This window comes from Myodes glareolus, chromosome 26, assembly GCF_982192425.1.
Source record: "Myodes glareolus chromosome 26, mMyoGla1.1, whole genome shotgun sequence".
NCBI classification, from domain to species: domain Eukaryota; kingdom Metazoa; phylum Chordata; class Mammalia; order Rodentia; family Cricetidae; genus Myodes; species Myodes glareolus.
This window is the reverse complement of record NC_142051.1, coordinates 3,151,210-3,223,298: the sequence shown is the minus strand read 5'-3', so window position 1 is coordinate 3,223,298 and position 72,089 is coordinate 3,151,210. Positions and strand designations below refer to the sequence as shown.

Here is a 72,089-nt window from a genome sequence, read left to right as displayed (position 1 = left end):
TGACATTTAATTGTTGCCCAATACTTTAGATATTGAACTGGGGTGTGGAGAGTTAAATGCTTTCGTGTGGAGGTACAGAAGTAGAACTTGCAAGCCCAGGTTTTCTTAGTCCGCACTCCATCGGGCATGCCACATCTGCCTCTCCACAGTTCTTCTGCAACAGACAGAAGTTCTCTGCAATTTTGGTCCCCACTGTACGCACAGCTAAATGAAAAACCTATTTCCAGCTACACAGGCTGGAAATAGATTTCAGCTATAAATACAACGATAACGCTGTTTTTAAAATGTCTTGACTGCAGAGTCTGCGGACAGTAGACAAGGTGGGATTTGTTTGTCCTTCACAACTGTGTTATAGTGACTTCAAGCAAGACCTCAGTCCGATAGTATTCTGGAAGCTTAAAGACAAAACTGTCTCTGTATCTTTAAGGACTTTGAACATCTCCCATATCCCACAGCATGTTGAACTAGTCTCTCAGAACGTAGCAAGGAAGTAATGACGCAAATATTATTTGAAGATAGCTAAGTGGACCTCAAGCCCACAATCTGGACGTATTTGTCTCCATGGAGCACGATAACTTGGGTCTGGCAAACGCTCTAAAGGCCCATGTGTTAGACCAATGTGTGTGTGTGTGTGTGTGTGTGTGTGTGTGTGTGTGTGTATGTGTGTATGTGTGTGTGTGTGTGTGTGTGTGTATGTGTGTGTGTGTGTGTGTGTGTGTATGTGTGTATGTGTGTATGTGTGTGTGTGTGTGTGTGTATGTGTGTGTGTATGTGTGTATGTGTGTGTGTGTGTGTGTGTGTATGTGTGTGTGTGTGTGTGTGTATGTGTGTGTGTGTGTGTGTGTATGTGTGTATGTGTGTGTGTGTGTGTGTGTGTGTATGTGTGTGTGTGTGTGTATGTGTGTGTGTGTGTGTGTATGTGTGTATGTGTGTGTGTGTGTGTGTGTGTGTGTATGTGTGTGTGTGTGTGTGTGTATGTGTGTGTGTGTATGTGTGTGTGTGTGTGTGTGTGTGTGTGATATTACAAGACTCACATTAACAACCTGTACTTGTGCGCTCTCTTTTGTGATAATCCAAGCTAAGAATAAATAAATGCTGGTATAGCTGGAGTACCAGGTGTCACCCCCCCCACCTATACGGCTTTGTTCATCTGAATCAGTAACTCGAGAGGGGTCAGGAGCCGAAGGAGAGGCAGCTGAGGAGCAGGTGCTAGCGTGCTGTGATGTCATTAGGTGAAGAGTCAAATAACAAACGCTCTACAGTGGGCTTTTGATCTGCTCCAAAGGCCAGAAAATATGAAACCCCATTGTGTCTTCTCATACCAATTCTTAGTCACCACAACCCCCGCTGCTTTGGTGTTTCCTGTTTCTATAGCTCACATACGACAGAGGTAAGTTTCGTTTCATATCAGCTCAGAGGACTTCTCCTTAGGTTAACTCTCGGGTGTGTGGAAAAGAACTCTTTAATCATCTTAAAACAAATAAAACAAAAAACTGGCATCCAGACTATCCAGCAGCAATTTTGCCCTAACAGATTATACGCAAGTAGCACTGGGCAAACTGACTCTTCTCCCACAGGCACAAGCCACAGGCACACGTGATGATGAGCTCTGAGATAGATGGGAGTAAAGGGTCTGTTGTCAACACAAACGGGCTAGGGCTCTTTGCCATTTCATGGAGTCACGTCAGAATAGACAACTGCCCAGTCAAATCCCAAGCAGAGGACGACGGACAGAAAGGCAGCGAGACCTGAATTTGTTGACTGATTCACAGGTCATTGGTGACCTGTGAGCAGCATGACCTTTATTCTGTGGTAATGAAGGCAATAAAACTTTAACCCATTTCTTCACTGAAGGCTGAATATTGATACTAAGAGTAAACCTTTAGAAGTTTTGTGTGTTAACATGCGAACAATACTTCAAATTCCATAATCTCTCTCTGGCTCATGAAGAGGGGTGAGCCACCCCATTTTGAAGACTGGTTATGACTTAGCACAGCCTCCCTAGTAACAGCTCTCTCTAACAGAGCACCTAACAACATACCTGGTCCTGAGTAAGTCTTTATACGTGAAGGTTTCTGATTGCTTTACAAGTAACTTGTCCACTCCCTCCCCCAGGGTCTAGCCTGGTACATGTAGTCCTCACCCTTCATCAAGGCAAATTCTCTTTGAAACAGATGGAGACAACCACAGAAAGCTACAACCAATCAAAATCTGGCGTTGTAGATCCCTGGTCCCAGTGGATACATTTACAATCCAGAACCAAAGGAGAAGAGAACAGTTCAGAAGAGGGGGGAAGATTGTGGGAGTCAGAGGACCAGAGAGTTTACCGTGAGATTGTGTCTCCCAGCAATACCAGGAGATGCACACATAAAGTGGCACTAATCTGACTGCCCAAGTGTGAACTGAACAAGGATGGCATCAATAGACAAGCAAAGTGGAAGGGAAGAGACCATGAGGCTTCAGCCATACAGAAAGATGAAGAAGCCCCGAGGAAGTCTGGAAGTGGGAGAGATGCTCTTCCCCAGGGAAGAGCACACCAAATGGCCATCTGGTGATAAATGATCAGCTCTGAAAACATTCATACAAGTAACTTTATATGGACTGAACAGGCTACATTTAGAAATATATGTGTGTATACAAATGCACATGTTCATGATACAACAGCTAGTGAAAAAAAGAGTCCATGAGTTTGAAGGAAGGTATGGAGGGATATAAGGGAGATTTTGGAAGGAGAGATGTTGTGATTAAATTATAGTCCCAAAAATAACAATAAAAAATAACTTATGCCAGGCAGTGGTGGCGCACATCTTTAATCCCAGCATTTGGGAGGCAGAGACAGGCAGATCTCTGTAAATTGGAGGCTTGCTTGTTCTTTAAAGTCAGTTCTAGGACAGCCAGGACTATTACACAGAGAAACCCTGTCTTGAAAACTAACAATAACAACAACTTAAAGAAGAACAGTATTTATATTTCAAAAGTGTGAAACTCTCACATGTGTTTATGTCCATCTGGTGCACACAGCTCTTATTTACTAGCTGGGCAAAGCACAGCTCAGTATCTTTATGAAGCAACTCATATTCTTGTATCATCATGCTTGTGCCAATTCTTGAAAAAAACACTATTAAGTAATCTGTTCAGGTTGTGTTTGGGAGCATTCTTCAAAAAAATAATTTTAGGAGGGATAAGGTGATAGCTCAGTGTATACAGCACTTGGCATGCAAGTGTGAAGATGAGAAATTGCATCCATAGAACCCACATAAAACCAGATACAGTAGCATGCAGGCAGTCTCAACATGGTACAGTAGCATGCAGGCAGTCTCAACATGGTACAGTAGCATGCAGGCAGTCTCAACATGGTACAGAAACATGCAGGCAGTCTCAACATGGTACAGTAGCATGCAGGCAGTCTCAACATGGTACAGTAGCATGCAGGCAGTCTCAACATGGTACAGAAACATGCAGGCAGTCTCAACATGGTGAAGTAGCATGCAGGCAGTCTCAACATGGTACAGTAGCATGCAGGCAGTCTCAACATGGTACAGTAGCATGTAGGCAGTCTCAACATGGTACAGTAGCATGCAGGCAGTCTCAACATGGTGAAGTAGCATGCAGGCAGTCTCAACATGGTACAGTAGCATGCAGGCAGTCTCAACATGGTGAAGTAGCATGCAGGCAGTCTCAACATGGTACAGTAGCATGCAGGCAGTCTCAACATGGTACAGTAGCATGTAGGCAGTCTCAACATGGTACAGTAGCATGCAGGCAGTCTCAACATGGTACAGTAGCATGCAGGCAGTCTCAACATGGTACAGTAGCATGCAGGCAGTCTCAACATGGTACAGTAGCATGCAGGCAGTCTCAACATGGTACAGTAGCATGCAGGCAGTCTCAGTGTGGTACAATAGCATGCAGGCAGTCTCAATGTGGTACAATAGCATGCAGGTAGTCTCAGTGTGCCTATGGAGAGATTGGAAGCAGAGACAGGAATGAGCCGAGGGAATGCTCATTTGTCATTTGTCATTTGTCATAGTGGACAACAGAATACCCTGCTTCAAAGAGGTTAAACCAAGATTTTCCTCTAACCTTTACAATGCACTAAGACACATGTGGCTGACACTCATGTATGAACACTCATACACATAACACACACATCTACATATTCACACATACTATAAAAAGAAATGATTTTGAAAATGAGTAGCCCCAGCCAATCACAGTCATGCCATAACCACCAAAATTACAACTTCAGAGTCTACCTTTTAAGGCCCAAACAATTCTTTTTGAGGAAAAAAAAAACAATGTCAGCAGATGTCATGGAAACCAAGAACCAACGTCAGCAGGTACTGTGTGAGTACTGAGTGCTGTGTGGGTGGGCAGGGAAACAAGGCCTTTCATCATTTTTGAGATTATGTATATCTGAGCAGTAGGCTCACCACAGGAAATAGAGCTGACATATGTTTATAGAAATTGGAAATTTGGAAGACCATGAGTTTCTTTTACACCTTGAGTTTTGAAGCACTTCCAGCTTGTAGGCTCTAATTTCTACATTATGGAAACCCTACCCTTTCTGATGAAAAGAATCTGAGAAATAGTCTCAGAGTCCTCAATGTTACCTTCCAAAGAAAACATTGGAGAACAGGATTGGGGAAAACAATAAATGTTTCATTAAGCTAGATCACTGACTCTCCTGGGATTTATTTTTCAATGTGCTGGTCATTCAGAAAAGTACTTAAAGTAAAACGAAAGCAAATGGGTCCCCCTTGAGCAGTCAACTAGAGCCCTCAGTTTAATCAAGGTGACCTGACAGTGCCCTGCTTTTAGAGAAAGAAGGATGATGAGACTATGAAATCAAAGGCTGGAGAGATGGCTCAGTGGTTAGGAGCACTGTTTACTCTTCCAGAGGTCCTGAGTTCAATTTCTGGCAATCATGTGGTGGCTCAAAGCCATCTATAATGGGATCTGATACTCTATTCTGATCTGCTTATGTACATGAAGACAACACGCTCATATAAATAAGTAAGTAAATAAATAAATAAACCTCTTTGAAAAAAAGAATATAAAATCAACTTACATATTTTATGAACCTAATTTCTAACTATACTTTCTTGAGGTGAGTACAGATGTTCAGTCTCCTACTACTATAGTCCCAGTTAGTGGAAGTTGGTGTAGTGAATGGCGGGATGCTATCGTGATGGTGCTACGGTTTGGCTGTTCTTTACCACCACAATGTTCATGTGCAAGATGCTTAATCTTTAGTGTGAGCATACAGAGATAAGGGAAACCCAGAAGGGGGAACCCAGTGGGAGGAGAGAAGTCATATAGGCATGACTCTTATAAAGAATCAGTAGAAACCACCCTTTACCCAAGAGTATGCTAAGGTGCCTGTGATTGGATCAGTTCTTTGACCAGGTTGCTATGAAACACCCATGTGTATGACCGCTGTATAGGGTTCTTTTCTTTTCTGCTTTTCCATTCTTTAGTACCCTTACCATGTGCGGGCACTGTGCCAGTTGAACTTTATAGTCACCAACATAATGAATAAACTTAATTTCTTACCAATTTCCAGGATTTTTATTCTCTGTGTGTGTGTGTGTATGTGTGCACAGGTAAAAGTGTTTGGGGGTATAGCTGCACATTTGGTTTTTTCCTTTATTGAGCTCTACATTTTTCTCTGCTCCCCTTCCTGCCTCTCCCCTCTCCTCTTCAACCTTCCCATAAGGTCCCCATTACTCAGAAGATCTTCACTTCTCCCACTTTCTACTTCCCATGTAGACTAGATCTATGTAAGTATCTTTTAGGGTCCTCATTGTTGTCTAAGTTCTCTGGGATTGTAGGTTGTAGCCTGGTTTTCTTTGTTTTATGTTTAAAAACTAGCTATGAGTGAGTGCATGTTTCTTTCTGTTTCTGGGTTACCTCACTCAATATAATGTTTTCTAGCTCCATCCATTTTCCTGCAAAATTCAAGATTTCATTTTTTTCTGCTGTGTAGTACTCCACTGTGTAAATGTACCACATTTTCCTTATCCATTCTTTGGTTGAGGGGCATTTAGGTTGTTCCCAGGTTCTGGCTATAACAAACAAAGCTGCTATAAACATAACTGAGCACATGTCTTTGTGGCACGATTGAGCATCCCTTGGATATATACCCAAAAGTGATATTACTGGGTCTTGAGGAAGGTTGTCTCCTAATTTTCTGAGAAATTGCCACACTGACATCCAAAGGGGCTGTACCAGCTTGCACTCCCACCAGCAATGCAGAAGTGTTCCCTTTTCCCCACAACCTCTCCAGCATAAGTTGTCATCAGTGCTTTTGATCTTGGCCATTCTTACAGGTGTAAGATGGAATCTCAGAGTTGTTTTGATTTGCATTTCTCTGATGACTAAGGATGTTGAATATTTCCTTAAGTGTCTTTCAGCCATTTTAGATTCCTCTGTTGAGAGTTCTCTGTTTAGGACTGTACTCCATTTTTACTGGATAAGGGGTTCTTTTGGTGACCAATTTCTTGAGTTCTTTATATATTTTGGAGATGAGACCTCTGTCTAATGTGGGGTTAGTGATGATCTTTTCCTGTCCAGCGCTACCATCTCGCCAGCAAGAACGACGCGGGGCACTTAGGATCCTTCTGTAGAAAAGCTTTAATGCGTCTTGAGAGGGAGAGCATAAGCTTCCAAAGCGGAGACCAAGAATGAGGGGAACCCAGCCCTTATAAAGGAAACAGTCCTCACTTCGGACGTGTCACTCTTGGATTGGTCCACTGCCCATTATCCCAGATGATGCCTCGGAAGTAGGCAGGGATGCAGCAGTAGAAAGTTACCAAGCACATGCGCTGGGATTAAAGGCGTGTGCTACAACACCTTGAACTCACAGAGATCTGCCTGTCTCTGCCTCCCAGGCATTGGGACCAAAGGCGTGTACTACCACACCTTGAGGTCACAGAGGTCAATCTGCCTCTGCCTCCCAGGCATCGGGACTAAAGGCATGTACCACCACACCTTGAGGTCACAGAGGTCAATCTCTACCTTTGTCCCTTGAAGCAATGGAGAATGTGGTTGCGGCCCTCCACATTTTCCCATTCTGTAGGTTGTTGTTTTGTCTTGTTGACTACATCCTGTGCTTTACAGAAGCTTTTCCGTTTCAGGAGGTCCCATTTATTAATTGTTTCTCTCAGTGTCTGTGCTGCTGGGGTTATATTTAGGAAATGGTCTCCAGTCCCAATGTGTTCAAATGTATTTCCCACTTTCTCTTCTATAAGGTTCAGTGTGGCTGGCTTTATGTTGAGGTCTTTGATCCATTTGGACTTGAGTTTTGTGCATGGTGATAGATATGGGTCTAATTTCATTCTTCTACATGTTGATATACAGTTATGTCAGCACCACTTGTTAAATATGTTTTCTTTTTTCCATTTGATATTTTTTGTCTTTGTCAAAAATCAGGTGTTCTAAGCTGTGTGGATTGATATCCGAGTCTTTTATTTGGTTCCATTGGTCCTCCTGTCTGTTCTTATGCCAATACCAGGCTGTTTTCAGTACTGTAGCTCTGTAGTAGAGTTTGAAGTCAAGGATTGTGATATCTCCAGAAATTCTTTTATTGTACAGGATTGTTTTGGCTATCCTGGTTTTTTGTTTTTCCATATGAAGTTGAGTACCATTCTTTTGAGGTCTTTGAAGAATTTTTCAGGGATTTTGATGGACATTGCATTAAATCTGTAGATTGCTTTTGGTACGATTTCTATTTTTACTATGTTAATTCTGCCCACCCAAGAGCATGGGAGATCTTTCCACTTTCTGATGTCTTCTTCAATCTCTTTCTTCAAAGATTTAAAGTTCTTGTCAAACAAGTCTTCCACTTGTTTGGTTAGAGTTTGGTTAGGATATTGTATTTTGTCAAAAGCTTTTTTGGCATCTAATAAGATGATCATGTGATTTTTTTTTTCAGCTTGTTTATATGGTGGATTGCGTTGACAGATTTTCATATGTTAAACCATTCCTGCATCTTTGGGATGAAGCCAACTTGATCATGGTGGATGATGGTTCTGATGTGTTCTTGGATTCAATTTGCCAATATTTTATTGAGTATTTTTGCATCAATGTTCATGAGTGATATTTGTCTGTAATTCTCTTTCTTAGTGATGTCTTTCTGTGGTTTGGGTACCAGGGTAATTTTAGCCTCATAAAAAGAGTTTGACAATGTTCCTTCTATTTCTATCGTGGGGAGTAATTTGAAGAGTATTGGTATTAGTTCTTCTTTGAAAGTCTTGTAGAATTCTGTAGCTTCACATTTGTGCAGAGGTGTACCTACACATGTGTACAAGTGCATGTGGAGGCCAAAGGTCATTCATTGGTAAAGAACTACCTTGTTTTGTGATATAGTATCTCTCCCTGGAACCTAGTACTTGTCAATTAGGCTAGGATTGCAGTCTCTACCTCCTAAACTCTAGGATTATAAGTGTGTGCAAACGTACCCAACTTTGTTACATAGGTACTGAGGATTATACTTGGATCCCACATTACTGACTGAGTTTTTGCCCCAGTTTTACAGTTTGTTTGTTTTTGATAGCAACACAAAAGTGACTAAGGAGTTACTCTGGATCCAGACAAAAATCCTTTATCAGGGAAGTGTGCTGCAATGAAGTTCTTGACAACATCCAAAGTCTTTTGCTAATGCAAGGAAATGCTGGCTCAAGTGGTTTTTAGATTTATTAAAATTTGCTCAGAAAACAAAACAAAACAAAACAACCAAAGCTTTCCCTGTGTGAGACAGTCTCCCTTTCCCTGTGTGAGACAGTCTCCCTTTTCCTGTGTGAGACAGTCTCCCTTTCCCTGTGTGAGACAGTCTCCCTTTCTCTGTGTGAGACAGTTTCCCTTTATAGGTTTCCCCTTCTGGAGCTCCAGCGGGCAAAATAAACATTGTCACTCTTACCCATTATTTTTCCTATGAGATCCCAAATTGTGTCATACATGACAGTGGGATGTCTTCTTTCATTATGAGGCTGCTATTAATTACTCGTCGTTGTTAACTTTAGGTTGATGAATCAAAACAGCTCAGTGATGCCTACTAGAATCAGGGTTAAGGGATGTGGTACATTTATAAAAACTTCAATGAAGAAGCAAGCATAAAACTCCAGATCTGGTTCATGCCAGCACCTTTTCTGATGGAACTGCAACAAGCAATGCCGTGGGCTAGCCTCACTCCTGCTCTGTAACTGCCTCTGGCATGGCGCTCAGGGGGAAGACCTAGTGGGGGACTGGCATTGTCTGTGCAGAAGTTCAGGGCCACAGCAAGTTTCTGGCAACTCTGTGTGCCCTGTACTTGTGCCCCATAGAATGAGAAAAACCAGGCTCTGTTCCAGACATAGCAGGAAGAGGCAAGGAGTGGGGAGCCACTCCTGTTGCCGCTTCAGACCAACAGTTTCAAATATTATTAGTTACTCATACAACCATAATAGTTCAAATAATTTAACACATCTGTTCATATATTGTAATTCATTTAAGTAAAATTGCACATGTATTATACTAAGAATTTTCAAAACAAAAAAAGCAAAACTTCTTGCATTTCCTTGCTGAACGTTAATGAATTTCTTAAGCAGTCCCTGGAGTGCCCCACCCCACAATTTAGTTCTCCGCTGGTCTAGGATTGACAGGTACAAGCTGCCCTGGCTTTCCTTTTGAGTTCACAGGTCCTGACAGACAGCTGTTTTAACTTCTCCTTAGTCTAATGAGACACATAGCATAGGCTGCTTCTGAACTATGGAGATATTTATTTAGCTAATGGCTCTTGGAAGCTCCATCCAACATAAAATAACACGGGCTTCTGATGAGGGCAGGATAGCATGGCGCGTGCTAGAGTTAGGGGACTGCTTCATGTCACAAAGAGGAAAACGACTAGGAAAGGGAGGGAGGGAGGGAGAAAAAATAAGGAAGCAAGAGGGAGGAAAGGAGTGCAGGAGAGAGATTGGAGGTCCTCCGGTGTCCTTCAAAAATACACCCCCAAAGACTCAATAAGGATGCACCTCTAAAAGGTCCTCATCCATTCCAGCACTGGCATTTAGAGGACCAAGGCTTCTCATAACTTCCGGTGGGGAACACTCTTCCAAACCAGGCAGCAGTCTTATTGTGTTTAGTTTTCAGAAACAAGACCAGGGAACATTTGAGAAATGATTGTTATGGTTATTCCACATCTGGAGACACTGCAGTCAATTGTGAACAAGAATTTACCAGGTATCAAAGCTGTTAGTAACTCGGTGAAATGAAGTTAAACCCAATTTGAGAAAAAGCAATAAAATAGATTTAGGTTCTGCAATATAAATTTGAATATATATTTACCAAAAAAAGTTAAAATTGAGTTCAATAAAAGAGTCTAATACATGGAATTTCTTGATTGTTTATTTTAAAAATCACCCTTGTTAACCACAGAGAGCAATACACGGCAACTGCATACACTCTGGACTACATGCCACTGTCTCAGAATGCTCACTTAGTGTTTCAGAAGACAGAAGCAACAAAGGCACCTTGTAATAAAACATAAAAATAGCAGTTGTGTTGACTGAATGCTTACGGCAAATGATAAATGGCAGATGCTTTTCAATTTTGCATGTTTTATTTATAAACCATGTAGTGATTTTTTAAGATTAAACAAAACTTATTCAGAGAAAAATTTTCAGTCAAAGCATCTTTCATTCCCCTTACTGAGGGGACAGTCTCCCCTCGAGAGTTTTTAGTTTTCTTTTCTTTCTGGGAGACCTGGAGAGGTCTGAGTATCTTTCAGTTTCCTTTTCTCTAGCCACTGCTGTGGAGGGCCGCAACCACATTCTCCATTACTTTAAGGGGCAGAGGCAGATTGACCTCTGTGACCTCAAGGTGTGGTAGTACGCGCCTTTAATCTCAATGCCTGGGAGGCAGAGACAGATCTCTGTGAGTTCAAGGTGTTGTAGCACACGCCTTTAATCCCAGCATTGGGGGGGGGGGGGAAGCAGAGACAGTGGGACTATAATGCGCATGTGCTTGGTAACTTTCCACTGCTGCGTCCCCGCCTACTCCCGAGGCGTCATCTGGGTTGATGGGCAGCGGACCAATCCAAGAGTGACATGTCTGAAGCGAGGACTGTTTCCTATATAAGGGATGGGTTCCCTCATTCTGGGTCTCCGCTTTGTAAACTTATGCTCTCTCTCTCTCAAGACACATTAAAGCTTTTCTGCAGAAGGATCCTAAGTGTCCTGCGTCATTCTTGCTGGCGAGACGGTAGCGCGGGACACACTGCCTAAGCTCCACTTCCTACAGAACTCCATTTCTTTATCAAGAGTATTTGAGTGCATCCTAAAAACCAGTTACTTTTCCTAGTAGTGTAGCATTTTATTATCATCCCTACTAATAATAATCACAACAATAATAATACAGCTATACAACGTCAAAGTCTACATCCCTCTTCCATCTTATAAATTATACTGAATAATATAATTTGGAATCCCCAAAGGCTAAAACAGTCTCACAGAAATTACCAAGGAATCAATGAGAGGTGGATAATCCCAAATGTTCAATAATGTGAATTTACAGATGCAAAATGGTTAGCTTGATTATTTGTGTGTTCCTATGTACTGTAATAGGTTGCTTTTATAGACTCTTAAAACTTATCAGGGTATTTAAATACACTTTGAGCGGTTTGTTTTGTTTTTTGGGACAGGGTTTCTCTGTGTAGTCCTGGCTATCTAGGATCTCTCTGCAGACCTGGGCTGGCCTTGAACTCAGAGAACTTCCTGCTTCTGCTTCCTAAATGCTGGGATTAAAGGTGTGTGCCATCACTGGGTTTCAGTTTTGAGTTTTTTAAGGAAATGAATTTGGAAAGAATCATGAGAAGAAAATGAGCAAATTTTACAATATTCTATTCTAAATATTCAAAAGCAAGAGAATAGTGTTTAAGTGAAAACACTTGCTAAGAACAAGTTAATTGCTAGGGGGATGAGCTCATTTTACAATCTGCATCTACATTTTAACCCCACTTGATTTCTTTCCCAATTCACAATAGACAGTCCATGACATGCACTGAAAATAGAGGACATTTCAATAAAGGAAACTTGGAGCTTCTTCTCAAGAACTCCAAGATGTCAGAAGCAGCCACCAGAAAGCCTGCTTGATTGATGTCTCCCAGGATAAGAGCCCCACAGGACTGGGAATGCTGGGGGAGGAAAGGAGGCTTCAGTCTCTGGGAGCCTGCATGAGTCCTTGCTTAGCTAATTCTGTGAGTCATGGTTTCCTGGTGTCCTTGACCTCTTGGGCTCACCAATCAACTTCTTAAGTAACTTCCATTTTTTCTGTGAAAGTTGATGGTCACCCAGAAAGAGGGAAATGTCAAGAAGAAGAAATGGAGCCGGGTGGTAATGGAGCATGCCTTTAATCACAGCACTCGGGAGATCTCTGAGTTCAAGACTAACCTTGAGTGAGTTTCAGGACAGCCAGGGCTATACAGAGAAACCCTGTCTCAAAAAAAAAAAAATCTCAAATACCAAAAGATGCCAGCAATTTGATCTATCAAAGGCTATTGGTTATGTCTAAATGGCTATAGATAATCTTTGAGAATTTAGAGAGAACTGATGCTTAAAATCTGGAGGTAGAAAAATAAATTTTCCAATTAAAACCGAGATGCTGCAGATGATGAGACTGAGAGCATCATGCGACTACACCTAAGACTCTAGGTGAGCTGTTGAGCCTTCAACAAGCACCAAAGAGGGAGATGTGATCAGGAGCAAACAGAATGAGTTTACCAAAAACTATCCTTCCCGATAAGCTTCATATTGTTAGATAAGTGTATAATATATATCTTGATCGTATAAAGTTCTCTGACATGTTCTTTTTCTTTGTAGAAGATTTATGAGGGATGATGTTGTAAACGAAGAAGTATCATCAAGTGCAATTATGTGGATTTGTAATTAGAGTACTTGATTAATGACATTTCCCAATGTGTTGATTAATGAATTAATGAGAAGGTGTAGTGAATTCTCCAGGATGTCACTGTCTTATTCTGTTTCTTTAATAAATAATTTAGGTAAAAGTCTTGCTGGCATGATGTCTAAATCTGTACATGCCCAGTAGCTGTAAGAAGCTAGCATGCTTTGATTAAATAAGAGCCCAAAGCAAGCAAACTAACAAACAAGAAGCTAGACTGCAGTTCTCAATGTCATTTGTTGCTGGTTATAAATACCTAGGGAGATTCCATCCCAACCTCAACCAATGTATTTGAGGTCAATCACAGGGCTGTGTATATTCTAGGCAAGCCCTCTATCAACTGTGCTATATATCTAACCCCAAGGTCTTGGAGGAAACCTGAGCATACATATTTCTTTAAATAATCATCCTGGATTGACCTGGATTAAATCTGAATTGGATTCTGAAGGGACATGTTTACCAGGCTTTGTTGATACATGAGGAGGGTTTGACTAATCTTTGACCTTTTCAGTGGGTAGTCCATCCAGGGAGTCATACATAGTTGAATGGGTTGTTTGGAGGTGGTATACACTGTATGTATTGTCCCTGGTTAGAAGAAGTAGATCCCCAGGGAGATGTCTTTAAAGAGCATCTCTTAGGTCTGCTGGATTCCCCTCTTCTTTCCACCAACCACGAGGTGAACAACCTCCTCTGCCCAGTGCTTCTGCTTACCACAGGTACATTGCCATGGGGCTGCTGGACCATGACTGAACTCCTGGAAGCTGTGAGCTCCTTTTAGTTTTTTCCCCCAGGTATAGTGGTAAACAGTAGCTAACATACAAATGAACCATGAACTTGCAAGATCACGGAACACTTGTAGTATGCTGATTGTGTCTGGACATGGAGAAAGGCTGTAAAAAGTGGTAAGCAGTGCAGAGCCCATGCATGGAAATGTTTAGCTTCACTTTAAACTTTGGAAGAGTCTGCAGACAGGAAGATCAATGAAACAGTCGCTTTATGAGATGTGCCAGTGAAACATTCAAAATAATCTCAACTCATGGCCAACCGATAGAGAATTAAACAATGAAAACGCTAACCCTGTGTGTCTGCTATAGCAGCCAGAGCAAAGGGAATGTTTCAGGCACACACACACACACACACACACACACACACACGTATATATATATATATATATATATATATATATATATATATGATATATACACATATATATAGATATATATAAGATATATATGTGTATATAGCATATATACATATATATATATCTTAAGTAACTTGGCTAACTCACACAGCTTGTTGAGGTTTATTATCTCTCACAAAAATAGTGTAACTGTGGGGAGAACAACAGAACCAAGAATTTACTTGGCAACAATTTTTAACTAAAAAAAATTGTGTCAAAATAGTGTAATCCTGAGTAGAGATAGGACTCAGCAGTAAATAATGTGTCTAGCTCATCTAGAAGACTTGGGATTGGTTCCAAGTATCTACATCCGGCAGCTCACAACCACTACAGCTCATAACCACTAGCCTTAATTCAGTTCCAGAGGTTCTGATGCCTTCTTCTGGCCTCTGCAGGAACCTGGACTCAGGTGCACAAACCAGAACACAAGACACACACACAGATGCAAATAATTAAGAAAAAAATAAATCATAAAATAATGTAGATAATCAAAGAAATATAAATCTTAAGTATTTCCCCACTATTTCCTATATTAAGATATTGGAATTTTGTAGATCTATGAGGGAAAAATATGCTATTAAAGAGGTATTTTTGGAGAAAATTGAGTTTTTAATATCAAAATAAAGTACTTACTTTTTGCCAAGTGCTAATTGTCTCCATTAAACTTCAAATAATTCTACAAGGTAAATACAGCTAATATTATTCTCATTTAGAGATGTTGCCCATGAATTCACATAAGTGTTCTTATCAGGATTTGAATGCAGATCTAACATGATTTAGAGGAGGCCCTTTGTATCACTCTGCACAATAACATGCTATGCCACGCTTAAGGTGGCTGTGAGAACCAGGCAGAAACACGTTAGAAAAGCTGAGACTATAGCTAGAATATAGACAAGACAATTAACTTTATGTCTAAGTTCTTGATGCTAAAAATATGCCTGTTAAGTAAATTTAACTAGTTAGCAATGACTCATTTACTATAAAGGCTTTTTCTCTGCCTTGGAGATCAAACTCATGGCCTCTGCACGCTAAGCCAAGCAAGGATTCTCCTTCTTTGCTACATCCCAGACCTAGTAATGACTTACTCCTATGTTGTACATCACATACTCTCCTCTGGGAGAAGTCCATAAAAGAAAATCAAAGTCACCTTGGCACTTAACATATTACTGAAAACCATAGTTATTCAGACTTTTTTACTTTTATTATTTTGACTGCGTTATTGAAACACAATTAACATCCAATAAGCAATGCACTTTTTACAGTATATGTGCTGATGAGTTTTGACATCTGTATACACATGTGCAATCACTACCAAATTAAAGTGTAAATACTTCTATCATTTCCAGCTAGCTATTCTGGAGTTATTTAATAATTAGTCCCTTTCTCCACCCTCACTGCTAGACAACCACTGAGGTACTTTGTGTCCCTATAGATTAGGGTGCAGTTTCTGCAATTATCTACATTCAATGAGTAGATTCCTAGATGATTTTTCCCTTTCACCTGACTTCCTTCACTAAAGATTATTTTGAGATTCATCTACTGTGGTGCATTCTACCCATGGTTAATCCCTCTTTATTACAGCAAAGTATCCACTGCATAGACATGATATTATTTATTTATGCATTACTCTATTGGTGGACATTTGGGTTATTTATAATTTGAGACTATTATTGATAGATTATTATGAATGCAAAATACTGTGGTGATTCAGCCAATGGGCCCTCTACAGTATGGAATTCCTCTGACTTCCCTATTGCCTAAAGGATGGCCTCTTATAATTATTAATTTAAAAGATTGTTTCTTCACTACACCTTTACAAGAAAAAGACAGAGAAAAATTTGCCTTCATAGTGCCTACTTATAATAATTCTCAGCTTAGTAAGTGATAGAAAAGAAGGGTCATCTCACAAGGATGTTAATTAGTCCCACTCTGTGCTAATGTTTTGTAAGTCAGTCATTAGAAATAACATATAAGCAGTTTCCTAAATCTATAGTTTACCATTATATGGACGACACTTTGCTATCTGATTCAAATGCGGATATTTTAGTAAGAATGTTTGAAGAAGTAAAGAAAGTTTTGCATAATTGAGGATTACAAATTGCTCCTGAAAAAATACAAAGAGGAGAGTCTAACAATTATCTAGGTTTACAGAAGATTAGGATCCAAAAGGCATAAATTATGAAAGATCAGACATAGGAGACATTTCTAATCTCTGGCCCACTTCTGGGATAAAACATGATCTAATAATTCATTTAAACAAAACCTTAGATGGTGACAAAGATATTTAATAGTCCCAGGTAATTAACAGAAAGAATTGACTTTGAGGAGAAAGTACAGAAGGCACATATGAGTCATGTGAATCCAAATATTAACTGCATTCTGTTCATATCACTCTCCAAATATTCCACTACAAGAATTTTAATGCAGAGGAAAGATATTCTCTTAGAACCAATCTTTTTACTGCATAAACTGAGTAAAAAATTAAACCTTATGTGGAAAAGTTCTCTGAATTGATTATAAAAGGAAAATTGAGAGTTTGTGAACTACCAGGAATAGACTGGTAATATAATATAATAGAGATTATAGCATATTTTACTAACGTTGAAATTTAAAAAAAATGGGAAGACAATGAACCTTGGCAAAGAGATTGTGCTAATTTTTTGGAAGAGATTAAACACAGCTATCTCCAAAGCAATAGAATTAACCATATAAAGAGAGCTAATTGGATCCTTTCCCACATTGTAAGGGACACACCAATAACTGGAGCCCCTACATTCTATACTGATGCAAATAAATGAGAGGAGGCAGGTTACAAATCAAAAGATTTAAGTAAAGTGGAACAAAGCCCTTATAATTCTGTCCAAAAGTCAGAATTATATGATAGTCTCATGATACTAAGGGATTTTAAAGAAAATGTCAGTATAATTACTGATCCACAATATGCAGAAAGAATTGTTCTGCATATTGAAACTGCTGAATTTATACCAGATGATACAGAATTTACTTAATTATTTATTCAGATTCTAGATAAAATCAGGAATAGGTTTTGCCCCATATACATAAAACACATCCAAACCCATACAGGTCTGCCAGGTCCTCTAGCACAAGGTAATGCAGAAATTGATTTATTATTGATTGGAAATCAATATTGAATGGAAGGCCTCAGAATTTCATAAAAAATCATGTCAATAAAAAAGGTTTAAAAAAGTTGTCTATTACATGGCAACAAGCTAATGAGATTATAAGGAGATATCCAGCTTGTTCTTTAAAACCAAACACCTACAGGGAGTAACCCAAAGAGTTACTTAAAGCAATGAAATCAGGCAGATGGATGTATTCCACTTTGTAGAATTTGAAAAATTAAAATATGTACACCACACCATTGACACCTACTCGGGTTTCCAATGGTAACTGCTTTGAGTTCAGAAAAGGTTGATTTGGTAATCACACATTTACTAGAAGTTATGGCCATCATGGGTATAACTGCACAAATAAAAACAGACAATGGTCCAGCATATGTCTCTAAGAAAACGAAACAGTTTTTTGCTTATTATAATATAAAGTATATTATAAGTATACCACACAATTCTATAGATCAAGTAGTTACAGAAAGATCAAATTTTGAACTATAAAGGATATGATAAACAAGCAGAAAGGGATGAAACATATCCCCAGAAATAGACTGCATAATGCTCTATTTACCTTGAATTTTCTTAATGCTAATGAGAAAGGAACAACAGCAGCAGAGAGGCATTGAATAATAGAAAAAAAACTTCTCAGTTAAATCAACCAGTGTATTTCAAGGATGTGTTGACCTCAGCATGGAAATCAGGAGATGTTTTATGTTTGGGAAGGGGTTTCATTCTTGTTTCCACAGGAAAAGAAAGCTATAGATACCATCAGAATTAAAAAAGATTTTGTCTGATAAAGAAAAAACTCTTGAGACAGAAAAACGACAGCTCATCCACAGAGGTGACAACCATACAGGTTGTAAGGAACCTCACAAGGGTTGGGACAAGGTTCTGGTCTTAGCAGGAAAGTACCCATCTTCAAAAAATCGAGAGTCCTTGGACATCAAGATGCCCAAAGAAGAAAAGATATCTATCTAAAAAGAATCACCAAGCAAAGAGATATCTGATTTATGGTACCCATATTTCTGTAGGATAAATTTCACTTACTAAACATACATATCGCCCTACTTCTCAGTATAATGGTACTTGTGACTCACTTCAAAATCAAAGCCAGCTTTGGTGTTGGACAGTGGCTATCCTTCACTAAATCTAAGCACATTGTTAAAAGAAAAATTCAGTGTTTCCGTGTCATATCAGAAGTCATCTGGTATGGGACAGAAGGAAGAAAAAATTTAGGGACTATTTTTTTTTAAATCAAAACTCTGATTTCAAAAAATTTTGCTTCTCCCCATACCTATTTTTGTCTCTATGGTACCTTTTGTTGAATATATGTCTATATGAATAATGTTTAAGTTTTACATAATGAACAATAAATTTTCCTACAGTAATCTAGGGAATTTCCAGGAAGAAGATGGGGTCCCACAACAATGACTCCACCTAGTTTATATGATGCCATTATGTTGATAGCACCACTTTAAGTTTGGTTTTGGGTGACAAATTGTTCACGATGATTCCAACTTGGCTAGCTGAAATGATGCTCCTTTTTACAATGTTATGACCAAAACTTTGAATAAGAACTTCAGCAAAACCCTACCAGTAATCTTGAAATTTAACCATCATTTTAGCTTTTACAGGATCCCATAGAAATAATACTTGCCCATAACAACTGGAAGTAATTCTAGAAGATACATCCCCTCTCCACAACGTTTGTCCTCAGGGGTAGGGACAACTAATAGGGCTTGGTTATAAGCGTTATAGGAATGTAGGTGGAAATTAAGTAGACTCAGGGATATCTTTTGAGAAAAATAAAAGGATTGGATGGAATAATAGGTAGATTAGTGTGAGCTTACGCACACTAATAGTAATAGTGGGGAGTAGTGAGAATACTTGTGAGCTATTATTTATAGGCAATTTACATTAATATATATTCTTATATATTGATACAAATTCAAATTATACTTGTTATATTGAATATGCTCCTATTTCTGTTTACAATATTTGTGCACTTATGCAAAGTTATTTTGTCATATTGTATGCAAGAATATTTTTACCTCTTCTTAAGATATTTTGCATATTGAGGCAATTTTAGGATATATTTATCATATTACACTATACATTTCTACTTTTGGACAAGATATTTACATATTGTTTACAACTTAAGGTCATTGTCCTCATTTGCTGCATATTTGTTTAAAGATTATTTAATAGTTTAATATAAAACTTTAGTCTTTAAGCTATATAGATATTAAGAATTATAGGTCAATAGTCATCCATGTTTGTCATATACTTGTAGATAGACTAATCAGGTACTTAGATGCACAGAGATTGTATTCTGCATAGATAGGTATTCTTCAACCACTTCAAAGAACTGTATAATATGGCATTTACATAACTTAGGGTTCTGTTGATGTGAGACATGATTGCTCCTGGCAGCACCATTCTATTCCTGAGAAAACGTTGGGCACTGAAGACATTCCACTTGGAGCTTGTTTTCTTCTTAGCAAAACTGGCCTTTAGGCAAAAATCTGTCCCTCCTCAGCCACTGATAAAATACACCTTGTCCAGAATGGACAAGCAAGATACAAGCAAAAAGACTGACAAATCTTGCCAAGACAGAATAAGACAGTTTTTCAAATCTTCCAGCTTCTGAAAATGGTCTGCCAGTTACTCCAGGCCTTAGTCAAAGTTGGTTGCCCCAACATTGCAAATAAGACTTTGGGTGATTGCCCAGGTAGTCAGTTGTCTGTCATTTCTTTCACCTTTTGGAAGTTGCTTGATTGCACTTCCTGTTTACTCAAGTAATATTATTTCCCTTCTCAGGTCTTTGATGGGGTAGAAGACTAGATAGTCATAGTTACTTTGTTCTAATGACTTTTTCAAGCCATTTCTAATATGAGACTTAGACTTCTTAGAATAGGATAACTATTGAAACATTTAGCATATGTTTCTTACTTGATGTTGTTCATGTTGATTGTAATTCTAATTTTTATACTTGATATTCGTTCTTATTGTATATAATTTTGTATTGGGCTTACAACTATCTTATTTAGACAAAAGAGTGAGATGCTATGGGAACTCCTTTAGCAAATAACCTTTCAGATACTGGCCCACTTTGGGTGTGGTCTCACGAACTATAAATGCAGACATAAAGTGTGCATAGGCCCTTTTTGGCTGTTGGATTTCAGTGCTCAATGCACACAGAGGACTGCGGAAGACTACTCTTTCTGTGAGTTCACCCCCAATAAATAAATCTTTGTTATACTCCATTTCAGGCTAATATGGAACTCTTTTTTTGACCACGACAGCCCACTTCCATTTCTTGGTATGAACATATGCTTTTATTTCTTTTAGGTTAAGTATCCATAAATGAAATGGTAGATGCATCTTTAACTTTTAAAGAAATTACTAAACTTTTCTACTCTATATGAGTTCCAATCATCCTATTTGTTTTTATCAACAGTTTGTATATTTAACTTTTAAATTTAGCTGTTCTAAGAAATATATATTAGCATTCTATAGAAATTTACTTGCCTGCTATAGCTTCTTTGTTGACACATCCAACCAGATATACCTCACATCTTAACAACCAGGATTTGCATATTATTGTTTAGTTGTATATGCTGTTTGCATGTTATGAATTCTAGATTTTTTCAAATAAACTTTGCAGGTATTTTTTCTTACTAAATTGATGAAAGTAATTGTTCAATCAATAAATATTTTCTTCTGCACTGACCCTCGATAGTGCTTAATATTGAAAACAGATTATAGCAAACTAATAATTTTTTTGGAAAAAAATGCTACGTCTAATGTTTTTCATAGCCCATATAGGAAAGGAAAGTGTTTGTTTTCTAAAGTGACCTATCCAGATAGTTACTGATGAGATTTATGTCAACTTGACACAATCAAGTCATTTGAGAAGAGGGGAGCCTCAAAATTCCCTCACTGGATAGGCCTGTGAGACAGGTTCCTAATCAGTGATAGATGTGGGAGGACTAAGCCCATTGCAGGAGTGCCACCCCCGGGTAGTATCCAGTGGGTATCTAAGGAGGCAAACTGAGAAAGCCATGCAGAACAAGCCAATAAGCAGCACTCTTTCTTGGCCCCTGTATCTGCTCCTGCTTCGTTTCCTGCCCTGACTCCCTTCTTGATGAAATTTTCAGAGAAATTTTGAAGATTTTTTTCAAAGAACTGTGTTTGTGGTATGTGTGTGTGTGTGTGTGTGTGTGTGTGAGAGAGAGAGAGAGAGAGAGAGAGAGAGAGCGCATGTGTGCATATGTGTGTGTGCACATGCGCGTGTGTGTGTGTGCACATATGTGTGCACACATGTACATGCTCATTGGTGTTTTGCCTGCATAGAAGCTTGTGTAAGAGTGTCAGATCCTCTGGAACTGGAGTTACAGACAGTATGTACTACCATGTGATGCTGGGAACTGAACCCTGGTCCTCTGGAAGAGCAACCAATGTTTGTAACCACTTAACCATCTCTCCAGCCCAAGATATTTTTGTGTATTTTAAGGAGACTTTAGATTTTCAAGTGTTTGAAATTTTAAAGACTGTAGGATTTTTAAAAGTCAGAATGCTTTATATTGTGATACAGATACTGATGTGAGCTCTTTGGGGATGAACAAGAAAGGAAAGAGTACGACTTGGCAGTGCTGTGTGTGTGTCAGACTGACAGAGTTTAACTACAGTGGGTTTTGGTCACAGCAGCAGAAGCCCTAACTAAAACACACAGTAAAAGCACAGTTTTACCATCAGCAGTTTTCCGAGAATGCAATGGCTTTTACTTAACCTATAAGTAGTAATTATGTACTGATATTATTTCATAATGCCTAAAACAATTTCTCTTTTTCCTTTCGCTCTTTCCTTCTTTCTTCTTCTTTCTCCTCCTTCTCCTCCTTCTTCTTTTCTTCTTTTAGAAATAATGCTTTACTTTGGCTCACAGTTAAAAATACAGCTCATCATGGTGAGAGAAGCTGTAGAAACAGGGGCTGAGGCAGCTGGTTACATTATGTCTGCAGTCAGAAAGCAGGGAGAGAGGGGGGGGACACTCAATTTCTTTAGTATTTCTTTACATTTACTTTGATTAACTACTATTTCCCAGCCTCACTTGCGTTAAGTTTTAAAAATTACTGATCTGTGGGTTCATGACTTCTCTAGTAACCCTGGACAATTTTTCTCAAAAGTCAGAATTTATATTTTGCAGCGAGAGGAATGTTATTTTAACAGTAGCACAAGGCATCATCGACATGATATCTGTATTTAAAGAAAACCCTAGTGTTCGTTCGAGGGATCTAGCACTTTCTTTTGCTTCCTTATGCCCCAAACAATGGTAAGTTTGATATTGATTACAATCGTTATTGCATTGGCCCTAAAAGTCCTGGAACAACTCTCTTAGCAATCCACATCAGAAATGCAGTGTTTCTTTTATTGCCAGTACCGATATAAAAGTCAGACACAAAAGTTAGGCATTCCAATGGAGCACCTCAGTGAGGTAACTAGTCTCTGTGCGTTCCACTAATACGCTGCACATGTATTTCTAACTCTAAGAGAATAATTCCTTCACAGAACAGCAATTACATTTGATTTAGAGGACCACTAAAAATTAACCACGTACTTCTAGCAGTTGTTTAGTAGAGAATAGATCACAGGAAAAACTAGCTGTTGGGTTGTTTCTCATCAGCTTGAAATAAATCTTGAGATTAGTCTTACATGCATTTTCTTCCTTTGGCATCTGCGTTGAAGTCGGTATTGATAAATGATCCATAACAGGAAGCATTTGTGTCTATTTGAGTGTGAAGCTGTCTGCTCCCAAATACAAATCAGAACTGCCCTTTTCCTTCTCTATTAACATATCTGCCTTGATAATCAAACAGACGTCCTCACGTCTTGGAAATGAATGACTAGTTTAATAAATAGAGCTCTCTTTTCTTTAACTCAACTCACAACAAATGTAGGAATTAATCACAGCCAAACTTACTTGGCAGAAGATTAATTTTAAAATATATTTTGAATTAGTTTTCTCCCAAGGATCTCCTCTCCATCATAATTTAGCAATCGATTTAGAGAAAAATATCAAGGAAACAATGTTTCTCAAACTGAATTTCATGGCGTGTTCATTCCTCAAGATGATAAAAGGCTATGGTTTTAAATTATGTGCCCAAATCACAAAATGCCCATCATCTGGCATCTAGGTGCTGTTTAACCTTCCTTGGGATACATGTTTGTATATTAAATGTTCTGAAACACTCCATCGGTAAGAAAATAGTTTTCTAAGTTTTAAAACGAATGTGTATGGGTGGGGGCACCCATGCATGTCACACACGCATATAAAGGTCAGAGGAGTGTGCTCTTACCCTCCACCACCTGGGTCACAGGGATGGAGCTCAGCCCAACGCCTCTGCCCACTGAGCCATCTTGTCAGTCTAGGCATTTCAGTTTTGATCACTGCTCTGCCACCACCAACACCACGTATTCCAGGACACAAATGTCAGCATGTATTCCAGGACACAAATGTGGTTTTAGTTTGGTTTCTCAAGGTTGGAGAATGAACCCAGGGCCAAAAGAATCAGTTGTATTCACATTTTATAAAACTTGTTCACTATGGTTCCATTTGGGAAATGAAGCAGTCCCTCAAGATGGACTCTTCATTTCTCCTGCCATATTAGGGACGCTTTTGTGAAAAACTTGTGGTCTTTAATTAGATGTACCTTTATTTTACCTCCCTTGTCTCTAGCTGGGGTATGGGTGAACAATCAAACGGCTGCTGGGGAAGATAAGCAAATGAGATTATTTGGAAGTTGGATACCAGGTAGTTAAATAAATTCAGTTCTAACACTTTCCTTAAAATTATTGCTGATATCAAATATCATTATATGTTCATATTCCATACTTCCTCCACACATGTTTAAAATGAGACAATTTAAAAAGTTTCAGGGCTAGCCTGGTGTGGCATTGCACACCTTTAATTCCAGCATTTTAGAGGCAGAGGCAGGCAGATCTCTATGGGTTTGAGGCCGCCTGATCTACAAAGAGAATTCTAGGATAGCCTGGGCTGTTTACCCAGAGAAACCCTGTCACAAGAAAACCAAAAAAAAATCAATAAATCAATAAACAAACAAACAAAGTCCCAGGGTTGGAGATATTACATTACACGTGTCTTATCTTCCTATTTTTAAAACCGGTCTAGTCACACAATCTGCCTCTCACCAATGCTCTCCAGTTCTTACAGCTTCCATGCTAGAAGACATGGGGGACCTATTGAAAGTGTTGGGTCTTCCCCCATCAAATAATATAATAATAATAATAATAATAATAATAATAATAATAATGACAATAATAATACAGTAATAATGACAATAACAGACAGTGGACAAAATAAAAAACTCCTCAAGAAAGGAAGATTCAGGAGAGATTTCGGGTTGGCACCGAAGTCACTAGGGTGGTGAAGAAATGAACACTGTGACTGTGAACGATGATCAGAAAAACCAAATAACAAAGAAAGCATTCGTATCTGTAAGCACTGCTCTTTGATCGACCTTACTCTTTGATCGACCACATCAGTGTATTTAAGGAAAGCAGCGGAGAAATACACAGACCTGGGGGTGGAGAGGGACCGACTCTGCGGTGCTCTGCGCTCCTTCCATTATATCACAGATTTTTTAGTGCAGATGTGGAACACACCCTCTGAAATTAGTTGGGCTTCAGTGCTCCGAAGTTCTCCATCTAAGAGTGCTGTTGCCACCTGGAGGCCTATTGATGTTCTCAGACCTATTCCAACTGGGAAAACATGTAGTGGGTGATCTCTGCGGCAATCTAAACAACTCAGAACCTTGGGCCTTGCAAGAGTAGCATTTGGGTATTTGCCCAAAACAGCATTAACAGCAAGGATAGACTTAGAACATGCAAACAAAGAGTCTTTATGTCCTTTGCCTTCTCTTCTTTTGCAGTCTACCCTCATCCCCACAGGATCCAGAAGCAGAAGGAAATGTCTGTATGACTATTGAATTAAATCAGTACCTTGGTTGGTTTTCTGCTGCTCTAACACAATACTACAGACTGGGGAAATTTTAAGCCATAGAAGTCTATTTGACTTGTGGTTCAGGAAGGTGGGAATTCCTAAACTGTGGCTTCAGCATGAGGCGAGGGCTTTGTATCATAACATGGTGAAGAGACCAGTGAGAATATGTGAGATGGAGGAGAGAGCTGTACAAACTCATCTCTCTAATCAGGACCTCCCTCCCAGAATAATGGCACTAACCCATTCGTGAGGACAGAGGCCATGTGATATAATCATCACTTAAAGATCCCATCCATGGGCTGGGGATGTAGCTCAGGGGTATGTCCAAGGCGATGGTAGCACACACACACACACACACAAACACATGCATGCATGCACACACACACTCGATACACAGACAGGGTGGAGGATGGAATATGAGAGCTTCTACCTTTTAAATTTACCATAGTGATAATAAATTCCAACAGGGTTTTGAGCAGGACACTTATTTTTTCAAGTTTGTAATCATATTTATGTATAGAAAACTTAGCAGGCACATTTAACCCGGTTTAGTAACTAGTTCTTTGGCCTTTGCCTTTTCCAGCTTGGTAATTCAAGCCACAGATTTAGGACCCAGGACATTGCCTCCCAGTGGCGGCAGATCTCATCATATCTGTCACTGTAACTGGTTCTAATAGCTTCCAGCAGCTGAGCCAGAGCATCCTTGTCTTCCAAGCTAACCTGTGGGAAGGCAGCAGTGGTGCAGAATTTCCTGTGGACCAGCCGCCCCAGCATGGCCTTCCCCTTGATGGTGCAGTAGAGGACCCCCACCACAGAGCAGGAAGGAAGACCACCAGCCTAATGGGGGTCTATGTCGTGGGCAATCACCAGCAGCTGGGGCTTCTTGTTCTCCACCAAAGTGGTGACTGTATTGTCCCTGCTCAGAGGACTGGTGGTCTCTTAGTTGGGACATCTCTTTACCAGCAATTTTCTTCTCAGGATATTTAAACCCCTGCCATTAGATTGGGTTTTTGTTTTTGGTGTTGTTTGTGGTTTATCGAGAGAGTGTTTTCAAGTAGTTATGGATCCAGTACTGGAACTCACTCTGCAGATCAAGCTGGCCTTGAACTCACAAACAGCCATCTGCCTCAGCCTTCCAAGTGCTTAGATTAAAGGCGTGTGCCATCACTGCCTGACTAGATTTTTGGATTTTTAATACCTCCAAAAGTCTGGAAATCTATGGTGCCCCCAGGATGTCATTAAACATCATTGAAAATATTTTACATATGTGTTTGTAATAATGTAACAGGCTATGCTGATACATTACCTCTTCAATTAATGAATTATGTGATATTTTCATTGCTGTCCCCAGTCGTTCATCTTTTAAAGCCCTCCCAGTCCTGTCATATGTAAACATGTTAAGGTCAATATTAAGTTCTTCACTTCAAATACGTACTAGAAAGCTGTCTTGATTTTATTGTCATGCTGAGACCCTTTTCTAAATTTTGCCTAACGTATATGTGTTTGTGTGGATGCATTTGTGTCGCACATGTGTGCCTAAACATGGAGGCCAGAGGTCAGCATCTGGATTCCTTCCTCATTTGTTTCTGTATTAATTTTTTTACAAAAAGATTTATTTATTTATGTATATAGCTATTTTTTCTGCATGTACACCTGCACAATAGAAGAGGGCATCCAAATTCATGGGACTACAATTATAGACAATTGCAGACCATGTGGTACTAGCTATTGAACTCAGGACTTTTGGAATAAGCAGCCAGTGCTCTTAATTAATGGTTGAGTCATCTCTCTAGCCCATTGATTCCTAATTCTTTAGACAGAGTCTCTCACTAACCTTGTCCTGGGAGGAACACACACACACACACACACACACACACACACACCTACTTACCCCAGACAGGGATCCCATAGGTGAGAGATTACTTCAGGAGAAGAAAGGACTCATGGACAACTGCATCATCAAGGCCCACCCCAGCACGAGTGACAACTCATAGAAGGGATTTTTGACACATGTCTTTACTGTTCCAAAGAGATTCTGTATTTGCAACAGTTGTGTTAGTTTCCATCCTGGTGACAAAATGCCTGTGATAAACAACTTCAAAGTAAAGGACTATTATTTTGGCTCATGGAGATAGACAGAGTTGGGAAGAGAGAGAGAGCACTCCAGTCTTCAAGAGCATCCCCAGCGATACTTCATATTCCCTACCAGCCCACTGCTGTTCCACTTCCAAGAGCACTAGTCACTACCTTGCACGCTCTCCATAGTCCAGACAGGCCTGGAACCTGTGGTTCTCCTACCGAGGTCTCCCAAATGACTGAGATCATGGACCGGTGCTGCCACGTCTGACTCTAATTTAAATTTTAACTCTATGGTATTCATACTCTAAAGGTCATAATTTTTCTCACAAAGAAACTGAGGCTTGGAGAGGTCAGAATGAATTGCCTAAGATACATAGTAAATGGCAGGAAACAGCGTCTATATCCATGGTGTCTGGCTGTAAATGATGAAGGCTGTTGGGAACTGACTGAAGAGTTGCACACCTGAAGACAAACCATTATTCAGTGTCTTCCTGGATACACACGAAAGGAGGACTATTACCAAATAACTGATGTTTCCAGTTTTCAGATTTACATGAGAAAAGTGATCTGTTTGTGTTTACACGAGATACTCATAGATGAAGAAAACTGGAGCTGAAATGGTAAAGTTTGAAGAAAAGAGCCCTAATAGCGGTAGTTAGCCAAAATGGAAGGAGACGGACGGCAGTAATGCAAAGAAAAAAAACCATACCAACCCTATTAACGGGAAAGAAAGCATGGGAATCGACAAACTCAGCACAAGGAAATGGAGACCTGCGCAGTGAACCCAAACCACATTTAAACTAATAGTAGTTAATATCTTAAGTATTATTTTGTAACAGTTCATTCGATACTGGTATTTGATGAATGTATCAGAAAGAAAATAAAATCAGGTAGCATGGCTCGGATTTGAAGTATTTGGATGCAGTGAGCTGTTTAAAGATTTATTGTTGAGTCCAGACAGAAATCCAAGCCTTTCAGTTCTTCACTGGGCTCTTTGACATGTCGGCTAGTTAGTGAAGCGGTTGGCTGTTTCACCTCTGACCTCTGATGATTGTGTTAGCCATTTATTTATTTATTCATTCATTCATTCATTTATTTTATATGCAACCCTTCATTCATTCATTCATTCATTTTATATGCAGTCCTGGCCGGTCCGAGACTCGCTTTGTAGACCAGGCTGGTTTTGTACTCAAGACCCAAGCGCCTCCCTTGACCTGCCTCTAGAGTCCAGGGATTAGAGGTGTGCACTGCCTCCACAGTTAGCCTTAGGAAGGTATTCTTATTAGAACCTAACTGGAGTCAGGAAGCTGGCTCTAAACTGACTGAAGGGAGCATGTTCAGCCACAAGTGCCCGGGCCCTGATGCCTTTTTAGCTAAGAGGCTGGACTAAAACCCTGCCCAAACACCAACTGATGCAATGCGCTGGTCCGAATGACAGCAGAACATGATGGGCGGTGGAGGTTTCAGAGAAATAAATACTCAAGACAGAAACGTAAGAGAGAGCCGGTGCAAAGGTTTTTATTTAGCATAACCGTGTCGCCTGCCTGCAAATCCCAGCATTCTCTCCGACCCTGGGAACCAATGAGCAACCTTCAGGCCAAGCAGCCAATTCCGTCCTTCGCGTGTCACCGGCTGAATTGTGGGAATTGTGGTTTTCACGTGGCAATCACACAGCATGGTTGTCAGGGCGCAGGGTCGGCCACGCGTACCGATCGGAAGGAAAGCTCATTTTACAGTGCTCCCGTTGGCCTCCAGGTCAGCTGTAGGCATCGCCACTCACGAGCCTCCCACGCCTTAAAACACATAAGTCATTTCTTCTCCTCTCAATGTCCTCCGGGGAAGAGCACGCAAGCTACTGGAGGAGCATTCCGGCCTGCTACGCTCCGGCCCGTCCTTTAACCGTCGCTCTAAGGTCTCGCGAGACCAGGCCCTAGAGGCGTTGTCGTTCCCCCCTGAAAGGCGGTCCGCGCGGAGACTGACATCGGACGCCACCAACGGGAGCGTCTCTCTGAGCGGCGCCTGCGCAAAGCGCTCGGGACCGCCTCGGTGACCTCCGACCCCGCCTCCCGCAGCGCCCCGCGTCGGCCGCCCCCGCCCTCCCCGCGAAGGAGGCGGGCTTTGGCCTCTGGCCCTAGGGAGCGAGACGGCCCGATCGCGAGTGTCTGGCTTCCCGGCGAGGCCCAGCCGCCTGTCCCGCCGCCTATGAGCTCGTCGCTCCGCGAGCAGCTCCGTCGTTAGGCCGTCCCCGCCAGTCTCTCGTCCTGCCCCCGCCCCCCGGGACAGGTACCGTCAGCCCCGTCTGCTCGGGTCCCGCACGTCGTGTCGAAGCGCCTTCCCTGGTCCGCGTCGCGCTGCGACCCTGGAAGCAGGCGCCGCCGCCAACGAGAGGAGGAGCCCCGGCCGCGGGCCCCAGCAGCCACCGAGCCAGCAGGCGGCATCGAGGCCGGCAACATGGCGAGCGCTTCGTACCACATTTCCAACCTGCTGGAAAAAATGACATCCAGCGACAAGGACTTTAGGTGAGACTGAAATCCGATCCTCACGCCGCCTCGAAGAGGTGGGGGGATAGCCGCCGCCGCCGCCCGGGCCTCGCAGCAGGCCCGGCCCCACCCCTCGGTCCGGCGGGTCTCTAGCCACCCCCTCCCCCATCTTTCCTCCAGGCCGTTGTCCGCTGTGGCCCCCGGGTCCCTTCGGCGTCCCGGCGTCCCTATCGCATCCTTTGTCCATCCCTAGGGACACGGTGCTGGCGTCCCAGGTAACGCCGTGGACCGAAGGCACCCTCTCCGGTGGGGAAGGAGTCTTTCCCGGGCGGGAGGCGAGCAACCAGGCCTAGTCCCCGGCCCTCCGGAGACACCAGGCCGTCCTGCCGCCGGGGACAAGCTGCTGCTCACCAGCCACGCAGCAGCCGCCTGCTTTTCCCGCGGATGGGAATGGGTGCAGCGATCAACTTTTTTCAAGGCTTCCGCTGATTGGATTATATACTTTTTTTCTCTTCGGATATTCTTGTTCGAGAAGGTGGGAAGAAGTGGGAGGGGAGTCGGGGGGGAGGGAACTTGGCCTGCAGGATTTTTCCCGCCAGCATCGCTGTCACTTTCCCATGTCAGGTGAAACCCCATTCAGGATCTCCTGGTTTCAGTCTCATACAAAATCATGGCCAGAGGGCTGAATTGCCGAGACTCTTGCCAGGCAAACGAGTCTTCTTGGAAAGAGGGGCTGGTGAGCCGTGAAGCTTAATCATGGAGTTGTGTTCTTTGAGACCTGGACTATGGGTTCTTCTTTCCGGTGCACTTGAAGGTGTTATAGTTTTACGGATTAGCTTAGTCTGGTTTTTTCAACGCTACACTGATTGTTCCAGCCTTCCTGATTTGTGATTCCTTCGCAAATAAACGAGCAAGCTCTCTGTCAAAAAGAAAAAAAAAACTATTACATTGATATGTAACTTTTGTCTGCAATGCATTGGGAGGTATAGTTTTATGGATATTTAAAAAGAACAAGGCTTTGGTTGAAAGGAGCCTAGGAGCTTGGGCTTTACTGTGTGAGCTGTTTTAACACCTGAAGATTTGTCCAAATCCTATCGGACAATTTTCCAATCAGTGAAAGGAGAACCCTGGGGAAAGTAATGCCTTTGTTCCTAGATAAAGTCATTAAAGTGGTCAGTGACTACCGAGTCGTTTCTGTGACCCAAAACCACTAAAACCTTAATTTTTTTTTTCTTTTCTACTTTGAGATCTAAGTCTTAAATTTTCATTTAAAAAAAAAATAAAGATTTTCCCGAAGATTTCAGTGTTGTGATGTGGGGAAAAGCATTTTGGATTTTTAGGTTTGTTTATTTCTAGGACCCAAATTGAAGATTGAAGGTCTTGTTCTTGGACTGTTTAGGATCAGAATGACTTTGATTACTTCTGGATCTTTGCTTGCTCACAGTTGAAGTCTTGAGATTTAAATAAATGAATAAAACACACATGCAAACTCAATTCTGAGGTGTGTGTGTAGTTCCCTCCTTACGTCCTGTAGGCACTTCCTATAGAAGTACTGAGTTTCACTCTGATTCTCTTTGCTTAAAGGCAGTATTTTTGCTAGGATCATATAATGTTGTTAATTTTCAGGCTCAGGGATGAATATGTTTTGAAAGACTACAGAGCATGCATCTATTGATTGAAGTAATTTCCTATAAAGAATGTGTACATACTTGGATTTTTGTTTTGAAAACAGACTGCTATGCAAGAAAAAAGCTTCACTGATTTTCTGCGTTTAGATCGGAGTGAATCAAAACATTAACAAAACTATTGGCCACAGTTCTAGAATTTGATGGATGTTTTCTTTAGTAAAACAGCTTCCTTTAATTTAACAAAATTACCGGTTATTTGTTTTTGTTTTTGTTTTTGACTCTTTTTTTGGGGGGTAGATGGGTTTGAGACTAGGTTTCTCTGTGTAACAGCCCTGGCTGTCCTGGAACTTGCTCTATAGACGCCAACCTAGAACTCAAAGAAATCCGCCTGCCTCTGCCTCCTGGTGATAGGATTAAAGACTTGTGCCACCACCACCCAGCTCTTAACTCTTTAAGAACTTTTTTCTTTTTTTAAACTAAATTTTAACCATTTTCTTAACATATCTTCGGGGCTGAAGCTCTCTATACAGTAATAACGAGCATTTTTGAAGGTTAACACATTTGAGCTCAAGTCTTTTTTGAAGAGTTTCTTATATTTTCATTATGTAAACACATAATTTTTTAAGGTCATGCTTGGTTCTCATTACAAGTTTACTTGTTTTGGTAAGTACCAAGATTTGTGACAAAATATTTTTAAATACTTAATTGACAAGAAGATTTGAAGGCAGGCTAAGCAGCATTATGTAATGCCCGCCTGTATAAAGCTCTCTGGCTCCCTTGAGCTCCAGGATAGCTGTAGGTTTTGGCCCAACAGAATTGTGAGGTAAGATAGTTTGAGGTTCTTGAGGTTTTATATATATATATATATAAAACTGTTGTGCGACTCTCTAGGATTAAATTAGTGACAATGTCGAACCACAATGTCAAAAGCTTAGACATGCTCATAAGGAAGGAAGACTGTTTCTAGAAGGAAGAAAGAGCTATGTTTACCAGGTCTGGGTTCTAGTCCCGTGAGGTTCTTAACTATAAATTGTGAGATCTTGGGAAATCCATCTAACTTGAGATTCAGTTTTCACTTCCAAAAACCTTCAGTGTGTGGTTACAAACTTTCAAGGAGAGCTCTTTTCAGACAGCGGTGCAAAATATTAAGGCAGAAAACGAAACAGCATGAATATAAACTTTAGAATATTTTAAAAGATCTAGTTGTGGATTTAAAATGTAGGCTCATTTTATTTATTTATTTATTTATTTATTTAAAAATCTCTTCCTGTGTCTTTAATTTCAGTGTTTTGAAGGTTGGTACTGGTGTTGCGGATAAAGCAAGCATAAGAGGTGAAATACAAACTTGGAAGCTAATAAGAGGGGACATTTGTGTGTCCCAGTGTCTAGGATGGATAGTGTTGTCACCTACTTTGATTTGGGGAAAGATTATTATTAAAATGATTGCTAATTCAAGTAACCCTTTAGAAGAAAAATGGAAAGACATCACTCATTGCCAGTGTGCCTTAGAGCAGTTCTCATCACTTCTTGTGCCCCCCCAAAAAACCTACTTAAGTGTGCTCAGACACCCCTCCCCCCAGAAGACCTTTATATCAATATAAACTAGTTACTTGAGTTCATAGACCTTTAGAGGTGTGTTCAAGTACAAACGAGCAGATAGGTAGCAGTCAGCAGATTCTGTAGATAACAAAGAAAGCTTTAGGGTAGTTGAACGCTGAGTCCTTCTTTATGAATATTAATAGTAGATATTTAGTGGTTGTAATAACTTAGAAGCTTTATCCACTTGATTTTATTTATCCTTGTCTCTGGTAAAGTGGATAATAACAACCTCTGTTTCGGAAACGGATTGATTGAATAAGGATTTGCTGGAAGTCGGCTGGAAAGCTGGAATTTCTCTTTATCCACGAGTGCCTGGTTCTGTATGAGTTCTTGGGATTTTGAGTTATGGATGTTCTGATTCAGGTTTTATATTTCAGTTGCTTCAAAAAACTAGGTTCATGGAATGTTTTGTTCTGGAGGATAGCTTAATTCCTTTAGGAGAGCTTTGAGAAGTGGGCTCCACTATTTATCCCTGGTAAATCTGCTTTTTGAATGGTCAAAACCTTACTGTAGAGGTGCGTAATCTCTGCAGTACGTAGGTGCCTGGTAAGAAGTGACAGAGGATTAAAGCAAAGAGATGTCATGTCTGTCGTGATCTTACTGAGGTCTTGCTAAGTATGAAAACACATGACACGAAACATTGGAGGAAAGGGAGAAGATGATTTTGTCCTATAACTGGACAGTCATTGGTTCCTCAGAGTCCTTAAGAATAAGGAACTGATTTTTTAAAATAACTATGTTATTTTACTTTGTGTGCAGGAATGTTTTGCCCATGTGTATGTATATGCACCATGTATGTGCATGGGACTCTTGGATCCCAGGAACTGGAGTTCTGGATGTTTGTGAGCCACTATGTTAAGTACTGGGAAGTGCACCCAAGTTCTAAGAACAACAAGTACTCTTTAACCTTGGAGCTGTCTCTTCGGGGATCTGGTCTTAACTTTTCTACTCTTATTCAGTTCATTGGACTGCTGGATTCCACGAGAACTTGTAGTACCTGAATTGCATGGAAGGAAAAAGGCATGCAAGAATTTTGAGAGATCTCAAGAAACCATTGTAAAACAATTCCATGCTGCTTGATACAATCTTGAAATAATTTTTGATGTTGATAGTTTGTTACAAAGTTTATTTTTGCTTTGAATATTTGCAGATGCTTTCCTTTGGAAACTTTAAGGGTAGTAAAAATGTAAGCCTTTAAAGAAATCATAGTGGGAAGGGTGTTGGAGAGTTTGTTGAGACGTTGAGCTGAAAGTGTGAGTTTGCACATTGACATAGAAGCCTGAACGTCCCCATCTTCATTGCCTTTTCTTGAGCAGCTTTAAAAAGACGTTTGTGGTGACTAAAAGGTGACTTGGATACTTTGTATGTACTCTAAGGCAGATGGTGGTTACAGCTTGCTTGATATCCCTGAATGCCAGATCAGCAGCAGTGAGAGTTCAGTACTGAAAAGGGAGAGAAAGGAATGTTATGGAAGGAACTTGTCTGTGTAGATAGATAATTCCAGGCTTATTCATGGCTCTAGAAGATGCATCAGGAAAAGGTGGTTTCTGCATAAAATATTTGAACGATAATTGCTGAATGATGCATTCTGACCAAGTCATCTACATTTCTGCTGTAATTAAACGTCAAGTTGTGTTTATGTATGAGGGGAGGTGGGGAAAGTTACTCATTGTACCACACAACATGCCACTTTCTAGCATCATTTCTACTCCTCTATGCTGAATTTACCAGAAATAAATAAATTTTGTCCCCAGGAAGGTCTCAGCAAGACTAAGTCAGGTGTGTAGGGTCTGAATTCTGGCTGTCTTGTAAGTCACTATCTGAAGCGCTTCGTCTGAATTCTTCATATTGATGCCTCCACCACGACCCCACCCCCTAATACTTGCTGACTGTGAGTAAGGAATCTTGCCTGCAGATTGGGTCCACCTTAGAATTGCATAGTAGACTGAATTTAGCAGTGAGTATTTTATCTCCCCCTTCCATATTAAATCTCCTTTGTCCTCAGTTTAGCTTATTAAATTAATGTTTGCTGGAAATTGCCAAGTAGAACAGCACCTGGATGCACCTCAGGGCTGAGGCAAGGTATCCCTCCATAGAGAATGAACTTCAAAGAGTTCAAACATGGAGTCTCTGATGTTAACAGTGGCTGCTCCATAACATTGAGACTCAGCTTCTCACTTAGGTGCTCCCCCCGACCCTGTGCGCCTTGTTCTTTCTCACTGACATTGGGTGCCTGTATAATCAGCCGCTCTCTCCTTCCAGTCTTAGGTCTCTTTTCACTTCTGTCTGTAATCCCTGTCTTTTTCCTTACTCTCTGTTCCTGTATGTAATCATTCTAACCCCTTAAATTCAAGTACAAGGAGTTGGCCCTTATTGTTTGTAACAATATTTTCTGGAAAATTCCCTCATCTGAATTAGCAGATATTGAACCCCGAATCATTGGTTGCTTTTAAGAAGATTATGAAGTTTGACCCCTGTGATTTCCTGACTCCTGCATTAATTAGTTGATATGTTAATTTGTTTTATTCTAGTTGCATTTAAAAGCACTTTATTTAATATGGTCGATTAAACATGAGTGAAGCTTATTAACTTGTGGTTTTTTTCCGGAAGGCACACCACAGCCCTTTGTATATGGGAGTGCTAGACAGTTCAGATTATGCATGGGGCCACGTTAGGCAGCAAAACCATCAGCAGAAAGTTTAAATGTGGACCAGAGTGCTAAATAACCCCGCAGAGGATTTATGAAGTTGGAACTGGGAGGCAGAGCCCCACTGCAATAAAGAGTGTCTGTTGGAGGACTCGAATTTGTTATCACCTTGCAGCTGTCGGCAAGTGGTTTCAAAGGGGAAGATTTGAGTTGGACTTACTCATTCTTTAACAAGTCAGTTGACAGGTGTAGGCCTTGAGTAATAAGGACTGACTGTGTTACCCTTGTCCATGTTAGTCACTCACTCGGTCTGCACTGTCCTTCTTACGCTTTGGTGGTTCTCCTAACGTGCCTTCAGTCCAGCTAACCAACAAGTGACTTTCTGAATGAAGTGTTGTAATGGTTCTCTGGAAGGGAAGTCTAGTCATTTCTCAGCCTAACTCTGCCCCATGTGTATTTGGTAGCTTCCTGGTGCTCCTAATCTAAGCCCGAAGTCCTGGTATAGTCTGCAGGTCTCATTAATCCCAACCCCTGCTTTCCTGGCACCAGCTGTTTTTTCTTCCCAGAATAATTTTGTCTTTCCATCATACCTCGCTTTTTCTTGATATGGAGCCCCTTTTCCTGTTTGCTGGGCATTTTATCAGGGCATTGTGTGTTACCATCTGGGGATGGGTGTCCTGTAGAGGCCAGAATAAGGAATCAGATCCCATGGAAGTAGAGATAACAGTTGTGAGCCGCTGGGACCCAAACTCTGCTCCTTAGGATTCTTAACTACTTAACCATCTCTCCATCTGCAGTTTCCTTGATGAGATTTTGCTTTGCTTTGTAGTGTTTATCTCAGGTCATAATTTTCCAAGCACTTCACATACGCAGCCTTAAAAGTATTCCCCTTACTGGATTGTAATGTAAATTTTGAAACAATTTGGGATTTTGATCTGCTTCAGCTAGCCCTTGTAACCTTAGCAGTTTGTACAATGCCTGGTGTGTTGATTTCTCAGGACCATTTTCCAGCTTCACTTTAGTCTGCATTTCCATTATCTCTGGTTAAACTTTTCCCCACTTGGTTTCTGTGCTTCAGCTACACTAACAGCTAGGCAGTCTTTTATTCTGAGCTGCTCTGTGGTTCCCTCCACCACCCTTACCAAAACAGAAAGATAAAGTCCCAGGACAGACAGCTTCCCCATGATCTCAACTAGCAGGCACTTTGCTTGACACTGTCTGACGTGATTGTTTGGATGGTCTTGGGAAGTGTTCTGTTCTGTTCTGTTAAGATGGGAGCTGGAGTACCTTTGTCTAGCCTCAAAGTCTTAGCTGACTCTGACCTTCTGCCTGCACCTCTCAAGTACTGGAATTATAGTTGTACACACCATGCCAGGGTGCCTTTTAGTATTAAAAATTTGTAATAAATAAATATATAAATGACAGTTTTAAAAGAGATGACTATATATATTTGCACCTTTAGATGAAACTAATAAATTTTTGGAAAAAATTGGAAGAATGAGATTTGTCTACTTATATCTGTCCCATTAGATGAAAAAGAGCAGACTAAGTGTGTGTGTTGTCTCTGTCTTAGAACCTAGAACAGTAGAATATGCTGAAGAGGCTTCCAAACTATCTTTTCAACTCTATTCAGACTGGCTGAGAAACTCCCTTCCTTCTGAGAGTATTTATTATGCAGGTTTTTATATGGGACTCGAAAGAAACTTCAGAACTGTCTGTTTCAGCATCACCACTGAGAGGTTATTTTGGGATTATGGAATTTTGATCCAGTTTCTGATGTTGAAAAATACTGTGGATAATTTTGCTGGTACTCACTTCAGCCTTAAAGTTTATTTACTTGTTAATTACTGGGGTTTATTACATGCTTTTGATGTCAAAGCAGAGGCCGGTTGATTGTTTGCTTGTGTTCAGCTTTATCTTGCTTTTCTAGCTTAATAGATTAGTTAAAGAGTGTACCCATTCTTGTACCAGAACTATCAAACTCCTTGTTATTGGGATTGTTTATTTTTTTTTGTTTTTTTAACTTAAATTGATTATTGTTACTGGACCTGACAACTGGCATTACATAAACGCTGAGGGATTGTAAACCCTTGAGTATTTAAAGTGTTTTACTTAGGGAAAGCATGTTAAAATGTTTTCAATGCTTTGTGTGGTGGTTGGAATAAGGATGGCCGCCATTGGGGTGCCATATTTGAATGCCTAGTCACCAGGAAGCAGAACTGTTTGAAAGGATCATAAGGATTAGGAGGTGTGGCCTTGTTGAAGCCACTGTGTCACCTTGGGTAGCTTTGAGGCTGCAAAAGCCTATTTCAGGCCCAGTCTGCCTTTTCTCCTGTGGATCAGGGTCAAGCTCTCAGTTACTGCTTCAGTGCCCGCCTGCATTCCACCATGATCCCTTCTGTGATAAGGGACTCACCCCCTGAAACTGTACGCCAGCCCCCAGTTAAATGCTTTTTTTTCATAAGAGCTACCTTGGTCATGGTGTCTCTTCATAGGAATGGAATAGTGACTAAACATTTGTATACCTTCATTAATATATTTCCCCATTTCAGAATATTAATCAAAACCTTGATTTTATTATTGTTTTATTTTATAATAGGAGGGTCATCAAAAAGTGCCTAATTTATCTCCTGTTGTCTCAGTGTGAACAGAAGTTTTTCTTTAGCTGTTTTATGGAACTTGATAAAAATTGAATTACGTGCTTTTATGCAATTTAAAACTGACATTGATGTTAAATGGTTATTGATTCCTAATTATTGGAATTATCCTTGAAATTACCTTATACTAGTCACTTGCTAAATTGTCATGCGAGCCATCACCACATAGCTTATTAACCACATTGCCAGATTATTGCTATAATAGTTTAGTTATTATAGTTGTGTTTTTCAATTTAAACGTAGATTTTTGCATTTCTGTGTGAAAAAGTTTTATATTTTTTTTTCAACTGGGTCTTGTTCAAACAAAAGGAAAAAGATTGTTAAGGATTTGTTATTTCAGTTGAACCATTTTAATGGTTGAGAGCCAGGAATTAGGGAAGTGTTCATTTGGCTTTAAACAGCTCTTAATGCTTTATTTGCATGGGATCAACCCATATCCAGTGACATTAATTTTAAACAATTTCTTTGTTAGCCTATATGGACGAAGGAAATCTAACACTTTATTCTTTCCTTTACTGAATATTCAGCCTGTTTATTAAATCTGAGATTAAGTGATAGATCTGGCTTTTTTTCTGTCTGTTTGATTTTAAACCTTCTTTTGTCTGTGGTTCAAAAGTTTCTATATTTTTTTGATTTTTATGTGTTTGAGTGTTTGCCTCATGGCATGAGAAGTTTTGAGATAGGGTTTCTCTGTGTAGCCCTGGCTTTCCTGGAACTCAACTCTGTAGACCAGGCTGGCTTTGAACTCATAGAGATCCACCTGCCTCTGCTTTCCAAATGCTAGGATTAAAGGTGTATACTACCACTGCCTGATGAAATTGTTTTAAGAATTTTTTCCATTTGTACCAGGTTTATGGCTACAAATGATTTGATGACAGAACTGCAGAAGGACTCCATCAAGCTGGACGACGACAGCGAAAGGAAAGTGGTGAAGATGATCCTGAAGCTGCTGGAGGACAAGAATGGGGAGGTGCAGAACTTGGCTGTCAAGTGGTAAGCTGTGTCTCGCTTGCTCACTTGAAAACTGGTAGTTAAGTCTCATGCTCTCTTCCTTTTCTAGAAAATTTCTTTTTAGAATTTTTAGGTTGCTGGTAACTGTTGTGATTGCCTGTGATTAATCCAGAATATTTCATTACAGACTCTTCACTCGTTAGTGTAGACTTTCATGGATTATACAACTGTTAGGAAGTGTATGTAGAGAAATCAAGAAACATTGATTTTTGTGTGACCATTGTCTATTTTTGTTTCGTTTTGATTTTTTGGTCTGCATTTGAAAGTTCTACTTGAGGTGGAAAACAAAACTTAAATCTTAGAAAGTCACAGCAGTAACAACTGCATGTGCATGCCTGATGTCACAGGAGGCAGACTAGCGGAGGGGGGGAGGAGAGACAGAAAGAAGTGAGGGGGAAAAGCAGATAGTTAAAACCAGAGTGAAGTTGATGTGATTGATAATGTGATTACAAGAATCTGCTTGAAATTGCAGAAATTCCAGCTGTCTTTTAGTGTGCCTCTAATAAGCACTTCTTACTAGTTAGGATCTTGGCAGTTGTATCTATTATTCTTAGAGTATAGAATCTGAGTTCTCAGTAAATTCTTTTTGAACCAATTTAAGCCCTGCATGTAAGGCTGAAGCAAGGGGGTCTCCAGATTCAAGGCCTACTGTTAGTAAGACCTGGCTCGGAATAAGAAAGTGAAATGAGCTGGAAGAAGGGCTCAGTGGGTGAGGGTCTGCTGAGCATGTGTGATATCCTCCCTTCTTCCTCAGTGCCACAAACGATAAACATGTAAGTGAGTCAGCTTCATTTGTGGATGCTAATGGATAAATCTCATCTGTGAGATTCTGTGTCATTGTGTGCATCAGTCAGTATCAGTTTACAGCTTTTTCCCATTACTGCCTTACTGGATTTATATAAATCTTTCAAGTTAGTTTTCGCCTAGACATTTAGATTTCTGTCTATAAGAAAAACCTGAAAAAGGTGAGAAATCATTGGTTGACATAGGAATTTCTAGAAAGACTTTGAGTGCAGGTTTACTTAACCCTGAGACCTTTACAAGTTTAACATAAAACAGGTCTGTACCAAGTGCTTTATCCTTGGTGGTGTTGCTCAGCAGATAAAGGCACTTACTGCCAAGTCTGAAGATTTGAATGCAATCTCCAGATCCACATAGCGGAAGGGGAGAAGGAATTCCCACCATTTATCCCCTGACTTTCTTACATGTACTCCTTTGAACATAATGACAGAGCGTTTAAAGTGGTAGAAAACATGCAAATATTTGTATAGGAATCTTTTGATCTTTTTGTTTGTTTTGTTTTTAGAAACAGGGCTTCACTGTGTATCTCTAGCTGATCTGGAACTCTCTCTATAGACCATGCTGGCCTCAAACTGGGGATCCGCCTGCCTCTGCCTCCTGAGTGCTGGGAATCTTTGACTCTTTTAATGATCTCTTTTGTGTTTGCATTTATAATTCAAGAGATTGGGGGGCTAAAGATACAGCTTGGTTTTAGAGTTCTTGCTCAGCATATGTGAGTTACTAGTTGATCCCTAGCACTGTTAACAAAATGGGGAGGAAACTTTCTATTGTATTCCAAAAGGACTTAGGGTACAAGCAGATGGGACTGCTTTAAATTTAAAAAATTAAAATATTTTTTTAATATTTATTTATTTATTTATTATGTATGCGATAATCTGTCTGTGTGTATGCCTCATTACAGATGGTTGTGAACCACCATGTGGTTGCTGGGAATTGAACTCAGGACCTTTGAAAGAGCAGGCAATGCTTTTAACCATTGAGCCAACTCTCCAGCCCCCTCAGTTAGCTTTTCTAGTGCAGTGATAAATCGCTAGCCAAAGGCAACTTAAGAAGGATTTTATTTCATATTATAGGTTATAGTCCACCATGGAACAAAGCCAAAACAGGAACTCAAGCATGGCAGGAATCTGAAGCAGAAACTGCAGACAAAACCACTTCACTGGGTTTCTCTTAGAGTTACAGTCAGTTGCTTTTTTTACTCAGCCCAGGCCACTGTGGGCTGGGCCCTTCGTATCAATTGGCAATCAAGAAAATACCGTTATACCTACCCACTGACCAGTCTGATGAAGGCAGTTCTTCAGTTGAGGTTCCTTCTTTATTCTGTCAAGTTCACAAGATCAGCCATCTTTGCAAGGATAAAAATCATGGTCATGACTAAATAATAATAACTGATTCTCGAAGGAAAAATGGCTTATACATAAACGACTAAATTCTTATGAAGAAATCAAAAAATTATCAAAGAACTTGATTGCCACCCCCCCAAAAGGTTGAAAAATCTTCCACAAATCCCTCTGAAACCTGAAAGAGTAGATAGTTCTAGTACCATTGTGGAGCAGAACACATCTGAGAACATGGCAGACTTAAACCAGTTAATCTGATCACTAGTAAAACAGGATGACTAAAGGTAACACTTCAAAGGGAAACCAGAGGTCAGACTGCCCTTAAATATTTAAACTAAAGTGTGTTATCGTAGTAAGGGCGATGCCCTGCAGATGTGGGAATGAGCAGTAGAATATTGTGCGCTCACTTAGGCTCTACTGGTGTTAACTGGTCAGAAGGAAAAGCATGTGTCTTGTTAATTGTGAAGACATTGTTTGGATTCCACATTGGTTTATGATTGGAACAAACAAAAATATTTGGGCTACTTAGAATTACAAAATGAAAGCCTGTCTTCCATTAAGCAGCATCAGACTTACTGTCACTAATGTGAAAATAGACCACAGAGGCCTTATTCCTCTTGACAGAATTCGCTGTCTGTTTCAGTAAGACATTTACAAGTCCAGGAATTGATGGGTTCTTCTTGTTCGGAGGATTTAGCTGGGGAGCTCAGCTATTTCTATACCCCTGACTGAAGACTCAGTCCTTCTCTATTTGGGGAAGTTGTCCTTTTCAGCCAAGCCCTAGAAGCTTTGGGAGGGACACACCCCTTGCTAGTCAGATTTGGCAGATCAGCCCTGGCTGGTTTGGGTCAGTTGAGGTGATCCTTACATCTGATAGGTTCTTTAACGTTGAAAATCAAACCAACTCTTAATGAGTACAAGGGACACTCACACTCACAGACTAAGCCTGTGCTTTCTTCTGAGGGAATGAACCACTATAACGCAAGGAAAAGAGTGTCTTTAGAAGAATCTAAAAAAAAAGTATCCAGAAAAGAATGATAATTCAGTGAGGTAGCAAGATGTGTACCGTACACAGTGAGTGGCTTTTCTGTTCTTATAAAACCAGCTTTATGAAAGAAACTGTTTATAGTCTGGAAGAAGATAACCTGCTTATTCCAGTGTCCAAAGGACAAGAAGTGTTCATGCGGTGACCTTGAACAGAGCCCGTTAGGACTTACAGAAGGTTACACTCTGTTTCCCAAACCTAAGGAGAAGGACCTAAGTGATAGTGTTGTTGCAGGTGCTATATTCTGTGTCAGCCATGTGGGATGGGGCTGGGAGAAAGGCAGACAGGTGAATTCTTATCTTGTACTTGTCAGTTTCAGCCATTCCAATTTCCAGTTGATGTTGACAGTATAAATTTATATTAAGCACTGTTCCTGATTTTTTTTCTTTTTTCCATATAATGAATTAGTTTATTTCATACTATCCTTACAAGACAACATTTTAGAAGAATACAAATGTATTAGAAGAAGTTGGAGAAATTGTGTAATCATTAAGAACACTGGCTCCTCTTTCAAAGGACACAGGTTCAATTCCTAGCACCTACATAGTGGTGCACAACCTTCTCTAACTCCAGTTCCAGGGGCTCCGGCACCTTCTGCCCTCCATGGTACATACATGCAGGCCAAACACCCATACACAGTGTAGTGGAATATTAACGGGGCCATTGCACCTGGCGTTTATTGTGAAGTGATGGCCATTTAGGCCTTAAAATAATCTCTTGTAAATATCAGTAATTGTTATCTGAGATTTATGGGCTTTCCTTTCTTGGAAATTTCAGAATTTTAGCATAGCCTCAGTCATAAGACATTCCTGGCAAACCTGGAATTATTATGATGACTATGTTTGTTTATGCAATGTTTCCTTAAGATAACTCCTAGTTCAGGTAAGAGATTTTAGTGACCTGCTAAAAGGAGCTCCTTAGTTGGGCAGTCCATAGAGACTGAGTCCCTTGCTTCTGAACCATAGCATATCCTGAAGTGTCTCTCTTCCACTGTTCACCTCCCCGAACATAAAATGTCCATGTTGAAACTGGGGTGCTAAATGTCGGCGTTTTAGTCACGTGATCAGTTCATGTAGGTGGATTTTTCATCAATCCTCAACTCACAAATAATAAGACGGAAACTTACTATTAACTATGAATTCTCAACCTGTAGCTTAGGCTTGTTTCTACGAATTTCTTTTAAATTAACCCCATCTTCTAATCTACATTCTTTTACGTGACTTGGTTGCCTTTACTTTATAAAGCCCACACTACTTGCTCTGTGTCCAGGGTGTCTCCTCTCAACTCCCTCTTCTTCCCAGCATTCTCTGTCCAGAAGTCCCTGCTGTACTTCCTGCCTAGCTCTTGGCTATGTACCTTTTAATAAAACCAATCACAGTGATGTATCTTCAACAGTGTAAAGGAATATCCCACAAATCTATTCCCCCTGTAGCTTTTTGAAAGCCTACATTCATTCTGCAGTGTCTATTTCTTTGATCCATGTCCATAACTCAGAATACCAGCAACAGGTAAAAATAAATAAACCTTAAAAAAAAATATAGGTGTTAGAATCAGACCACAGTGGGTTCTGTGTCTAGCTGCACTTCCTGAATCTGGAACTGACTGTGCTGAAGTTGAAGGTATAGCGTTCTCAGTTCTCTCTGTGAGGGTATGTGGGCCCTATTTGGTAACTTAATGAGACTCTTTATAAGGTGAATTTTTATGGTGGAAAATAGGGAGCTATTGGTTTTATTTTGATACATTTATGAAAGAAATGTTAATTGATAACAAAGAAAAGACATCACCTGTGTGGTTAGATGTCCAAGTGGAGGGTCCTTTGGAAAGTAAAGTTATGGGTTATTTTACACTGCAAGAAGAAAAGGGAAAAAAGAAGACTCAGAATGGAGGCTTAATTACAGAGGATGGCAAAGCTTCCTTGTCCTTAGGAAGTAAGGTGGAAAAGGAGAAGTAACACAAGGCAAATGGGGGTCATAAATGAGTCACGTGTTCTGGCCAGTAGTAGAATTATTCACTATATATTCCTACACTGTGAATTGCTTCTTGGGTATGCCTACACGAGACCAGATACTAGTTTCTAATACCTGTGCACTTCTTGCAGCTGTTCTTCGTGGCCTTTTTAGTATCATTTGTTCAGGGTTTCTCAAGTGTGTATAGATCCGTTTTTCAAAAAAAGTAAAGGGGTTATTTTATTTTACAATATAAAATACAATAATCAGAAAGGTAAGCCATCATATCAAAGTTGAACAGGCCAACCAGAGCCCCAGGAGAGGCACAAGAATCCAAGACCCACTAGTTTACCCATTCAGGAGTCCCGTAAAAGACGAAACTGAAAGTTGTCGTATGTGCAACAGACCTGCTTCAGTATCTGTGAGTGCATGATCCTTGCCTCGTTCTAGGAGCTCTTTCATCTGAAGTTTGCATACCATTTGCCCCGAGTTTGGCTATTTATTTAGTTACAGACTTTTCCAGCTTTTAGAATTGGGTTTATCTTTATTATCAAGTTGTAGGATTTTAAAAGTATATTTTTTTTCTTTTTTTTTAATTTTTAAAACAATCTTCTTTTATATACCAATCCCAATTCCCTCTCACTCTCGTCCTAAAATTTATTTTTATATCAATCCATTAATGCATTTATTTTGTAAATACCTTTTAATTTGATCTTTGGTTGTTAATTTTAATTTTTGAGTTTATTTTTATTTAACTTATAAAGTATCTGTTTTCTGGTTATTGTTCAGGTACTAAGAAATATTTGATTTGGTTTACAAAGATTTTTCTCCTAGTTACAGTTTTTGTTTTTATTTTTAGTTCTATGATCTGTGTGGAACTGGTTTTCTGGAAAGTGTAAGGTCGGGGCCGTTCACTTCTTCCCATGTGGTTGGGCAGCTGTTGCAAGCTCTGTGTGTTGAAAAGACCTTCCTTTACCCCCACTGAATTGAACTTAGGATTTATCTGGCATCTTTGAAAAAAAATCAACGGAGTACAGAAGTGTGTGTTTTAGACTTTTGTGCTCTATCGACCCATCAGTCCTTACAGCAGTGTCATTGTTCGGGAACTTTCTGCCCTGGTCCTGCTAAAATTTTAGACCAGATGAGTCTAAATTGAGTGGGGGAGCTATTATGTCCACGTAGCATCATCTCCCTGCCCTTTCTCACTGTTGGCCAATATGCCTCTACTTTCCAGATGACAGTGACAGTGAGTCAGATACCTCCACAAAGCTTCCCTTTTGGTGCTGTGTATAGGAAGTCTGGATTAACCTAACTCACGTTGTCTAGCTTAATTTTTTTCCCTTTCTTGAGACTATATTGTTTCTTTAAAAGCCCATATTATTTTAATCACTGTCAATTTCTGTGTTTAAAATAATTATGCCGAAGCTGGAGGAATATCTGAGAGGAGCCAACGTGCTGCTACTAGTGCTCAGTCTTCAACCATGAGCCAGTTTCTCATATCTGTTAGTTACATTAATTTGTGTTAAATCCTTGGAGTTTTGTACCTAACAGTCACTTCAGTGGTGGATCTGTTGGAGTCCTTGTTATTAAGTTGGGCTATTTGTTGTGCGAGACTGCCTGGCCACTTGTTCGTTTCCCAGCTGCCCAGATTCCTGAAATAACCACACAGAAACTGTTAATTAAATCACTGCTTTGCCCATTAGCTCTAGCTTCTTATTGGCTAACTTTTGCATCTTAATTTAACCCATTTCTATTAATCTGTGTATTGCCACGAGGCTTACCAGGTAAAGTTCTGGCATCTGTCTCCTGTGGAGCTACGTGGCTTCTCCTCACTCTTCCTTTCTTCTCCCAGCATTCAGTTTAGTTTTCCCAGCCTAGCTCAGTTCTCCCCTGCTATAGGTCCAAAGCAGTTTTTTTTATTCATTAATGCTAATCACAGCATACAGCGGGGACTCCCATATCTCCTCCCCTTTTCTGTTTAAATAAAAAAGAATATTTTAATTTTAACATAGTAAAATTACATGTAACAAAACAGTTATCAAGCAAGAATTATGGTTACAATATTTATATCTATTTTATCTTTTATTGTGACTAAGGAAAACTATATCCTTTAACTCCATCAGAGACTCCAGAAAGATACAATATTACCTACCTAAGTAAACAGGAAGTGCATTGTAAACGACTTTCAAAACTCTAGAATTGACAGAGACGTCTTGCTACTTGTACAGTCATCCAGAGTTCATCTTCATCCTACAGGCCCATAGTATTGGCAGACTTTTTGATGAAGCAGGAAATCTCAAAGACAGTTCCACCTATATTGGCTGACTGACAGTCACTTTTTTCTGTGTCCTGTAGAATGTCTGGCAGACCATCTCACCTTTAGGCAAATTCAGCAGCTACTTCTCTATGGGTCCTGCATGTTCAGTTCATTATGCAATCCAGGCAAGAGCAGTTTCTTGTCCAAATGGCTAACCAACACTATAAGGAGCCTCTTTGATGCCCATCTTTCTCTTGAAGTAGATTGGTGCTGCCAGGAGCAGATGTGTCTCATTGTCATGATAAGTCCTAAATTTTTAAAACATTTTAAATGCCATATTCTATAGTCTTTGAAAGGTTCGAAGAATACCTATCTGAAATACATCTCTGTACATCTAGAAAATCTAACTAACATGACTACAAGGTTGACTATTATATTTGATTATCTATTAACCTATTATTCTTATATATTCAAACACAATACCTTAATCAAAAACAGAAATACATACAACAAAATTGTCTTAAATTTGTATCAATAGAGCAAGAGCCATACTAATGGAAAGTATCCATCTCTATAGCAAATCCCCCTTTAAATGTAAAGAAACATTTACAAACAATATTTGGGAATATGGGCATAGTTGTCTCCAAACTGCTTCCTGCTGTTTATTGGGCTAAGTAACTTTTTGAGGGATGTTCAAGGTGACCTTTAAGGGGTTTAGTTCATCAAACCACATAAATCTTGAATTAATCCACAGGTTCTCATTGTCTGTGGAAACAGAAGCAGAACCTCTTTTCCAAAGCAGCATATCCTTAGACTCAAATTCTGAAGTCAAGATACCTTTATGTTGGTTTAACTTAGCAGCCCATACAAAGAAATATCTTTATACTTAAATCCTTCGCAGTCAAAAAATTCAAAGAAAACACAATAATATTCATAATCCAGACTGTATTTTTCATCTTTATGTGACTTATTATTTTTACTCTATTACTCACATCCCCATTTTTATGCATACAGTGCATCTGTGTTGCCATTAAGCAAGTTGTAGCAATCTGCTCACAAGCCCCATTTAAATGCTCCATAACCAAACCTCCAGAAAGAGTTAAGAGTTCGTGCTGACTGTGCAGTTCAGGAAGCCATGGCTGTTTTTCTGTTACCACTGAATCAGTAAGACCTCTCTTAAAGGAGCTGTGGCACGCCGCCAGCAAGCAAAGCCCATTTTTTAAAAAATGTGGCTAAATTTTGTTTTTTAGTGTCTAGAAGTCTTTTCCAAGCCCTCTAAGGTTTTATGTGAATTTAGTCAGCCACATTGGAGTGCCAATTTGTAATAGGAAGCCACTTGTTTGTTTTTCTGCCTTCCCAGACTCCTGAAATAATCACAGAAACTATATTATTTAAATCACTACTTGGCCCATTAGCTCTAGCTTCTTATTGGCTAACTCTTACATCTTAATTTAACCTATCTCCATTAATCTGTGCATCACCACAAGGTCGTGGCCTACCAGCAAAATTTCAGCACGTCTGTCTCCATTGGCAGCTCCATGGCTTCTCCTCACTCTGTGTTCCTTCTCCCAGCATTCAGTTTAGTTTTCCCCGCCTAGCTCTGTTCTGCCCAGGTCCAAAGCAGTTTCTTTATTCATTAATGGTAATCACAGCATACAGAGGGGAATCCCACATCAACTATTGGCGGTAGATCTTCTCTGGTGTTTGGTTTGAATAATCTATTGGCTGAGAGGGATCTTAAGATTTCTAATACTGTTTTGTTGTTTCTCTTTAGTAATATCAGTTTTCTTTACATGCATTTTAAAAGTGCATGTTGTTAAAGATGAAACTATTGATTCGTGTTTAAACATTAAGGAAGCCTTCATTCAAACTCAGCAGTGATAAGTGCAAGATTGTTGGAGTAATGAGAGAGATTAGATTCACCTGAATGAAAGGACAGGTGGGAATTATACCCAAAAAGCAGACGGGGAAATTAGGAAATGGAAAATAACCCAGGAGGAGACATGAGTGAAGGAATTCTTAACTTACTGCTTGCTTTGCATATTTATCCAGCGAAGATGGAAGCAGAGTCATCTTTATCAGTGATTAAGCATACACGTGTTTAATTGCTATCACCTAATATTTGACTGTTTCATAGCACGGGAGTCTTTATTAATGTTTTGTAAATGTTGATATAGTTGGATTTGTAGAAGTTGCTTTTCTTTTTTTCTGCTTGATTTTCACCCACCCCACTCCTTTAGATTTTTTAAGGATCTGGGTACCTTCTGAAAGTCCACTGAAAGGTTCAGACTGTCACTGAATGCTGTTGAGGACTTGTTTTTTCCTTGGATTTTGATGTTTTCATCAATACACAGTAATTATCCAGAGTACATGGCATGTGCTTCCCCAACAAATTGAATGCAAAACTATACATGAAAATTAATTTTTTTAATTTCAAACATTAAGAAATTTACAGAATAGTACTCTTTACTATTTGAGGATATAATTTGTTGTATATGTTCGTGGTGTATGTGCACATTTGTGTGTGTGTGTGTGTGCACGCACATGCGCATATACTTAAGGAAAGCTCTTCACTAGTCAAGCCATCTCTCCAGCCTCCATTTCATCATTTCTTTCAGTATACATTCCATTTATTTTAGTTTCTAGTCTTACTTCTCCATTAGGAATGGTTATGCTTTTTTCTTTTCCTTGTTTATATTTTAACATCCTTTCCCCACTAAGTCTCATAACTTTGGTGAGCCTTGTATTTGATTAGGGTTGTTTACCAAAGTGAGAGTTTTGAAATAGTTTTTCTTTCTGTTTATCTCTTAAGAGTCTACTACCAAAAAACATTGTGCTTTAAATCTGCCAATAATATTGAATGTGTAAGTTTTTGTAAACTGTAAAATAGTTAGTGCCTTTTTATATTTTATAGTTATGTGAATTTCTTACCTCATAAGCTTCATAGTAAGTCCCCTATTTTAGAGCTTATGTCTTCTTTATCAGGAATCTTGTCTAACAGTTGTTTCTTAATGAATATTCATAACTGAACATGCCTGCTACATACTCCAGAAAATACAGAAAGGACTTCTATCCTCATGGAGGGGTTCAACCAGCAAGAGTAATAGAAACACAGCTATATAAAACAGATGTGCAGTGTGCTTTGAGAGCATATAATAGGACTAGTGGTTTTCATTGTGCTTTTAGAATTTAGACAGGAAATTAAACTAGAACAATAATAAGAGTCAGAGTTAGCAATGTAGCATCATATGGGACTTTTCTTACAGCTGAAGCTTGTTGGGAACAGACCCCTGACTATTAAAGCTTTCGTTTGCTTGTGTTTGTGTGCTTGAAGGGTTAGCCTGTAGGATGGAAATCTTCCTCATTTTTTTGTTATTCTGCTGTAAATCAGTGGGGGAAAATTAGGAACCAACTACAGGAGTTCTATCAGTCAGTTCTCCTTCATCTTTATTTGTGTATCATTTATGATGTAGACATCCATGGTTAAAATTGACATTTACTAGGCAAGTTTTCTATTTGTGCCTACTTTTTCTGTTTATTTTTGTTTTTATCTAGTTGCTAAAAGAAATTCCTTCTTTCTGTTGCAGTCTTGGCCCTTTAGTGAGTAAAGTCAAAGAATATCAAGTAGAGACGATTGTAGACACCCTCTGCACAAACATGCTTTCCGATAAGGAGCAGCTTCGGGATATTTCCAGTATTGGCCTTAAAACAGTAATTGGGGAACTTCCTCCAGCTTCCAGTGGTAAGCAAGAATATTTTTTCTTATTTTCTTTCTACATGGAGATACACCTTCCCTGCATTCCAAGGGAAAAGAGATAATTTGAAGCTTTATATTTCTTAAACACAAATGTAACTTTTGAGTAAATGGAATTTAAATATATAGACTCAGTTCTGTAGGGTATTTGTGTTGAAGCAGTATGGTGTGGGGGGGATCTCTCTGTCTACATGCACATGAGCAACATCTCCATTTGGTGTGAAGTAACTACATTGTAGCTTAAACGTGTTACTTTTTTCTTTTTAGAAACTGTTTAAATTGCAGTGCAAATGCATCAGAACATAAATGGCAGTTGATAGAAAGAATTCAAGAGCAGCAAACCCTTGATACATTTCAATCTAGACATTTGTTTGCCACAAGCACTACAGACTTCTAGCCCAGCAAAATGTGAATAGTGATAGTTGTTACATTTCCCGTACCCCTTGACAGTTAAGATTTTTGATTCTTGGTTAGGTCTAATTATTTTTACACATTTTTTTCCTTAGTAAGGCTCTCTTAAGTGTCTTGAACAATATTTGGTTACCGGTACAGATATCAGATAGATTTGACATATTTAATTTTTTTTTATTTACACCCCTTAAAGGCTCTGCACTAGCTGCTAATGTATGTAAGAAGATTACTGGCCGCCTTACCAGCGCAATAGCAAAGCAGGAAGATGTCTCTGTCCAGCTAGAGGCCTTGGATATTATGGCAGATATGCTGAGCAGGTAAATGTGCCCACTATTTATTTGTATCGTGTGTTATAACTGTAATAAAGCTTGGCCTAGATTTCTGTGGTTGGGGGTAAAGGAAATGTAGGCTAATATGTGTCACGGATGTTTCATGATTCTGAAAAAAATCTTAAGTTTGTGATTGTACATTTTTAGCAGTTTGTTATTACTGTGTTCATGTTCAGTAATCTGCTGACATGAGGAGGTGCTTTAGTGGAAGTCACAAATTTGCAGTTGAACAACCGTGTTTACACTGCATGTTTGTGTGGCGGGGGGAGGGTGGATTTTATTCACTTGTTGCTTTCCTACTTTTTGTGGCAGGTTGGCTTAGGAATAAATAAGGCACTTCTAAGAAAATGAACTTTAAAGGACATTTTAGTTTCAGTGTATCCTTGTTTCTAACAATTATTAGTTATTCATTTGTGACTAGTATTGTGGTTATATTGGTTTAATATAAAATAGTTGAGGATTTTGATAGAGAAAATTGTGCATTTATTAAATACGTAACGAGGGGCTATGATTGCCCTGTCACACAGAGCTCTTGTGCTCTAGGAGGTAAGAAGGGAAATGGCCGAAAGCCAAAGGAGTCGAGACTAAGTGGGACTGTGCTCAGTGAAGCTTTTCATGGGTGAATTGGAGGAACAGATGGCACTCGGGTGAGGAACTGTGCAGAGGTGTAGAGTGTGCCGGTGAGGGTGGAGAAGTCCAGTTGTTAGAGTGAACACAAAGGCAGTAGGAGTCTTTGGTGGACTGGGATCCTGCGAACTGGGCAGGAATGTGTGCTTAACTGTTAAGCAGTGATAACCCAGACAGTCTCTTTGTCCCCTGTGTGATTTGCAGACTGGCACTGTTGGCACATGATAGTAAATATACTTTGGTTTATATATATAATATATAATTTAGCTGTCTGTGCATGTTGAGAGATTGGGAAACACAATATTGGGAGCAAATGAACCAATAAAACTGAGCATGAGGTAGGCAGAGAAAAGAAGGGAAAAAGTGAACAGACATCTGGGTTTTTGGTGTCGTGAGTACTCAAAAAAAAACACAACTAAGTAGATAAAATACTTTGAAGGAGGGACGTGACAAGATCATTGTGCCTTTTGTTTTATTTGGTGTTTTGCCAGCAATTGGTTAGCCAGTGTATATAGTAGGTAATGCAGGCCTCACAGGAGTTACTTGGTGAAACATCTCCATGTACGTTTGGCTTGGGTTTTCAGATGCATCGATGGTGGCAGTGAAAATTTAGCTTTTCTTTTACTCTGAGTTTCAGTTTGTCTCAACCTAATTTGTACCCCAAATACATACATTGAGTTCAGAGTCTAGACATATTAGTAGTGCTCTTGCATGGTGGATTGATTTTTCTTTTTTTTTTTTTTTTTCTTTTTTTCTTTCTTTAAGGCAAGGAGGACTTCTTGTAAATTTCCATCCTTCAATTCTGAGCTGTCTGCTCCCCCAGCTGACAAGCCCTAGACTTGCAGTGCGGAAAAGAACCATCATTGCTCTTGGCCATCTAGTAATGAGCTGTGGGAATATAGTCTTTGTAGACCTTATTGAACATCTGTTGTCAGAGTTGTCCAAAAATGACTCCATGTCAACCACAAGGACCTACATCCAATGTATTGCTGCTATTAGTAGGCAGGCTGGCCATAGAATAGGTAAGACCTTTTTAAATGTTTCAGAGTTGTCTTTTTTCTACTTGTTTGTATGTTGTTTGTGCATGGGGTGTGTGTGTGTGTGTGTGTGTGTGTGTGTGTGTGTGTGTGTGTGTGACTCAATGCTCATGTGAGGTCAGAGATCAACTCTGCGGTCAGTTCTCTGCACCCACCTGTACGTGGGGATCAAAGCCAGGCCTCCAGCCTGTGCGGGAGGCACCTTTACCCTCTGAGCTTGCTCGCTGGCTGGCCCCCTAAAATTGTTTTTTTTTTTAAACCCCAGGACTTTTTTAAATTATTTATTTATTATGTATAAATAAGACATATGTATAAATAAGACATACAGACAATATTCTGTCTGTATGTATGCCTGCAGGCCAGAAGAGGGCACCAGAACCCATTACAGATGGTTGTGAGCCACCATGTGGTTGCTGGGAATTGAACTCAGGCAATGCTCTTAACCTCTGAGCCATCTCTCCTGCCCCTTAAAATTGTTTTTTTTAATTTTTTTCTTAAGTGTTTGGTTTTAAAAAAACAATATGCTTTTCTTAGGTGAATACCTTGAGAAGATAATTCCTTTGGTAGTAAAATTTTGTAACGTAGATGATGATGAACTAAGAGAATACTGCATTCAAGCTTTTGAATCATTTGTGAGAAGGTAAGTTTTTCAGAACTCTGTATTTTTTTTTAAAGTCTTTGTATTTAAAAAAGTTTTCTCCTTAAGATTGAAATAATCATTTTAAGATTAGGTAAATAAAGAAAAATAGCATAGGATTTTGTATGTAATTCTTCATAAATAGTAATTGATTGCTAATAGAATATTTGTAGCAATTGTCATCTTAATATTATAAAATGTAGTATTTCTGTTTACTTTGAAAATATTTATCATTGTTAGAACTTAAAAACACTCAAACAGTATTCAGTTATTCATACCGGGGGAAGTGCCATGTAATATAGTCTGTTTCCAGAATAACAGGGTGGGTTTTCCAAAGAGAAGCATAATAGGTTGCACTTCTTTTCAACCTTTATGTTTCAGACAGTATTGGCTAAAATTGTGTGAGCGCAGTATTAGCTGAATGTTTGTCTTTGACTAATACAGTTTGTTTGGATGTCTTGAGCCTAACTAGTTTTGGTCTGGACTTTGCCCTTTTGCCTCATGGTTTCGGGAGCACTTTTATAGTGCTGCCAGTTTAAAAGTAATTTATTATTACTGTTGTCTTTTGATGTTTCAATCTGTGTGGGTGTTTGGGCTATGTGCACGCCTGCACCCTGTGCACGCCTGGCACTCATGGAAACCAGAAGAAAATATCAGATCCCTGGGACTGGAGCTCACAGGCAGGTGTGAGCCTCCATGTGAATGCTGGGATTGAATCGAGGGTCTTTGCAAGAGCCACCAGGGCTCCTGACCACTAAACTGTCTCCAGCCTCCATACCATATTTTGAAAATTAGTAATGGTGAGATTCATTTTATTAAGAACCATGAATTGCTCCTTTAATTTTGAATCTGTGAGCATATGTATATTTTTCATTGATAATTAGTATACAGGGAGAAAATACCATGTTAAGTGAATATTCACTAACAATTTTATAAGTGCCATTGACTTAAGTATCTCTCTACTGCTCAGCCTTGAACCATGTAGTAGTATGTGTATACACATCCTAAAACTAAATATCATTTGAAAGGGAAATCTTTTCAAACATGAAGCTCGTGGAACAAAAATTTAAGTGGTCAGAAACTATTTTGCTGGTACTGCTAATAACTGAAGCAGGGAGAAAAGTATGGTGTCTGTGTGTTTTAAAACAGCTCTTGTCTTTATATTCAGATGTCCTAAGGAAGTTTATCCTCATGTTTCTACCATTATAAACATTTGTCTAAAATATCTTACCTATGATCCAAATTACAATTATGATGATGAAGATGAAGATGAGAATGCTATGGATGCTGATGGTGGAGATGATGATGATCAAGGTATTTCAGTTATATAGACGGCAGAAGAAGCCAGTATCCCAGGTGGAAAATTGGTTCATAACTGCAAATTGTACCGTAGTTTTGTTCCTTAGATTTCTTTTTTTTTTTCTTTTCTTTTTTGTTTTTCCTTGTGGTGCTCAAGCCTCGAGTCTTAAGCATAGTGGTGGATAACCACTCTATTCTTTATAAACCCAGTGAAACAGGGTTTCCCTTTGTAGCCCTGGCTGTCCTGCAGCTCCCTCTGTAGACCAGGCTGGCCTTGAACTCAGAGATCTGCCTGCCTCTGCCTCCTGAGTGATTTTAAAGGCAATATATAGTTTTTTTTAAAAAAAAAAAATAAAGCTTTTGTGCAATATAAGTAATTGTTTTTGAAAAATGGATCTAAATATGTACATATTCAGGTAGTTTGGTATTGAAAAAATCTAAATATTGTTTGAGATGCTGTTATTGTTCATAAATAATGTAAACATTTCTGATTGAATTTGGGCTGGTTTGTGGTAGTGCTTCAGGGACATAGCGATTGCTGGTTTTTGTTTTGAAGAATTATAATAGAGATATTAAAATAGATAAATTACCAAGTCCCTGGGTTAGTAGGTTTTCTGTTACTTTTATAGTAATTTTTAGTTATATTTTGTGAACTTATGCAATAAATTTCTTAGAAAATCTGTGATGTAGCTCATCTAAGAAACAAGTACAATCTCCCCAACTCCATCTCCTCCTCCAGCAGGCACTGCCCCATTTCCTCTCTACAGCAACTCTCCTCAAACCAGTGTTGTTCAGTTCTTTTCTTCCTCTTCTGTCTTGAATGCAGTTCCAGTGATGGACAAAATTGAAATGCCCCAAAAATGTTTATTACTTACTCTCTTAGCTAGTATCCAGTGACTAGGATATCACACCTCTCTCTGTCTTCTCTTCTGGTTCTTATTCATCTCTAACCACTAAATAGGGATGTGCCTGGGCTAAATCTTTGTACTTAATCTGTAACACTCTTAGTTTTCCTTTGGATCTTACCTCATCTTCTGAGTTTAGTATCAATATTAATTAGCTCAGCTCTACACCTTTTCTGCAAATCTGGTTTCGTACATGACTATTTAATTGATGTTACTGGTTGTTTAACTAAAATATCTATCTTATCCCTGCCTCTTCAGTCTCTGCTTCTTCTTTTTTAGTCTCTTCTATCTTAGAATGGCTCCTTCATACCCCGCACCCCAGAGCTTTCCCTCATTTCACACTATTTTATACCCTTTTAGCATTTTTATTTTAGCAATAATCATTTTGTGCATATTGTAATTGATGACCACTCACCTATCAGAATGCAGTATTCCTGAAGACTAGAAAATTTAACCTTGATTGCTTTGCTTTTAGTGTGGTGATTTGGATAGTACTTGGCCTGTAGTAGTCACTTGATAAATATGTTATATTAATGAGGAGAAACTTCAGGGGTAAAATGTATGTTTTGGGTTTTGAGTTGGTATTTATCATGCTAAATAATCCAAGTTCTTCTGCTACTTTAAAATGAGATGGGCTAAATATAAGAAATATTACTCAGCCACCTGTGATTAAGACATTTATTAACTTTCTATTAAACATGTATTTCTAGGATGCAGTTTTCCTGATGTGTTGTAGAAGAAAGAATTTGGTTTATTTTCTGTTAATAGATTAAGTCTTACCTTGGTGCTACCTTGTAATTTTTAAATAGGTATTATTGAATGAATCTAATGCCTTTTATTTTAGCACTATTTGGTTGAATTTTCTTAAGAAGGATAGCTGTCCAATCTCTTAGATCATGCCTTTTGCTCCGATAGCACAGAGGAGGTTCAGGGAGGAGCTCTGTGAGGCCACAGCAGTAGCCTTCTTGCTGAAAACTGGTCATAGCTGTCCTCTTTACTGATCTATAGCCAAACCTCGGCCACAGTTCATCTGATAAATGCCCATTGATTGATTTATTTTTTTCTCCTACTAAGTCTTGAATTTGGTTCAAAGACTGAAAAATTTATGAGTTTCTAAGCATCTGCTGTATTAATGAAAGGGTTGTAAACTACAGTTTGTCATCTTCATAACAAGACGGGGCTCAGCAGATTAAAATGGGTGTGGTTGTAATGAGTTCTGTTTTGCATTTTACTCTGCCTAAGCCACCTGTGTACGTTAAAGAAGCTACATTAACTAGTTGTCTTCATTGAAACACCAGTTCACGTTCTGTGTTAAAACATGTACTTTGTCTGCCATTGGTCGCCTGTTCACCGTTGACGCTTCCCTCTAGGAAGTGACGATGAATACAGTGACGATGACGACATGAGCTGGAAAGTGAGACGTGCAGCTGCTAAGTGCCTAGACGCTGTGGTTAGCACCCGCCATGAAATGCTTCCAGAATTCTACAAGACCGTCTCGCCTGCACTGATATCCAGATTTAAAGAGCGTGAAGAGAATGTCAAGGCAGATGTTTTTCATGCGTACCTTTCTCTTTTGAAGCAAACTCGTCCTGTGCAGAGTTGGCTGTGTGACCCTGATGCAATGGAACAGGGAGAAACCCCCTTAACAATGCTTCAGAGTCAGGTCAGTGTGGGCCTGTGCTAACAGTCACGGGCGGGACCTTACCTGTTCTCAGGGGAGAGGGAGTGCAGGATGACTGAGAGAAGCACAGGGTTAATGGGTGCGGTGCTCATCCTAAAGATTCAGGAAATGATCTCTGATATTAATGGAGAAATCAAAGCTGTGAGATCATATAGCCAGCTTCACTTGTAATTTGTGTGACCTTAGACAAGTTAGTCATCTTTATTAAGCCTTGCTTTTAGTCCTTTGTAATAGGGTTTACTCAGAAATAGCTACCAGGGTTGGATGATGGTGTGTGGATGAAGTGACCAGTCTAATTCTAGTGTCTGGTTTGCTGCCCAGTGACATTCACCACTTCCACTCTATTTACTGAGCGTTTGTTCATACTGGGCATTTTCCTATCCATATGTAATTTATAGCAGCTCTAGGCATTTTTGTGTTTTTGTTACTGGGTTTTTTGTGTTATTTTAGATGATCCCATGCAGTGGCCCAAGCTCGGAGTCCTTTTGCCTGTGTCCCTAAGTGCTAAGATTGCAGGCATGATATGCTATGCCTTGTATTTCCAAATGTATTTCATAGATCACAAAGCAGTTGTTGTGATTAAACCAGAAGAGAATAAATACTGTTTCTCTGCATCCCCCCCCCCCCCCAAGACGGTCTCACTTTGCAGCCCTGGCTCCCCTGGAACTCACTCTGTAGACCAGGCCGGCCTTAGAGAGATGTATCCACCTGCTTCTGCCTCTCAAGTGCTTGGATTAAAGGCTCATGCCACCACCGTCTGGCCGTCTACCCTATTTTTAAGTAATGCAAATACATTTTGATCTGAACTTGTTAATAGAAGTGAACATGGAGATTAACTATGAAAAAGGATATTTTGAAATAGAGAATAAATTAGATAGACAGATAGTAGAAGAACCATAAGGAATTATGAGAATCTCTATTGTTTTTATTTCTCGATCAGTTTTATTTATAAGCTTTGTCTGTGTTAGGGAGGGGGTGTTTTATTCTCTCTGCTTAGTTACTGTTTGAATTTGAGGGGTCGGAAAGGAAATCCCTGTCTATAGCCAGTAAAGAACACACCAGGGTTTGCTAAACATTAGAAAGTTTTGATCAGATGTCTCTGAATTTTACCTCTACTGTTTGTACCTTTGAAGTATGAAGTCTTTTGTAATAGCAAACTAAAAAAGAGAAAAAGGACACCAATTTGATGGTATTTTTCTATTTTTTAAATTAATATGCTTCAAGTTTTGGTTGGAAATGATTCTGGTCATTGAAGACTTGTTGCGTGTTAGGAAGATTTCTCCACTTTTTTGATGTTACTGAGCAAGTATAGTTACAGAACAGTATGTACAAGATATGCACATGTGCCTAAACTTGGCTCCTGTATAACAGTGTCTGTCTTAGCAGTGTTGGGAGCTGCATTGGAAACATGATAGAAAAGATAGATTCTTTTGCTCATTTCCTGTAAGTCATATTAAGTGTATGGAGGCACTGGAGAGATGGCCCAGAGGTCCTGAGTTCAATTCCCGGCAACCACATGGTGGCTCACAACAATCTACAATGAGATATGGTGCCCTCTTCTGGCATGCAGTCATGCATGCAGGCAGAACATTGCATCTCTCAATAAATAATTTTAAAAAATTAAATTAAAAAGATTAACTGGGTGGTGGTGGTGCATATCTTTAATCCCAACACTTAGTTCAAGGTCAGCCTGCTCTACAGAGTTTGTTTCAGGACAGCCAGCGCTACACATAGAAAAACCCTGTCTTGAAAAAGCCAAAAAACAACAACAAAAGTATATGGAGGCAGTACCTTTGGATCAGCTAGCTAATGAATGTGTAATGATTGCAGGTTCCCAACATCGTTAAAGCTCTTCACAAACAGATGAAAGAAAAAAGTGTAAAGACCCGACAGTGTTGTTTTAACATGTTAACTGAACTGGTAAATGTGTTACCTGGGGCTCTAACACAACACATTCCTGTACTTGTACCAGGTATGTATGGAACAATCTCTTTGGATACTAATTAAACACTTTAATTTTAGCACTTAAAGTTTATGAAAATTTGTACCTACAACTTTTTAATTTGTTTGAACACTTGAAGTTATCCCTTTGTAAGTAAGGGGGATTTAATATTTTCTATAGACTGTAAAGCACCTGCCATTTTAGATATTATATGCAGCTGGAAATTTTAAGTCTTTCTGAAAACTACATAGAAACGATTAGATGTTTTTCTTGGTTTTCAGGAATTATTTTCTCACTGAATGATAAATCCAGCTCCTCGAATTTGAAGATCGATGCCCTGTCGTGCCTGTACGTGATCCTCTGTAACCACTCTCCTCAAGTCTTCCACCCTCATGTTCAGGCCTTGGTTCCTCCAGTGGTGGCTTGTGTTGGAGACCCGTTTTACAAGATCACGTCAGAAGCTCTTCTCGTCACTCAGCAGCTGGTCAAAGTCATCCGGCCTCTAGATCAGCCTTCCTCATTCGATGCAGCTCCTTACATCAAAGATCTGTTTACCTGTACAATTAAGAGGTTAAAAGCAGCTGATATTGATCAGGAAGTCAAGGAAAGGGCTATTTCCTGTATGGGACAAATTATTTGCAACCTTGGAGACAATTTGGGTCCTGACTTATCAAATACACTTCAGATATTCTTGGAGAGACTCAAGAATGAAATTACCCGGCTAACTACAGTGAAAGCTTTGACACTGATTGCTGGATCACCGTTGAAGATAGATTTGAGGCCTGTCCTGGGAGAAGGAGTGCCTATCCTTGCTTCATTTCTCAGGAAAAATCAGAGAGCTTTGAAACTGGGAACCCTTTCTGCCCTAGATATTCTAATTAAAAACTATAGCGACAGTCTGACTGCTGCCATGATTGACGCGGTCCTGGACGAGCTCCCTCCTCTCATCAGCGAGAGTGATATGCATGTTTCGCAGATGGCGATCAGCTTTCTTACTACCCTGGCAAAAGTCTACCCCTCCTCCCTTTCAAAGATAAGTGGCTCCATTCTCAATGAACTGATTGGTCTTGTGAGATCACCTCTCCTGCAGGGAGGAGCTCTCAGTGCCATGCTGGACTTTTTCCAAGCTCTGGTTGTCACTGGAACAAACAACCTGGGCTACATGGATTTATTGCGCATGCTGACTGGTCCAGTTTACTCTCAGAGCACAGCTCTCACTCATAAGCAGTCTTATTATTCCATTGCCAAATGTGTAGCTGCCCTTACCCGAGCATGCCCTAAGGAGGGGCCTGCTGTAGTAGGTCAGTTTATTCAAGATGTCAAGAACTCAAGGTCTACAGATTCCATTCGTCTCTTAGCACTCCTTTCTCTTGGAGAAGTTGGACATCATATTGACTTAAGTGGGCAGTTAGAATTAAAATCTGTAATATTAGAGGCTTTCTCATCTCCTAGTGAAGAAGTTAAATCAGCTGCATCCTATGCACTAGGCAGCATTAGTGTAGGCAACCTTCCTGAGTATCTGCCATTCGTACTACAGGAAATAACCAGTCAGCCCAAAAGGCAGTATCTTCTGCTTCATTCCTTGAAGGAGATAATCAGCTCTGCATCGGTGGCAGGACTTAAGCCGTATGTTGAGAACATCTGGGCCTTACTGCTAAAGCACTGTGAGTGTGCGGAGGAAGGCACCAGAAATGTTGTTGCTGAATGTCTAGGGAAGCTCACTCTTATAGATCCGGAAACGCTCCTCCCGCGACTGAAAGGGTATTTGATATCAGGTAGGTGTTCTATCTAGCTGTTCTCACCTCCAAGTTTGTTGACTTAGTTGCCTTGAACAATGCCAGTTGAGGAACTAAACCATCTGCTTTTTGTTTTAGTGTGTTAAAGTCACATATGTAATGAGAATGTGTTGTATGCATGGTATGTGTTGTAATGTGAAGTGATGTTCAGAGGGACTTTGTTTCTGAGAAGGATAAAGCCTGATGGGGCAATTTCTTAAATAGTGTAATCTAGTTCTTTATGCCGACTACGTTTTATTGTTATTATTTGGAATTAGAATATAGAGAAGACAGCTCTTAAATTCAATATGAAGACCTTGGTAGTACTTATTCTATTAAAATTTCAGAAGTGACTGAGTTTACATACAAGAAATTAGAAGAGATTTTGATTTATCAGTGAGTGTTTGCCTAGTTTGAATAAATAAGTCAATAAATAATAAATAAATTATTTAATTAATATTAATTTTAATAATTAAATTTAATATTTAATTAAATATAAAAACAATAAATAAATAATAAATGATGCTATTCATTCTTAAAATATTGTTAGTTAAAAATTTCATGAACTGTAGTTCCTTCATGTCCCTTCTAGTTCCTTCTAGTTCCTTCATGATGCTATTTTTTCTTTAAAAAGTCATGATGCTATTCATTCTTAAAATATTGCTACTTAAAAATTTCATGAACTGTAGTTCCTTCGTGGATTTAACCAGTTTCTTTTGCGAGGACTAGGTCCTCTATTGCTTGCTCCCTCATAGCAGACAGGTTTTCTTCTAAAATCCAGTAAGATTGTTGTTCCTTTAAGGTAGGAAACTCTTGATTTAGTATCTTGAGAGCGAGAAGCTAGCCTTGGGGGCAGTGATGGGTTTTACAATGTCTTTCAAGGACGTTAGTAGAGTGCATACTAATGGACTTGAATTTGTTTTTGATTAGGGTCATCATATGCTCGGAGCTCGGTGGTTACAGCTGTGAAGTTTACTATTTCTGATCATCCTCAGCCTATTGATCCACTATTGAAGAACTGTATAGGTAAGTGGAGACAACAGATACTGCTGAGCTACTTGGGAAAGTGCAGCATTTCGCAAGGTACTGTTACTTCAATAGCCATCACTGTGAACATTTTTATTCTTAGGGAAGTAAAACGCACCAAGGTAATTGTTTCATTATAAAGATCATTCATAGTATATAGTTTTACAAATTTAGCAATTATATTTATATAGGCATTTCTTTATCAGAACTACCAAATGATTTGCTTATCACGGAAGTCGCCAAATATGGCAGCCTATAGTTACATTCCTTGGTCACCATATTTTGGTGATGGCCTAAAATGGCTGTAATGAATAAAGCAATAGATGCCCTAGGAGAACAGCCAGTCCTTTTAACCACTGGGCCAGCTCTCTAGCCCCATATAAAGGAACCTTCGTGGTGTTAGTAGAGCCTCAATTGTTGATGATTTCTTGGAACCCTCTAATTTAGGGTTCATAGAGAAGTTCCCATATAAGGTGATGCAAACCTAAGAACAAAAAGGCGAAAGCTGGGTGGTCTGATTCTCTGAAGTATCAAGAGGAAAACCCAGGAAACACTAGAGCCATCCCTATTTTTGTTAAGATAGTTAGTTTCTGGAATTAGACTTTTATAGCTTTCCTATGTTTTAATGTTTCCATCATTGGTTACACTGATGCTAATAGTAATCCAAACTCCTCAGGGTGTAACTTGGTGTTTTCTTAAGGACAGGTGACAGTGACACAAGGAATGGCTAAGTCGATTTCTCAGTGTGCACGAAAGGGGGTCAAAGGGTAGTGAACAGTTTAGAGTTAGGTGATACAAATACAAATGAGTAGTCTTGCAAGACCTAGAAGATACCTGTTCCTTCCCTGTAGAAGTATGTATTGAGACATATGCGTGGTGAACTGTAGGGTGCAGGGCCTCTCGCTCATCAGTGTGCTCTACTTGGAATTGATTGTGCAGCTTCACGTCATGTGGACTTCACTTCTCTGCACTGAAAGATTGTGGATGATAGAGGAAGTCACTGTCTGCTGGACACTGTTCAGCACTACATGCTTTTGCTCTGCTCAGGGATCCTGAAAGCATTATCTCCGTATATTGAATGGGAAATTGGGCTCTTGACTTAAAGTACCTGCCCAGAGCTTCACAGTTAATATGGGAAATAATCTGAAGCACCACATATGTGGTCTCAAGGAGGTTTTCATCTTAATTTCTTTCTGTACATTTTCATAATAGCAGGCTTTAAAATCTGTGTAAGTAGTAGCTGAGTATTTGACATTTATCCTGGTAGGTCACACTCTTGTGCTTTTGTTAATTCCTGTAATTCTCAGTGAAGACTCGGGTGGTGTTAGGAGGTGCAGTTCTCTGTCCTTTGATGATCTGTGTTTCCGCTGAGTCTGTTTAGCTTCCTTTCTTCCTGCTTTTAGTAAAGCGTAAAGAATTTTCAGCTGTTTTATTAGCTACTGGCTCCATTGCTTCTGAACAGCTCATCTGTTTATAAAGTATTTATGAAAAGTAGTAAAGGATCTTGGGTGCTGTTTTATATGTCCTCTGCTTTTTAGATGCTAAACGTAAGTTATCAATGGAAAATGTACACACATTCATCAATGATGGCTTGTTTTCATGCTGCTGAAATAAACTTAATGGCTCTCAATCTTATATCTGGTTCTCTGTGGTTCTCATTGAAGAAATACCAGTAAGACCCACAATAGCTAAGGCAGTTTAGAAGAAATAATGTGTAAATTGTGTTCTAAGCTTACCACAAATATGTTGTTTCTCTTAACAATTTTTTCAGGTGATTTTCTAAAAACTTTGGAAGACCCAGATTTGAACGTAAGAAGAGTGGCCTTGGTCACATTCAATTCTGCAGCCCACAACAAACCGTCGCTGATAAGGGACCTTCTGGACTCTGTGCTTCCTCATCTGTACAATGAGACAAAAGTTAGAAAGGAACTCATAAGAGAGGTGAGTGAGCTCGATCACATCTGTTACCTGCATGTGTCTTTAATTGTCACCTGCTTGCATGTTCCTTCTTGTTCGTACAGGTAGAAATGGGTCCATTTAAACACACGGTTGATGATGGTCTGGACATCAGAAAAGCGGCCTTTGAGTGTATGTATACACTTCTGGACAGCTGTCTCGATAGACTGGATATCTTTGAATTTCTAAATCATGTTGAAGATGGTTTGAAGGACCATTATGATATCAAGGTAAGACGTTTATGGGTATCTGTGGAAGGATTTATTTAATCGATTTTGATGTAACAACTTTTGTGTGTATAATTTACTTAGATGTATATAAGTAAAAAAAATTAAGCCATGTATCAAGACAGACAGCAGCTGCAGAGTCTTTGGAGGAGTCACGCTGCCTTTTAGGTTTAGGGCTCTTGTGTCTCATTGTCCTGTCTATCCTATTAGTCATTTGTTTCTCTTTCAGTGTCAGTAAATGAGTGATTTTTTTTTTTTTTAAAAAAAAAAAAAGTAAATGAATCATATTCTTTTCGTGATACTCTTTAACAGGGACCTTTGGCCTGGTAGAAGAAAGGTGGCTACTGAGCCATGGTACCTGAATTTCAGCTTTTATGATACTTCCTTTATAGTCCAAGGAAGAAAGAATATTTTAATATAGATTTTTCAGGTTTTGTATGGGCTCATTTAAGTAATCATCTGCCCTCCCAAACTCTACTGAGAAAGTAGAAATTTCTGTAACGTTTTGTATCCAGTTGAGCACATATTTAATTCAGTGAATTTTACTTACATTGCATGTGAATGAGTTTGCTGCCTTCTGCAGATGCAATAACCCTCACTAAGGATAGGGTGTTTTCACCCAGGTGATTCAGATGTGCAGTCAAAACTAAGAGCGACTTTCTAGTTTTGTATTGTAGGACACATGGAAGCTGCATTTCCCTTGCATTCACCTCAAATAAGGTGTGCCATGAATCTCATTCTGAGTGGCAGACTAAATTACAATGATGCTTTCATTTGCATATAGTTTTCTACTTTAAAAGTGTGTCAGAAGGTATCATTAAAAAAGTTGAATCTTTTTTATTCCTTATAGATGCTAACGTTTTTAATGTTGGTGCGACTCTCTACCCTCTGTCCCAGTGCAGTACTGCAAAGACTGGACCGACTGGTTGAGCCACTGCGTGCTACGTGCACAACGAAGGTAATGTTGTCCTCAAAGCATCAACGTGGGCTACGTTTGGCATAGGAATTATGGGGTGTGGAAAAGAATTGTATTAAGATAAAAATGTTAAAATTTTGTGACTATAAATTTTTAAAATTCTTAATACATGCAATTTACATAATGTGGGTGTGTATTCTGAGGCAGAATCCTGTGTTTTAGTTAGCATGGCTTCCAACTCTGCAACTTGTCTCGGGCTCCTAAATGCTGGGATTGCAGGCACATGCCTATTGTTTTGTTTCATAAAGTTAATTTTAAAACAAATAAACAAAAGCGTCAGGTGGTGGTGGTGCGCACACCTTTAATCCAAGCAGTCAGGATGCAGAGGCAGATGGATGTCTGTGAGTTTGAGGCCAGCCTGGTCTAGTGAGTTCTAGGACATCCACGACAACACAGAGAAACCCTGTCTCAGAAAAAGAAGATAAAAACTTTTCTTTTTTATCTTTATTATTTTTTTAAGGAAAAGTTTTTATCTTTTCTTTTTCTGGTACTTTAAAATCTCCAGATTCCTAGCTTATTATTTTCTCTGACTTTTCAATTTTACTTTTGTTTTTAATTGTTTCATGAAACCCTTTGAGGAACACTGGTGTTTCTTCAAGGGTCTGATAAAATTCAGAAGTTCATCTCTTCAGTCTCAGTTGTCTTTCTTGGGAAATTGTTTATTAATTACTGCTTCAATCCCCATTGCATTTTAATTTGCTTTCCATTGGTGTGATAAAGACTCTAACCAAAAGCCACTTGGGAAGGAAAGGGCTGATCTCATGTTACAGCTTGCTGACTGCCAGACAAGGAATTGAGCGCAGGAAGTGGTGCAGAGGCCAGGAGGAGTGCTGTTTACTGGCGGCTCTCTTGAAGTGCTCAGTTTGCTTTCTTATTTACTCCAGTGCCCCTGCTCAGGACAGCACCACCCACCGTGGACTGGGCCCTTCTAAGTCTCTCAGTTGAGAAAATGCACCCATAGGCTTGCCTATAGTAAGTACAGTCTGATGATAGTTCACTCGGTGGACCTTCTCTGTTCTCACACCACCAGATTGTGTCGGGTTGACAAAAGCTAACCCCCACAGTTCTGCATGTCTTCTTGGTTCAGGTTTCTTTTATTTGAGGGGTGGGAGGGGGTGGTTTTTGAGACTGGATTTCTCTGTATAGCCTTGGCTGTTCTGGAACTTGTTTTGTAGACCAGGCTGGCCTCACACTCACAGAGATCTGCCTGCTTCTGCCTCCCAACTGCTGGGATTAAAAGTATGTACCACCACTGCCTGGCTTGATTCAGTTTTATAGGTCAAATATATCCATAACTTAGAATTTTCCATTTATTTGTGTATTTTTTTACAGTGTTCTATAATGGTCTTTTTGGATTTCAGTGCCATTTAATATTTCTTATTCCATATCAAGTCTAATTAACTTGGCACTTATCTCTCTCTAGAAAATAGTTTTGTCAGTTTTGTTTATCTTTTCAAGAAAGCAACTCTGCTGGCTCATTAATTTCTTGTGTTACTGGGAATCTCTTCTGCCTCTCTGATTTCAACTCTGAGCTTTATTGTTTCTTACTTTCTGCTTTTCAGGTTTTGTTTATTATTTTTCTAAATCTTTTGGATATTTGAGGTATAATCTTGCAAGTTTAGCACAAACTGACCTGAAACTTATGGTGTAGCCCAGGATGGCCTCCGCATCTTGATTTTGGAGTGCATCATTAGTTTATTGGAGATTTCTGAGTTGTTTTTTTTTTTCATTGTAGATACTCATAGCTTTGAATTTGTATCTTATATTGGACTCTGCTGTAATCCATATATCCTAGTAAAGTGCTGTTGTAGAGAGGGTAGAAGCCGTCTTAACTCAGAGCAGTGTTAATTCTGCTATTAGAACCAGATACAGACAACAAAAATAAAACTGTCGACAATTTTCTCAATGATCCTAGAACCAGAAATTCTCATCTACTTGGGAGAATTAAGCAACACATTAAAAAAAGTCAAGTTGATTTTATTATAGACTGTAAAGACAAATAACATACACAGATCAATAAATGTAATGTTGCACATAAATAAAAAAGAAAAACAAATACATAACTACTTCAGTAGATGCATGAAAAAGTCTTTTACAAAACTGAGCATCCCTTTGTGATGAAAGTCCTGTAGAACTGGAAACCAAAGGATCATTCTGCGTCTGATAAGGCAGTACGCAGCAACTTGATAGCATTACGCTTATTGGGAAAAGCATAAAGCAAGCATTTCCTCCTAAATAAAAAATAAGGTACGATCTTCCACACTTAACATTCTTACTCAATATAGTTCCTAAAATCTTAGAGTAATAAGGCAAAAGGGGGAAACAGGAACAAAAAAGTAATTAGTCTCCTTATCCCTGTTTCAGGATAATGTGGTTTATACTTGAAAGATCTAGACCATTAGTAAAGTACAGTGATTCTGCAGTGGCTTTTATATGCCTCGGTGCAAACTGTAGAGAAATCAGGATAACAAATGCAAATCCCTCAATCTCCAAAGTCCTGAGTAAAACATGAACGTTGGAAGCATCACGGTGTGCTACTACAAGTTCATACAGACCCACAGTAACAAAAGCAGTGTGGTATTGGCACGGAATCAGACACAAAGATAGAAGGCCCAAAACAGGATACTTGGGAAGAAGCCTGCACAGCTACAGCCATCCGGGCTTTATCTTTGTGTGCTTGGTTGTTTTTAATTTGTCCCCTCCCCTTTTTTCATCTGATTCTTGACAGAATTGGAGAGGGAAAAAAAAGCAGCCCTCTAAATACTTATGCTGGGAAACTGGGTGTCCACACAAGGAAGCCGGAATTAGATTCCTTACTCGCTTTTGTTTGTTTGGGATTTTGTTGTTTTGGTTGGTTAGGTAGTTTTTTGCTTTGTCTTTTCATTTTTGTTTGGAGGCAAGATTTCTCATATAACAGCTCTGACTGTCCTTGAACTCATTCTGTAGACCAGCCTGGCCTCAAACTCAAAAAAGATCCACCTGCCTACGTCCTGGAGTGCTGGGATTAAAGGGGTGGAGGAACATTGTCCTGCAGATCCCTTATTCTTATTCTGTACAGAGATCTAGTCAGTATGATCAAAGATCCTAAACTAAGATTTGAATATCGACACAGTCAGTGATTTATTTGAATAGGACTCTTAAAGTCAAAAACTAACAGATAGCACTGCATGAAATTAAAAGGCTTCATTTCACACAGCAAACAAAACAATGGGGTGAAGAGATAGCGTGTAGAAACCTTTGCCCGTTGTTCACGTGATGTGGGCTTGGTACCCAGAATATAAACAAACCAACAAAGCAGATAATTTTGTGTATAAATGAGTAATGAACTGGACAGGTACTTTACAGATGAATTTTACAAGTGATCAATAAGTAATAAAAATGCCATTAAGAAAATACAAATCAAAACTGTATTGAGATTTCCATCTCACATTCTCAAGAAAATAAACAACGAGAAGCAAACTAGTAAGAATGCAAGGAAAGGGGAATTCTGGTAGTTCTGATAGGAATGTAAGTAAGTCAGCCACTGGAAATTAGTCCTGCTGATTTTCAAGAACAATTAAAATGGCATGAACTTCCATGACCTATAGTACAAATACATACGTATCATGTTTATTGTAACACTGTTCACAGTAGTCAACTATGGAATCAGTGTAGGTGCTGAGGAGATGAATGGATTTTAAAGTGTGGTATGTAGTATGTATGTGCTGTACAGATACTAGCAAACAAATACACAGTGCAAAAGAGCAGTATTGTATATTTTTTGAGACAGGGTTTTTCTTTGTAGCCCTAACTGTCCTAGAACTAGTTTTGTAGACCAGGCTAGCCTTGAACTCACAGAGATCCGCCTGCTTCTACCCCTTAACCAAGTGTTGGGATTAAAGCGTGCACCACCACTGCCCAGCCAGTTATATCATTTCTAGGGAAATGAGTAGACCTGAGATAATCATGGTATACAAAATAAGCTAGACTCAGAATGTTTTTCCCCTTTGTATGTGAACTTAGGCAAAACACAAAACAGAAAAAAAAATACAAAAAAAGATACAAAAGTAAAAATGGACTGAAGTTATATTAGTATGGGATAAGAAACGATACGATTAGGCTTCAAAAAATTAAGCATTTAGTTCTTACTAGAGAGGGAGTCATAACTGACACATAATGAAATGGATCTTGGAGAATGAGGACTTTGAACCTTGGAGATGAAACAAGTTTAGTGTTTTAATCAAGGTAAAAATAAAGGCATGCATGGAAATGTTATTTGGTGTTCAAAGGAGATGGAAATTAAGTATTTGTTTTCTTGGTAGGGCCAAAGTTCTCTCTCTAAGCAGGGCTGGATTTTTCAGTCTTTTTATATTAGGGCTTGTCACCTGTACTAGGAGAGGTAGTAGTGCCTCAAAGAGATTTGTTGCGTACTGTACTTGACGTGCAGTGTGTCTTCTGGACTACAAGGGACCAGGAGTTCCTGTCTGCATACGGCTTATTAATGTTACAGTGTGTAACCTGATTTTACTTTGTATTGCAGGTAAAGGCAAACTCTGTCAAGCAGGAGTTTGAAAAGCAAGATGAGTTAAAACGATCCGCTATGAGGGCAGTGGCAGCGTTGTTAACCATTCCAGAAGCAGAGAAGAGCCCGCTCATGAGTGAATTCCAGTCACAGATCAGCTCTAACCCTGAGCTGGCAGCCATCTTTGAAAGTATCCAAAAAGATTCTTCATCCACTAATTTGGAATCAATGGACACTAGTTAGATGTGTGTTGCACGTGGGGACCATTACAACATTTGACCGCACAATGCACTGAATTGACAAGTTGACCATTGACACAGAAGAGAAGTGTCTAGAAGCTTCGGGATGTTCCATTTGTTTTCCTCCATGGAGAGTTTGTTCAGCTTTCTTCCATTTTTGTTTTTATAGCATTTACTTCAGAAATCTGTATTTCTATAATACAGAGGTTGTGAAACCACTAATGTTTTTAGTGGTTAGGGCAACATTTGAAATGGGAACTAAAGTTAGGATTTATGAAATGTGGAGATAGGGTCCAGTATCTCTTTGCCCTGTAATGTGTAGGATTAAAATGTTAAAATTTTGTGACCATGGATTTCTTGTTTTATAAATTCTCTCATTTAAAATCAGTTCTGCAACACAAAAACCATGTTTGTTTTCTTGTATATCCTCTTCTTTCAGCAACATAAGTTGATTTTTAACTGGCAGATAAGAATGTCCATTTAAGATGTTGTTATGTTTCAGAGACTGGCATCTTAGCAAAGATAAAGTATCACTCTTAAGTATAAGGCTTAACAGTATCCCCTTGTGCACACTGATCTTGCATGAACAGGTTTACAAATATGTATTATCTGTAACACAGCATGTACAGATTATTCACAGTGCCAGTTCAAATAAGCATCAATGCAATGTTCAGACACTTTTGCACAGAAACCGTTACCTGGTGAGAGGAGAGTTAATGTTGAAACTGGCTTTTTAACCGCCAGTGTGAACTTACAGATGTTTTCCGCAAATCAGGTCACAGCAATTTGCAACCCTTTCTTGAAATTATCTTACACATTTAAGTACTTAGTTTTTCTTAGTTCCACGTTGGTGTGTGTGTTTCTCCCGGGCAGTTCTCAAAGCCAGACTGGGACTCCTGTTGAGTTCTGCCTTTGTGACTGAAGGATAAAAACCTCACCTGCGCTTTCAAGTTTCGTTTTTAGGAAATTCTGAAGCTGCCCGTTAACTCATTTTGTTAGATGGAGCTTTCTTGTAGTTGAGTTACAGCTCCCACCTCCCCAGCCTGTCTGTTGTCATAAGCTCCGTATTGTCTTTGGGAAGTGTTGGCTGTTTGCTGCGGGAGCGAAGCTTTGGCAGTTTTCTGTTGTAGTTGCAGTCTTAACTAACATTCCATGAGCTCATTTCCCTCTATAGCCTCTTCCTCCAGATGTGGTGCTCTTGTTGACAGTAAGAGCTATTGTGAAATAAAGACATCCTCATGCCGTGCAGATGTAGTTTCCATGCATTGAAGGGGGGCAGAGTTTAGATGGGTGATCAGTGTCAGTCAGCCTGAAAACTGCACCGTGAGATGTAAAGCTGTGAATGAAAACACTTCCAGTTGTTGGGCTTACATACTAACTGTAGCAGTTGAATGCACGTAAGAGAACAACTTGGCACTCTGGATGCCAGGTGCTACAAAAGGCATTGGTACGATTTCCATTATACATTGGTTTGGAGCATTATATGAAGTTGGTGCCCTGTCAAAATAGAGTAGGTAACAATTTTATATCCTAACTTGCATAAAACTCATTTAGTAGATGATGCACTATGCATTACTATGGTGTAGATGAGGTTATAGTAAAGATTTGGGTTATTACTTTTGACAGTCATGTGTTCTGTGACTATCTTAATTACCTAAAGTTAAACCCAGATACTTGCATTGTTTTTTTTTTCCCCTTGGTTTGTTTTGAATTCGAGGTACATGTTATGTTTTTGTTTGTCTGTTATGAGTCTTGCAAGTCAACTCATTTTCCTACATTGATAAATTCTTTTCTGAAGAAAATCCTGCTTTAGTGGCTATTATGTGTATAGTGTCACAGTTCCTATACATACAGAGCAGAGGAGTCTGGAAGGCTCAGGGTGAAGTGCTGAGCCGCACTAATGTAGTGAGGTGGAAGGAGAAGGGAATGGAGTCCAGATGCAAGGGAAGGGCTTATGCCTGGCCTTCTCTGTCAGTACTGTGAGAGTAAACTGTTGGCAAATTTTATGAA

The 72,089-nt window shown here is 39.5% G+C and overlaps 1 protein-coding gene across 1 annotated transcript; it reads left to right on the top strand.

Annotated features, from left to right (window-relative positions):
- Positions 1–29,456: 29,456 nt before the first annotated feature.
- On the top strand, positions 29,457–70,483 carry Cand1 (cullin associated and neddylation dissociated 1). The gene is made up of 15 exons (XM_048418897.3): positions 29,457–29,865; positions 39,207–39,350; positions 50,345–50,499; positions 51,116–51,239; positions 52,644–52,900; positions 53,450–53,555; positions 54,721–54,866; positions 57,127–57,419; positions 59,268–59,409; positions 59,661–61,154; positions 62,085–62,180; positions 63,952–64,121; positions 64,202–64,366; positions 65,214–65,321; positions 69,859–70,483. The coding sequence occupies exons 1-15, from the start codon at positions 29,798–29,800 to the stop codon at positions 70,081–70,083; spliced, it is 3,693 nt and encodes a 1,230-aa protein (XP_048274854.1). The 5' UTR covers positions 29,457–29,797; the 3' UTR covers positions 70,084–70,483.
- The last annotated feature ends 1,606 nt before the right edge of the window (positions 70,484–72,089 follow it).

What these genes read in the sequence shown, in the direction of transcription:
- Cand1 (XM_048418897.3), top strand. Translation starts at nt 29,798, where the DNA reads ATGGCGAGCGCTTCGTACCACATTTCCAACCTGCTGGAAAAAATGACA. An exon ending in TCCAGCGACAAGGACTTTAG is followed by an intron (nt 29,866 to 39,206) that starts GTGAGACTGAAA and finishes CATTTGTACCAG; the next exon opens with GTTTATGGCTACAAATGATT. An exon ending in ATGGCAGATATGCTGAGCAG is followed by an intron (nt 51,240 to 52,643) that starts GTAAATGTGCCC and finishes TCTTTCTTTAAG; the next exon opens with GCAAGGAGGACTTCTTGTAA.